Raw genomic sequence first — 71,057 nt, 5'->3', positions numbered from 1 at the left:
CACACTTCATATGTGTTAACACACTTCACATATGTGTTAACACACTTCATATGTGTGTTAACACACTTCACATATGTGTTAACACACTTCATATGTGTGTTACTACACTTCATATATGTGTTAACACACTTCATATATGTGTTAACACACTTCACATGTGTGTTTACATACTTCACATGTGTGTTAACACACTTCATATGTGTGTTTACATACTTCACATGTGTGTTAACACACTTCATATGTGTGTTTACATACTTCACATGTGTGTTAACACACTTCATATATGTGTTAACACACTTCATATGTGTTAACACACTTCATATGTGTTAACACACTTCATATGTGTTAACGCACTTCACATATGTGTTAACATACTTCATATGTGTGTTAACACACTTCACATATGTGTTAACACACTTCATATATGTGTTAACACACTTCATATATGTGTTAACACACTTCATATGTGTGTTAACACACTTCACATATGTGTTAACACACTTCATATATGTGTTAACACACTTCATATGTGTTAACACACTTCATATGTGTTAACACACTTCATATATGTGTTAACACACTTCATATATGTGTTAACACACTTCATATGTGTGTTAACACACTTCACATATGTGTTAACACACTTCATATATGTGTTAACACACTTCATATATGTGTTAACACACTTCACATATGTGTTAACACACTTCATATATGTGTTAACACACTTCATATGTGTTAACACACTTCATATGTGTTAACACACTTCATATGTGTTAACGCACTTCACATATGTGTTAACATACTTCATATGTGTGTTAACACACTTCACATATGTGTTAACACACTTCATATATGTGTTAACACACTTCATATATGTGTTAACACACTTCATATATGTGTTAACACACTTCCTATGTGTGTGTGTTAACACACTTCATATTGTCACCTTCTTAAAATAATGGCCTGAGTCGTATTTTCAAGTTTTTCAAAAAACAGAATAAACTGACAAATATTGTTTCACTTTTGGTTTATTCTGTTTTTGAAAAAAGTGAAAATACGACTCAGGCCATTATTTTAAGAAGGTGACGACACACTTCATATGTGCGTGTCAACACACTTCCTATGTGCGTGTCAACACACTTCATATGTGTGTGTTAACACACTTCATATGTGCGTGTTAACACACTTCCTATGTGCGTGTCAACACACTTCATATGTGCGTATTAACACACTTCACATGTGCGTGTCAACACACTTCATATGTGCGTATTAACACACTTCCTATGTGCGTGTCAACACACTTCATATGTGCGTATTAACACACTTCCTATGTGCGTGTCAACACACTTCATATGTGCGTATTAACACACTTCATATGTGCGTGTTAACACACTTCACATGTGCGTGTCAACACACTTCATATGTGCGTATTAACACACTTGATATGTGCGTGTCAACACACTTCCTATGTGCGTGTTAACACACTTCACATGTGCGTATTAACACACTTGATATGTGCGTGTCAACACACTTCATATGTGCGTGTCAACACACTTCCTATGTGCGTATTAACACACTTGATATGTGCGTGTCAACACACTTCATATGTGCGTATTAACACACTTTATGTGCGTGTCAACACACTTCATATGTGCGTATTAACACACTTCATATGTGCGTATTAACACACTTCATATGTGCGTGTCAACACACTTCACATGTGCGTGTCAACACACTTCATATGTGCGTATTAACACACTTGATATGTGCGTGTCAACACACTTGATATGTGCGTATTAACACACTTGATATGTGCGTGTCAACACACTTCATATGTGCGTATTAACACACTTGATATGTGCGTGTCAACACACTGGCTCTTGAGAATGTTGTCAGTTTGATGAGTTTAGACCTCACAACCCACACGGGCTGCATCTCCTCATGTGGTGAACACACACCGCCATGCTAGCAGCTCCAGCAGAGATGTGCTGCACCCAGCCAGGCCTCCACCTCACCTTCTGCTGGGGGTCCAGCTGACCCAGTCATTACTCTGCCACGTTCAGGGTTGGGTGGAGGTTGGGTGGTGCTCTCTGTAGTTTCCTCTGCCGCATTCAGGGTTGGGTGGAGGTTGGGTGGTGCTCTCTGTAGTTTCCTCTGCCGCATTCAGGGTTGGGTGGAGGTTGGGTGGTGCTCTCTGTAGTTTCCTCTGCCGCATTCAGGGTTGGGTGGAGGTTGGGTGGTGCTCTCTGTAGTTTCCTCTGCCGCATTCAGGGTTGACACTCATGCAAGAGGGACATTCAAATCTACACCAAAATTACTCGGACAAAACACAGCGGCATTTATTCACACACACACACACACACACACACACACACACACACACACACACACACACACACACACACACACACACACACATATATATACACATATATATATCCATAAACCTCCTCTTTGGCCTTCCTCTTCTCCTCTTCCCTGGCAGCTCCATATTCAGCATCCTTCTCCCAGTATACCCAGCATCTCTCCTCCACACATGTCCAAACCATCTCAATCTTGCCTCTCTTGCTTTGTCTCCAAACCGTCCAACCTGAGCTGTCCCTCTAATATACTCCTTCCTAATCCTGTCCTTCTTCATCACTCCCAATGAAAATCTTATCATCTTCACCTCTGCCACCTCCAGCTCCTCCTCCTGTCTTTTCATCAGTGCCACTGTCTCCAAACCATACAACATAGCTGGTCTCACTACCATCTTGTAAACCTTCCCTTTAACTCTTGCTGGTACCCTTCTGTCACACATCACTCCTGAAACTCTTCTCCACCCACTCCACCCTGCCTGCACTCTCTTCTCCACCTCTCTCCTGCACTCCCCGTTACTTTGGACGGTTGACCCCAAGTATTTAAACTCATACGCCTTCATCACCTCCACTCCTTGCATCCTGACCATTCCACTGTCCTCCCTCTCATTCAGCATAGGTATTCCGTCTTGCTCCTACTGACTTTCATTCCTCTTCTCTCCAGCGCATACCTCCACCTCTCCAGGCTCTCCTCCACCTGCACCCTACTCTCACTACTGATCACAATGTCATCCACAATCATCATCGTCCATGGAGACTCCTGCCTGATCTCCTCCGTCAACCTGTCCATCACCACTGCAAACAAGAAAGGGCTCAGAGCCGATCCTTGATGTAAACCCACCTCCACCTTGAACCCATCTGTCATTCCTACCGCACACCTCACCATTGTCACACTTCCCTCATACATATCCTGCACCACTCCTACATACTTCTCTGCAACTCCTGACTTCCTCATACAATACCACACCTCCTCTCTCGGCACTCTGTCATAAGCTTTCTCTAAATCTACAAAGACACAATGTACCTCCTTCTGACCTTCTCTATACTTCTCCATCAACTCTCTCAAAGCAAACATCACATCTGTGGTGCTCTTTCATGGCATGAAACCACACTGCTGCTGCTGATCATCACCTCTCCTCCTCTTAACCTAGCTTCTATTACTCTTTCCCATATCTTCATGCTGTGGCTGATCAACTTTATACCTCTGTAGTTGCTACAGTTCTGCACATCGCCCTTGTTCTTGAAAATCGGTACCAGTTTGCTTCTTCTCCACTCCTCAGGCATCCTCTCACTTTCCAGGATTGTGTTAAACAATCTAGTTAAAAACCCCACTGCCATCTCTCCTAAACACCTCCATGCCTCCACAGGTATGTCATCAGGACCAACTGCCTTTCCACTCTTCATCCTCTTCATAGCTGCCCTCACTTCCTCCTTGCTAATCCGCTGAACTTCCTGATTCACTATCCCTACATCATCCAACCTTCTCTCTCTCTCATTTTCTTCATTCATCAGCCCCTCAAAGTACTCCTTCCACCTTCTCAGCACACTCTCCTCGCTTGTCAGCACATTTCCATCTCTATCCTTGATCGCCCTAACTTGCTGCACATCCTTTGCAGCTTGGTCCCTCTGTCTAGCCAATCGGTACAAGTCCTTTTCTCCTTCCTTAGTGTCTAATCTGTCATACAACTCACCATACGCCTTTTCCTTTGCCTTTGCCACCTCTCTCTTTGCTTTACGCTGCATCTCCTTGTACTCCTGTCTACTTTCTTCATCTCTCTGACTATCCCACTTCTTCTTTGCCAACCTTTTCCTCTGTATAATTTGCTGTACTTCCTCATTCCACCACCAAGTCTCCTTGTCTTCCTTCCTCTGTCCTGATGACACACCAAGTACCTTCCTAGCTGTCTCCCTCACTATTTCTGCAGTGGTTTTCCAGCCATCTGGCAAATCTTCACTACCACCCAGTGCCTGTCTTAACTCCTGCCTGAACTCCACACAACAGTCTTCCTTCTTCAACTTCCACCATTTGATCTTCGGCACTGCCTTCACTCTCTTCCTCTTCTTGGTCTCCAAAGTCATCCTACAGACCACCATCCGATGCTGCCTAGCTACGTTCTCCCCTGTCACCACCTTGCAGTCTCAATCCCTTTTAGATTGCGCCTTCTACATAAGATATAGTCCACCTGTGTGCACTTTCCTCCACTCTTGTACGTCACCTTGTGTTCCTCCCTCTTCTTGAAATATGTATTCACCACAGCCATTTCCATCCTTTTCACAAAATCCACTACCATCTGTCCTTCCACATTTCTTTTTTTGACTCCATACCTTCCCATCACCTCCTCATCACCTCTGTTCCCTTCACCAACATGTCTATTGAAGTCCGCTCCAATCACCACTCTCTCCTCCTTGGGTACCCTCTCCACCATGTCATCCAACTCACTCCAGAATTCTTCTTTTTCATCCATCTCACACCCAACTTGCGGGGCATATGCGCTGATAACATTCATCAACACACCTTCGATTTCCAGCTTCATACTCATCACTCTGTCTGACACTCGCTTCACCTCCAGCACGCTCTTGACATACTCTTCCTTCAGAATTACCCCTACACCATTTCTCCTCCCACTCAGAATGTGGTAGAAGAGTTTGAACCCTCCAATGGTCCTGGCCTTACTCCCTTTCCACCTGGTCTCTTGCACACACAGTATGCCTACCTTTCTTCTTTCCTACACCAGCTGATCAGTTGTATTAATATTTACACCAGCTGATCAATTGTATTAATGTCTACACCAGCTGATCAGTTGTATCAATATTTACACCAGCTGATCATTTATATTAATATTTACACCAGCTGATCTGTTATATTAATATTTACACCAGCTGATCAGTTGTATTAATATTTACACCAGCTGATCATTTATATTAATATTTACACCAGCTGATCAGTTGTATTAATATTTACACCAACTGATTAGTTATATTAATATTTACACCAGCTGATCAGTTATATTAATATTTACACCAGCTGATCATTTATATTAATATTTACACCAGCTGATCAGTTGTATTAATATTTACACCAACTGATCAGTTATATTAATATTTACACCAGCTGAACAGTTATATTAATATTTACACCAGCTGAACAGTTATATTAATATTTACACCAGCTGATCAGTTGTATTAATATTTACACCAGCTGATCAGTTATTTGGCTCTTCATGGAAAAGTGTACAAACCTTGTTTCTTATGATCAATAAGAAATTTATTAGACCACTGCCTCCTTCACAGGATTGTGTCTCCTCTTTTTGGATTTGTGCTGGTACAAGACCACTATGCTATGGGCTTGTTTATAAAACACAATTTAGTGAGGTTTGTTACTATTTGTGTTGTGTATTGTTTTTGCACTATGAGTGCAAAAACACAACAAAAACATTTTAATCATTTTCACTCGTAAAATGTTAGTTTCAGATTTGTAAAAGTCATCTGCACTTTTTCCAAATTTGTCAAAGTTGTGAAATTCGTAATCCGTGAAATAAAACGATACAGAACAAGTTTTAAGTGAGATCTTGTCATTTTCACCGCAACTAAAGTAAAACATGGGACAAACTGGCTGATGGGACACACACTACCTGCTCTGATCAGACTTCAGTGAACAATCCATATGTGATAAAAGTGTAATGATACCTCCCAAATTCTCCAGGCTTGTTTCAGTGCACCCAGAGTACACTAAAAACTTTTTTATGCATTGTCCTTTCTAACATTTTTTAATAATATTTTTTAATATTTTATGCATTGTCCTTTCTAATATTTTAATAGTATTTTTCTAATATTTTATGCATTGTCCTTTCTAATATTTTAATAGTATTTTTCTAATATTTATGCATTGTCCTTTCTAATATTTTTAATAGTATTTTTCTAATATTTTATGCGGTCCCTTCTAATATTTTTATATTTTTCTAATATTTTATGCATTGTCCTTTCTAATATTTTAATAGTATTTTTCTAATATTTTATACGATCCTTTCTAATATTGTAATATTTTTCTAATATTTTATGTGTTGTCCTTTCTAATATTTTTTAATAATATTTTTCTAATATTTTATGTGTTGTCCTTTCTAATATTTTGATACTTGAGAACAGACAAATGTAAAAAAAGGAACTCAAGATCACATCAAATGTTCATCCTGAAGAGGAATTTCTGAGGGAAATGTGTGGGCTGGGGGACTTTCTGATGTAGTCTTTAGGAATATTGGAGTTTCTCGGTGAAGTCTAAAAGTTAACCCTATGTGCGGTCTCACAGTGTAGAGAAATTAAACAGCTAGAAGTGCTTCTCTTGTTGATACCAGAGCGTCATGGACTGTAGACAACAGAAAGGGTTGTGTACTGGAAAAACAACATTTTCAGCATGTGTCTGCCCAAGTGACTGCTGTGAATTGTGGCCCGTAGGATGTAAATCTAATCCATGACTTCATGAAGGTGCTGGACAGTGGCAGAAACTGCAGCCTACAGTATCCCAACCTGTCTGCTGGCTATGGCAGACTGTGCCTATTTGAGTTTCTGTTCTGAGTTCTGAGGAACTGTGTTCGATCCTTCAAAGGTGGTGTATGAGCTGGCCTGGATCACGGCGGCAACCGAGCAAATGAACGGCTGCTCTGTTAAGAACCATTTGGTACCATGCTCAGTCTGAGTGAGTCCAGCTGCTGAAACCTGCCGGGCGGTGTGACTGCTCCACGGATAGCCAGCGTGGGAAACCTTGTCGTTCAGCTTCCACCGTCAGACTGAAGGCCGCTGTTTGAGCACGGCTGCTCTCTGAACCCCTCCTCTTCCTCAGCTGCCGCAGAGGTCTCCATCTGGCCCAAGCAGAGAATACCAGTAAAGACAAAGGCCTTGATTTCTGGGTCGGAGCCACGTTGCCATGTTGCTGTTGATCTCCTGTACCCTGCTTTGCTCATACCACAAGAGCTGGTCTTTTACCCTGCACCCCTTTTTTTTCTTTTTTTTTTGTGATCAACAATTTTTATTTTTTTAAAACAGGACACAAAAAAAGACAGCTCACAGCAAAAAGTTCCTGGGTTCAAGCCCCGGGGTAGTCCAACTTTGGGGGTCGTCTGGGGTCGTCCTCTTCCGCGACCCTGAGAGCAGAATAAGCTGTTTGGATAAAGGACGGATGGAGGACACAACAAGCACACAAACAACAGCAACTGGGCAGCACACTAGTAACAATGTTTAAGGACCAAAATAAAAGGAAAAACCTAAATTTACAGAATAAAAAACTGTGACCGTAGTAGCTGAGAGTAAGGGAAAAAACCAATAACAGTGGACTGAAAAGGAAAAAAAACAAAACCCAATAAAACTATCCATTGTATACACAACCATCCATTTCTGCTAACTTCCAGAGGTGGCCTGCTCCAGGTCCCGTGTTACTGGGTGTGGATGGGGTGCGGGAGGGGGAGATCCCTCCTTTTAAGGTAGTCTCTTATGGACACGGCGATGCCTGACCATGCCTGCACAGTGGCCGGCTGGGCTCTGTTGAGTCGTGCTGTTGGACATTCAAGAGACGCTATGCTCTGGTAGGACGCCACCCAGCACTGAATTAAGGGAAGTTTGGCATTACACCACAGTGTCGGTATGCTCTTTTCTGCTGCAGCAGCAAGGCCTGCCCGCATTAGTCTTCGCTGATTTACACTGAGAGACAGAGACGAATCATCAGTGAGCAGACAAAGGCAGGGATCAGGCGATAGTGTTGATCCTAATAACTCTGACAGCGTTGACATAGCCTGTGTCCAAAAGTCTCTGATCAGTCAGCGGTCCCCAAACATGTGCTTTTGCCCTGCACCTTAGTGCCCCTTATGATGACAGGTCTTTCCATTTATCGGTCCTGGGGGCAGTGGAACTAACATCCGCCCATCCATCATCCAAACCGCTTATCCTGCACTCAGGGTCGCGGGGATGCTGGAGCCTATCCCAGCAGTCATTGGGCGGCAGGCGGGGAGACACCCTGGACAGGCTGCCAGGCCATCACAGGGCAACTAACATTTTCAACAAGTCTACAGATAGAGTTGAGTACATGCAATACATTTTTATAAAAACATCATAGTTTGCAGACGCTGCATTTTATGTTATAGCTCGTCTGCTGTAGTATATGACCCCTGCTGCTGGTGCTGCTGCTGCTGGTGGTGGTGCTGCTGGTGCTGCTGGTGCTGGTGCTGGTGCTGGTGCTGCTGCTGGTGCTGCTGGTGCTGCTGGTGCTGCTGGTGCTGCCGGTGCTGCTGCAGCCATTCTGCCATTTCTTTGGCTGGACAAGCAAGGCAACTGAAAAACTAACTGAATAAACACGTCTGTGAATGTTCTCATTCATCCAGGTTGTCATGGTTATCCACAGGAGTTGAATCGAGTGCAACTGGACTTGGTATATATCCGTGAAGACGTTTCGCCTCTCATCCAAGAGGCTTCCTCAATTTGTGCCTTTCTGACTAGACCAAGCTAGTCTGACTGGCTGCTGATGAGACTCAGATATTTACCCTCTTTGCACCTCCAAGAGGTGCAAGCGTTTACCAAACACATCAACTCAGTGGACAAGAACATTAAGTTCACAAGGGAAGACGTAAAGAACAACAGTTTGCCCTTCTTGGACTGTGACGTCCACATTGGGGAAGACAGGAACCTCCACATTGGGGTTTACAGGAAACCTACACACACAGACCAATATCTACTGTTCGACTCACACCACCCTCTGGAACACAAACTGAGCGTCATCAGAACTCTGCAACACAGAGCTGACAATGTGCCCAGCAGCACTCAGGCCCAACGAGAAGAACACAAACACCTGAGGGGAGCTTTAAAAACCTGCGGCTACCCCAGTTGGACCTTTGTGAAAACTGCAACACGTTCCAGAAAGACCAACCAGGTGAGCGACGAGGAGAAAAGGAACAGAAGGAAGAGCACAGTCATCCCATATGTTTCTGGGGTCTCCGAGAAACTCAGGAGAATTTTCAACAAACACCGCATCCCGGTCTACTTCAAACCCAGCAACACACGCCGACAAAGACTGGTTCATCCCAAAGACCGTGTACCACACACCCGGAAAAGCCATCTGGTGTATGCTGCACAATGCCATGAGGATTGTACTGACCTATACATAGGAGAAACCAAACAACCACTACACAAACGGATGGCCCAACACAGGAGGCCCAACTCCTCAGGACAAGACTCAGCAGTCTATCTACACCTAAAGGAGAAGACACACTCCTTCCAGGACAGCGACGTACACATTTTGGACAGGGAAGATAGATGGTTTGAAAGAGGGGTGAAGGAAGCCATCTATGTGAAACTGGAAAAACCATCCCTCAACGGAGGAGGAGGTCTGCGACACCACCTATCTCCCACTTACAATGCCGTCCTTTCATCTCTACCCAGGAGACTCAAGAAGCCTAGCCTCCAAGAAAAACAGTCGCTCACTAACGGCTCCAACCACTCTCATGACCACTGAGCAATGAAGTCGAGACTAACACCCCCAACCACCGTCGCTGCTTAACATCGGATCACAAAGAGCCACACATATCTATAGCTCTGATAACGACTCCAAAGAGGATAAATATCTGAGTCTCATCAGCAGCCAGTCAGACTAGCTTGGTCTAGTCAGAAAGGCACAAACTGATGAAGCCTCTTGGATGAGAGGCGAAACGTCTTCACGGATATAGACCAAGTCCAGTTGCACTTGATTCACCTCCTTTGGCTAACTGAATAAACTATGAAGAGACTACATGGGGACATTAACACAATGTTTTGTTTGCACTCAGTCTCTAACTAAGTGCAAACCTGTTAAGCACTGCTGTCCTGAACAACGCTGCCATTGCTAACTACACTCCTGCTCCGACAGAGAAAAGCAGAATAAAAATGTCAACCTTACCCATCTATCTGGAGCAGCATGGAGCCACCCATCAATCTTAATTATCACCCAACGTCCCAACACAGCAAAGCTGCTCTGGCTGAAGCAGAAAGCCCTACACAGCAGCATGAACCAGCCGGTCCTCCTCGTCCCGAGCAGCAGCATGAACCAGCCGGTCCTCCTCGTCCCGAGCAGCAGCATGAACCAGCCGGTCCTCCTCGTCCCGAGCAGCAGCATGAACCAGCCGGTCCTCCTCGTCCCTACACAGCAGCATGAACCAGCCGGTCCTCCTCGTCCCGAGCAGCAGCATGAACCAGCCGGTCCTCCTCGTCCCTACACAGCAGCATGAACCAGCCGGTCCTCCTCGTCCCTACACAGCAGCATGAACCAGCCGGTCCTCCTCGTCCCGAGCAGCAGCATGAACCAGCCGGTCCTCCTCGTCCCGAGCAACAGCACGAACCAGCCGGTCCTCCTCGTCCCGAGCAGCAGCACGAACCAGCCGGTCCTCCTTGTCCCTACACAGCAGCATGAACCAGCCGGTCCTCCTCGTCCCGAGCAGCAGCACGAACCAGCCGGTCCTCCTCGTCCCTACACAGCAGCATGAACCAGCCGGTCCTCCTCGTTCCGAGCAGCAGCATGAACCAGCCGGTCCTCCTCGTCCCGAGCAGCAGCATGAACCAGCCGGTCCTCCTCGTCCCGAGCAGCAGCAGCAGCAGCAGGTCCTCCTCGTCCCTACACAGCAGCATGAACCAGCCGGTCCTCCTCGTCCCGAGCAGCAGCATGAACCAGCCGGTCCTCCTCGTCCCGAGCAGCAGCATGAACCAGCCGGTCCTCCTCGTCCCTACACAGCAGCATGAACCAGCCGGTCCTCCTCGTCCCTACACAGCAGCATGAACCAGCCGGTCCTCCTCGTCCCTACACAGCAGCATGAACCAGCCGGTCCTCCTCGTCCCTACACAGCAGCATGAACCAGCCGGTCCTCCTCGTCCCGAGCAGCAGCATGAACCAGCCGGTCCTCCTCGTCCCGAGCAGCAGCACGAACCAGCCGGTCCTCCTCGTCCCGAGCAGCAGCTTGAACCAGCCGGTCCTCCTCGTCCCGAGCAGCAGCACGAACCAGCCGGTCCTCCTCGTCCCTACACAGCAGCATGAACCAGCCGGTCCTCCTCGTCCCAAGCAGCAGCACGAACCAGCCGGTCCTCCTCGTCCCGAGCAGCAGCACGAACCAGCCGGTCCTCCTCGTCCCTACACAGCAGCATGAACCAGCCGGTCCTCCTCGTCCCGAGCAGCAGCATGAACCAGCCGGTCCTCCTCGTCCCGAGCAGCAGCATGAACCAGCCGGTCCTCCTCGTCCCGAGCAGCAGCATGAACCAGCCGGTCCTCCTCGTCCCGAGCAGCAGCATGAACCAGCCGGTCCTCCTCGTCCCGAGCAGCAGCATGAACCAGCCGGTCCTCCTCGTCCCGAGCAGCAGCATGAACCAGCCGGTCCTCCTCGTCCCGAGCAGCAGCATGAACCAGCCGGTCCTCCTCGTCCCGAGCAGCAGCACGAACCAGCCGGTCCTCCTCGTCCCGAGCAGCAGCAGCAGCAGCAGGTCCTCCTCGTCCCTACACAGCAGCACGAACCAGCCGGTCCTCCTCGTCCCGAGCAGCAGCACGAACCAGCCGGTCCTCCTCGTCCCTACACAGCAGCATGAACCAGCCGGTCCTCCTCGTCCCGAGCAGCAGCATGAACCAGCCGGTCCTCCTCGTCCCGAGCAGCAGCATGAACCAGCCGGTCCTGCTCGTCCCTACACAGCAGCATGAACCAGCCGGTCCTCCTCGTCCCTACACAGCAGCATGAACCAGCCGGTCCTCCTCGTCCCGAGCAGCAGCACGAACCAGCCGGTCCTCCTCGTCCCGAGCAGCAGCACGAACCAGCCGGTCCTCCTCGTCCCTACACAGCAGCATGAACCAGCCGGTCCTCCTCGTCCCGAGCAGCAGCATGAACCAGCCGGTCCTCCTCGTCCCGAGCAGCAGCATGAACCAGCCGGTCCTCCTCGTCCCGAGCAGCAGCATGAACCAGCCGGTCCTCCTCGTCCCTACACAGCAGCATGAACCAGCCGGTCCTCCTCGTCCCGAGCAGCAGCATGAACCAGCCGGTCCTCCTCGTCCCGAGCAGCAGCATGAACCAGCCGGTCCTCCTCGTCCCGAGCAGCAGCATGAACCAGCCGGTCCTCCTCGTCCCGAGCAGCAGCATGAACCAGCCGGTCCTCCTCGTCCCGAGCAGCAGCATGAACCAGCCGGTCCTCCTCGTCCCGAGCAGCAGCATGAACCAGCCGGTCCTCCTCGTCCCGAGCAGCAGCAGCAGCAGCAGGTCCCGCCACCGGCCGGCTGCAGCATTCCCTCCCTCTCTCTCTCTTCCTGGTTTTCGGCCCATGTATTTACATGGCGGCGGTGGGCTATTTCCATTTTGAGCACACTACTACTACATTAGTTAGTCTCCATTTTTATGAACTCACAATGTGAGTTTGGTGGTTTGTTGTTAATGATTATCTCTCGCCTGCACACTAAACATAGACACACAAAGAACGAAAAGGAAGACGCAAATCAACGACTTGGTACCGTCAACATAATCACCGATGCTGACCATTACTGTCCAGACTGCACCTCAGTGTACTGCTGCTCCTGCATGTGCACACACTGCACACACATGCACACACACAGTACACACTGCACACACATGCACACACACAGTACACACTGCACACACATGCACACACATGCACACACATGTACACACATGCACACACACTGCACACACACAGTACACACTGCACACACACAGTACACACTGCACACACATGCACACACATGCACACACACAGTACACACATGCACACACTGCACACACATGCACACACACCGCACACACATGCACACACATGCACACACACTGCACACACACTGCACACACACAGTACACACACAGTACACACATGCACACACACTGCACACACATGCACACACACTGCACACACACAGTACACACAGCACACACACAGTACACACAGCACACACACAGTACATACTGCACACACAGCACCCCGTGCAGACAGCAGTCAGCAGCAGCAGCAGCAGCAGTGTGTTGTGCGCCGGCCAGCACATCCTCCGTCCTCAGCAGCTGAGTGTGCAGCCTGCTGAGGAGCTGCTGAGGCTGCTGAGGCTGCTGAGGAGCTGCTGAGGAGCTGCTGAGGCTGCTGTCCTCCACCCCCGTCAGCACCTGAATCTGTTTACCTTCACTTCACCTTCAGCTGCAGATTATTTCATGGCCCTATTGTATAAGGAGCCTCAGCTATTTGATGTTAGCTTGGCTCCACATGAGCTCCTAAGGCAGCAGCTGTGGATACAGCTGATATCGCGCACACACACCGTCATGGAGTCACGTGCTCAGTTGTTTTGAACGACAGTAAAGTAAAGTAGAAAAACAGAAACGTGTAACATGTACCTTACAGATCCCGTAAGCAGCAGAAGGACTGATTACTGTGTGTGGTGTTGTGTTGTGTTGTGAGGCTCGCAGTATCCACAAGTAGTGTGTGCTTTTGTTCAGGGCTTTTCTTCTCTTGTTGGGCCTGGTGCGCCATGGTGTGTTTCTTGTGTCAGCGTGTTAGTGTGAACCCATCCCAGTTAGTGTATAGAGTAGTATACGTATATTACTCTGCACATATGGATGTGGCACGGTGGCCCACTGCCTAACACTGCTGCCTCACAGCAAGAAGGTCCTGGGTTCGAACCCCAGGCCGTCCCGGGTTCGAACCCCAGGCCGTCCCGGCTCCTTTGTGTGTGGAGTTTGCATGTTGTCCCCGTGTCTGCGTTGGTTTCATCCGGGTGCTCCGGTTTCCTGCCACCATCAGAGAGACATGCATGTTATGGTTAATGCCCCTGCCTGTGCCCCTGAGCAAGGCAATGGAGAGAGGAACTGGAGTTGGTCCCCGGGTGCTGCAGCTGCCCACTGCTCCTATACAATCGTCACATCAAGTCAGTTTTATTCGTACAGCCCAATATCACAGATTACAAATTTACCTCAGGGGGCTTTACAGCAACACAACATCCTGTCCTTAGACCCCTCATCAGGTAAGGAACAACTCCCTAAAAAACCCCTTTAACAGGGAGGAAAACTGGGAAGAAACCTCAGGGAGAGCAACGTGCAACGGATGTTGTGTTTACACAATTTACACAATACAACACTGAAAGAGGATAAACAGAATTATGATGGACTTATGAAATATATGAAGAATATGATGAGGAGGATGCCAAGCAGTGTCCAGACGCCACTGGAACAGCCCAGGACCCGAGCCACGTGGCCACCGTCACCATGTAAAAAAATAAATAAAAAAATAAGATAGACAAAACAGTCATGCATCTTAGTGAAAGAAGGATATAACATTAAAATAGGATAACAGAATTATATGGATTATAAGATATATAAACAATGTTATGAGGAGGATGCCAAGCGGTGTCTAGATGGTTACCACCATCACCACGGAGACCTGGGAGGAGAACAGACTACATGTGCACACAAGGGAGGCTCACACCACACCATTCACACACACAGAAGAAGAGAAAGGAGAAGACATCATTCACAGAGAGAGGAGAGACATGTGAGAGGAGAGAACAGTTTGCAATAGTCAGTAATCTGTACTCTATACAGCCAGTCAGGTGGTGGAATGAATGGAAATAGCTGATTCAACAATCTATACTCTATAAACTATACTCTATAGTCTATACTCTATAAACTATACTCTATAATCTATACTCTATAAACTATGCTCTGTAAACTATACTCTATAATCTATACTCTATAATCTATACTCTATTAACTATACTCTATAGCCTATACTCTATAATCTATGCTCTATAAACTATACTCTATAATCTATACTCTATAAACTATACTCTATTAACTATACTCTATAGTCTATACTCTATAATCTATACTCTATAATCCATACTCTATAAACTATACTCTAGAAACTATACTCTATAATCTATACTCTATAAACTATGCTCTATAAACTATACTCTATAAACTACATAAAATATACTCTATAATCTATACTCTATAAACTATACTCTATAGTCTATACTCTATAAACTATACTCTATAATCTATACTCTATAAACTATGCTCTGTAAACTATACTCTATAATCTATACTCTATAATCTATACTCTATTAACTATACTCTATAGCCTATACTCTATAATCTATGCTCTATAAACTATACTCTATAAACTATACTCTATAATCTATACTCTATAAACTATACTCTATAAACTATACTCTATAGTCTATACTCTATAATCTATACTCTATAATCCATACTCTATAAACTATACTCTAGAAACTATACTCTATAATCTATACTCTATAAACTATGCTCTATAAACTATACTCTATAAACTACATAAAATATACTCTATAATCTATACTCTATAAACTATACTCTATAGTCTATACTCTATAAACTATACTCTATAAACTATACTCTATAATCCATACTCTATAAACTATACTCTATAAACTATACTCTATAATCTATACTCTATAATCCATACTCTATAAACTATACTCTATAAAATATACTCTATAATCTATGCTCTATAAACTATACTCTATAATCTATACTCCATAATTTCGTCAGCAGAACAGTGGTTGGTAAATTCATTGAGACAGGAAATGAAGAAGGTGACTTCCAGTTTTTCACAGCAGCCAAGCAGGCCACTAAATTAGTCACTTGAGTAAGACCAACAGCCCTGAAAGGCACATACAACTGAGTATCATCAGCATATTAATGGGAATGTATTCCATAACTGTGTATAATTTGGCCAACAGGTGTAATAGAGAGAGAGAAAAGTAGAAGGCCAAGAAGTGAGCCCTGAGGTACACCATGTTTAACACCAGAGAAATCTGATGTAATATTACTATAGCACATATAATGTGTTCTCCCTGATAAGTAGGACTTAAGCCAAGAGAGAGCTAAGTCACAGACACCAAAATTAAAATTTAATCTGTCTAACAGTACACAGTGATCAAAGGTGTCAAAGACTGCACTGAGGTCCAGTAGTAGAAGCACAGAAGTGGAATCAGAGTCCATAGCTAGTAAAAGATCGTTCACCACTCTGGTCAGAGCATTCAGTGGAGTGGCAGGTCCTGAAAGCTGATTGAAAAAGGTTCAGATGGTTTTCTTCTATATGGGTCGAAAGTTGTTGATACACAACTCTCTAGCACATTAACAAAGAATGGATGATTAGAGACTGGTCGATAGTTATTAAGAGACCCTGGATCGAGGTGTGATTTGTTTCTTTTTGGCGGGGAGATTTTCCCCCCTTTTTCGCCCCAATTGTATCCGGCCAATTACCCCACTCTTCCGAGCTGTCTGGTCGCTGCTCCACCCCTCTGCCGATCCAGGGAGGGCTGCAGACTACCACATGCCTCCTCCTATACATGTGGAGTAGTCAGCCGCTTCTTTCCACTTGACAGTGAGGAGTTTTGCCAGGGGGACTAGAGTGTGGGAGAATCACGCTATCCCCCCAGTCCCCCCCCCCGAGGAGGCGCCCCGACCAACCACAGGAAGCGCTATGGTAGCGATCAGGACACACACCCACATCCAGCTTCCCACCCACAGACACGGCCAATTGTGTCTGTAGAGACGCCCAAGAGGTGCGGTTTTTTAAGTAGAGGTTTAACCACAGCTGTCTTAAAACTGCTGGGAACAATGCCAGTAGTAAGTGATAAATTAACCATGTCTAGCATTGTAGGTCCCAGGAAAGGCCAGAGGTCTTTAAAAAGTTTTTCTGGTAAGGGGTCAAGTAGGCAAGTAGTGGTTTAGAAGCTGACGTAAGCTTAGTCAAATTATCAAGTGAGATAGTCTCAAAAGCTATAATAACAGGGACTATCAGTGACTCATTGTGTAGATATGAATTTGGTAAGAGAGGATCTGCAGGATTAGATGGAGCTGAAGAACTAATTTGTTTAAGATCTCACCAACCTTATTGCAGAATAAAGATCTAGAAATTCATGGGCTGTGAATGGTGAGCAGCTAATAGACGGCTGAGTTTTAGTAAGTTTAGATACAGTGTCAAAGAGAAATCTGGGATTGTGTATACTAATATTAAGTGAGAGAGATATGCTGCTTCTGCAGCAGATAAAGCACACTAGTATTTCATTAAACACTCTTGCCACGATAGGTAAAAACCTCTAATTTTGATTTTTGCCATTTACGTTCCAGTCTCCTGCAGGTCCGCTTAAGAGCACGTGTCTCATCATTAAACCAGGGTGTAGGCCTCTTTAGTCGCCTAGCTCTGGTACTGAGAGGTGCAGCTGAATCGAGGAGACTAGAGAGGGCCACATTTAAGTCACTAGTGACATTTTCAACATAGTCACTGCAGTGAAAAGAGCCAAGACTTCAGGCAGCTGCTGGCCAAATGCAGCTACAGTGGAGGGACCAATGTGGCGGATGGCAATTACATCTGTGCTGACATTAACTGGACAGGCCAATAATGCTTCAAATTTGATGAGAAAATGATCTGACCCAGCAGATGTGGTTGGTAAGACATTCAGATCAGAAACAGCTATCCCTTTAGATGAAACCAAATCAAGGGTAGTGCCACTGCAATGAGTCAACTCTTGAACAAACTGAGTGAACCCAAAAGTATCAACTAGTGCCAGAAAGGCTTTACTTAGAGGATCAGCAGCCTTATTCAGATGAATATTGAAATCACCAAGAAGTAGAATCTCATCAGAGTGAGTAACAAGGCCTGAGATAAATTCTCCAAATTCTTAAAGAAATAGTAACAGCCAGGAGGCCGATAGAGCATCACAATCTGGACTGAGCTGAGTCTATTCATGTCTGAGCGAGATGGACCAAGAACAAGAGCCTCAAAAGACTGGAATTTAGATTCAAGTCTGGAAGTCAGATTGTTGCTGGCTTTCCTCTGTAGGCAGCCAGCATACACAGCATCCAGGTCCGGGAGCACAGCTCCCACAATCCTCTGTGCTGTCTTTACTACCCGGGCCAAGTCCTTCCTGTTCTCTGCTGTGCAGCTGGCATACCACACTGTGACACACTGACAGAGGATGCTTCCTATTGTGCTTTTGTAAAAGTTGACCAGCAGCTGAGAGGGGAGACCAGCTTGTTTAAGTTTCCTGAGGAAGAAGAGCCTCTGTTGTGCTTTCTTCACCAGGTGGGAGGTGTTGAGTGACCATGTCAGTTCTTTGGTTATGTGCATTCCCAGGAATTTGATGTTATCCACAATATGCACCTCTTCACTTTCTATGTACAGTGGGGGTGGGGGGGGGTCTTCCTGGATCTCCTAAAGTCAACAATGATCTCCTTTGTTTTACTGGTGTTCAGGACCAGGTTATTGTCTGGACAACACTCAGCCAGATGCTGGACCTCTTCTCTGTAGTGTGTCTCCTCGTCATTGGTTATGAGTCCCATTATAGTGGTGTCATCAGCAAACTTCACTATAGTGTTGGAGGAGTAAATGGGGTGAAGAGGGCTGGACTGAGCACACAGCCCTGCGGCACACCTGTGTTCAGGATGAGGGTTGAAGATGTATGGTTACCTATCCTGACATTTTGTGGTCTGTGAGTGAGGAAATCCATAATCCATGAACAGAGTGAAGTGGTTAATCCTAGGTTGCTGAGTTTGTGTACCAGTTTATGGGGGATTATCATACTGAAAGCAGAGCTGAAGTCAATAAAAAGCCTCCTTACATATGTGTTTGGATGCTCCAGGTGGGACAGGACTGTATGATGTGTAATTTAGACTGCATCCTCGGTAGATCTGTTCCCCCGATAGGCAAATTGGTGGCTGTCCAAATCTGTGGGGATGATGTCCTTGATGTGAGAGAGTATAATGAATGACCTGATATTTAGGAAACCAGACTTAAGCGTCTTGTGGAAGTGATCAGTAGTAGGCAGAGCTTTAGAGCTTTAGAGCTAGAGGGTAAATTATAATTGGAATTAGACACCTTGTTGACAATTTTGACGACCAATGCTTTGGACGATATGTGGTCACGTTCTTGATAACATTAGATGTTTGGCTGTGTAGATTATTTGGTACTTCATTGCACATTTCACCACCACCAGTGGTAGGAATAATTACTAGATTACTGTGATTCCCACATTTAGGAGAGGAGAGCTTGGGAGCAATACGTCAGGATAGAGAGACAGTCTCGATGTTATAGACCAAGCTATCAGGCTGATAGTCTACACTATGAGAAATTCCCTGACTACACATATTAACTAAGCTAGTTGACTCCACATCCGCACTAGATTTAAACCTAGCAGGCTCTCTAATCACCTGCAACCTGCTGAATGATAATTCCCTGGTGTCAAACTAAACGTAAACAGCTAGCTATATTGTTAGACAAAAGAGCGGCGCCGTACCCAGTAGGGCGAATGCCGTCTGCTTTCAGCAGGTAAGGGCGGCCCCAGAAAGAAGGCCAGTTATCAACAAAGCCGAATCCCTGCTCATTACAGTAACGAGCCAGCCAGCGGTTCATGAGGTGAGCCTACTGTACATCCCATCATTACCCCTCACAGGTAAGGGACCAGAGACAATTGATCGATGCCCACACACTATCAAGTTATGTTGTATACATTTTTTTGTTTAAATTATGATCTATAAGTTATGTTGTATAAATTATGTTGTATAGGTTATGATGTATAAGTTATGAGCTATAAGTTATGTTGTATATGTTATGTTCTATAGGTTATGTTGTGTAAGTTATGTTCCAGAAGTTATGTTGTATAAGTTATGAGCTATAAGTTATGTTGTCAATGTTATGTTCTATAAGCTATGACATATAAGTTATGTTGTATACGTTATGAGCTATAAGTTATGTTGTATAAGTTAGGATCTATAAGTTATGTTGTATAAGTTATGATCTATAAGTTACGTTGTATACGTTATGTTGTATAAGTTATGATGTATAAGTTATGAGCTATAAGTTATGTTGTATATGTTGTGTTCTATAGTTTATGTTGTGTAAGTTATGTTCCAGAAGTTATGTTGTATAAGTTATGAGCTATAAGTTATGTTGCCAATGTTATGTTCTATAAGTTATGTTGTATAAGTTATGTTGTATAAGTTATGATCTATAAGTTATGTTGTGTAAGTTATGTTCCAGAAGTTATGTTGTATAAGTTATGATCTATAAGTTACGTTGTATACGTTATGTTGTATAAGTTATGATGTATAAGTTATGAGCTATAAGTTATGTTGTATATGTTATGGTCTATAAGTTATGTTGAATAAGGTATGATCTATAAGTTATGTTGTATATGTTATGGTCTATAAGTTATGTTGAATAAGGTATGATCTATAAGTTGTGTTGTATATGTTATGGTCTATAAGTTATGTTGAATAAGGTATGATCTATAAGTTATGTTGTATATGTTATGGTCTATAAGTTATGTTGAATAAGGTATGATCTATAAGTTATGTTGTATATGTTATGGTCTATAAGTTATGTTGAATAAGGTATGATCTATAAGTTATGTTGTATAGGTTATGTTCTATAAGTTATGTTGAATAAGGTATGATCTATAAGTTATGTTGTATAAGCTATGTTCTATAGGTTATGATCTATAAGTTATGTTGTATAAGGGGAAGTATCTCACCATGGTAACAACAACCAGCATGCTACTGTCAGTGCTAGTCGTGCTACTTGTGAGCTAGCCTCTGGACCGAGACTGGTCTGGATCAGCCCTGTAACGCTGCCCATGAAGAGAAATCCCAGTGAGGGTCTGTCACCTAGATCCTATTAGCATAAACACAATGCTACAAGTAGCACAGTATCAGGCCTCACCAAAACACCTCGTAAACACGTTACCAAAAATAATGAAGGACAAAAGAAACATGAAATAAGGTAGAACGTTGGTGAACAAGTGCACAAGTACGTCTTCCATACGGTGTGTGTGTGCGCAGTCTCTATGACGCCATAACTGACCACAACAGTCCATTGTGTGTGTGTGTGTGTGTGTGTGTGTGTGTGTGTGTGTGTGCATACAATAATATAACAAAATAAATCATGTATATATAATTTATTTATTTTGTTATAATTTTGTATATTTAAATATATGTGTGTGTATACAATTATATAATAAAATAAATCATACACACATGTATGTATTGTGTTTGTGTATATATATATAATTCATTTATTTTTTGCGAGACACATCCATGCCTCTGAACGTCACAGATGAGTGAATGTATGAGTGGGAACAAAGGGAAACGGCAGCTTGTGCGCATTACTCGTGTGCATTAGTCGTGCGCATTGTGTGCATTGTGCGCATTATTCGTGCGCATGACTGCGTGGCCCTGCCGGCCGAGTGGGAAGGACGGCGTCCAGCTGCCAGCTCAGCGCAGCGCAGCGCAGCGCCTGCCTGCCGGGAGAAAAGCCCGCAGTCAGCGCGTTTTCTGCAGCTCTGCTGCTCGTCAGGTCCCTGCAGCGCAGCGGCGGCCGGGACGCGGCACGGTAATGTATGCAGGGCTCCGCTGCCGCCATTGGTAGAATCCACCAGCGGCTCCGCAGCGTCCCGGACTCACCGCTGCTTCACGCCCTGCAGCCGCAACCACAGCGACGAGCGTCCTGTGTGTGTGTGTGTGTGTGTGTGTGTGTGTGTGTGTGTGTGTGTGTGTGTGTGTGTGTGTGTGTGTGTGTGGGGCTGCGCAGCTGACGGAGCTGCTGTGCTGCTGACGGAGCTGCTGTGCTGCTGGACGTGAGCATGGCGCGGGGACCGGCCGCTGCGCTCGCCGAGGCGGGGAAGCATCACGGCGGAGGCGCGGTGGCGACCAAGCCCTGGCTGCTGCTCGCCTGGCTGCTGCTCGCCTTTCTGGGACTCTGGTAAGTCTCGCACGGACGCGTCGCGGGCTGGGGGGGGGGGGGGCGCGAGGAGCCGTTGGCGGTGCTGAATGCGCACGACGAGGCTGTTGCGGGAGAGGAGCAAACGGGTGCGGATGTTGCGCCTCGCGCCCTTTGCGTGGATGTTGCGCCTCGCGCCCTTTGCGTGGATGTTGCGCCTCACGCCCTTTGCGTGTGTTCCGCCAGAGGAAGCCGGGGCCATGTGCGCATCACGCATACTGCCTCATGTTGCCGCGCTTCTTCCACAGTACCTACGACACGGCCCAGTTATTAAACGAGGGGGGCTGCTCTTTGCGACCCCCCCCACACACACACACACACGCACGCATACACACACACACACACACACACACACACACACACACACACACACACACACACACACACACACACCTAGGGTGAATAAGGAACCTCCGGTGAGCCTGCGACCCTTCACCCCCACAGGCAATGTCCTTCAGCAGTCTGCCCGGACACGCTGCATCCCTTCCAGCACGCACTGTGTGTGTAGTGTGTTTGTTGTGTATACTGTGTTTGTTGTATATATTGTGTTTGTTGTGTATACTGTGTTTGTTGTGTATATTGTGTTTGTTGTGTATACTGTGTTTGTTGTGTATACTGTGTTTGTTGTGTGTACTGTGTTTGTTGTGTGTATTGTGTTTGTTGTGTATATTGTGTTTGTTGTGTATATTGTGTTTGTTGTGTAGATTGTGTTTGCTGTGTATACTGTGTTTGTTGTGTGTACTGTGTTTGTTGTGTATACTGTGTTTGTTGTGTGTACTGTGTTGTGTATACTGTGTTTGTTGTGTATACTGTGTTTGTTGTGTATATTGTGTTTGTTGTGTATATTGTGTTTGCTGTGTATACTGTGTTTGTTGTGTGTACTGTGTTTGCTGTGTGTACTGTGTTTGTTGGGTGTACTGTGTTTGTTGCGTGTATTGTGTTTGTTGTGTGTATTGTGTTTGTTGTGTGTATTGTGTTTGTTGTGTATGTTGTGTTTGTTGTGTTTGTTGTGTGTATTGTGTATATTGTGTTTGTTGTGTATATTGTGTTTGTTGTGTACTGTGTTTGTTGTGTGTATTGTGTCTGTTGTGTATGTTGTGTTTGTTGTGTATGTTGTGTTTGTTGTGTGTATTGTTTGTTGTGTGTACTGTGTTTGCTGTGCGTATTGTGTCTGTTGTGTATGTTGTGTGTATTGTGTTTGTTGTGTATGTTGTGTTTGTTGTGTGTATTGTTTGTTGTGTGTATTGTGTCTGTTGTGTATGTTGTGTTTGTTGTGTATGTTGTGTTTGTTGTGTGTATTGTTTGTTGTGTGTACTGTGTTTGCTGTGCGTATTGTGTCTGTTGTGTATGTTGTGTTTGTTGTGTATGTTGTGTTTGTTGTGTGTATTGTTTGTTGTGTGTACTGTGTTTGCTTTGCGTATTGTGTCTGTTGTGTATGTTGTGTTTGTTGTGTATGTTGTGTTTGTTGTGTGTATTGTTTGTTGTGTGTACTGTGTTTGCTGTGCGTATTGTGTCTGTTGTGTATGTTGTGTGTATTGTGTTTGTTGTGTATGTTGTGTTTGTTGGGTATGTTGTGTTTGTTGTGTGTATTGTTTGTTGTGTGTACTGTGTTTGTTGTGTATATTGTGTACTGTGTTGTGTATGTTGTGTGTGTTGTGTTTGTTGTGTATACTGTGTTTTGATTTACATCGTGACACGCGACGTGAATTAGAGTTAGAAACACAAACATCTGCATCCAAGTCAACCAAACTCACACCGCTGTCGACTACTTGTTTTTCCAGCAATGTGTCATCACTTACGTGCCATAAACCGCCGTCTCCAAGGCAACAGCGGGACGCCTGTGCAGCGCTGGCCGTCTACATCGGGCACGGCCGCATTATGCTTTCACTTGCCACAAACGCTCCTCGCTGCACAACCCGCTCCTGCCGCGGAGCGCACACTTTAGCAAGAGCTGTTTTGGTCCCCCCCCCCCCACACCCCGCACCCCCCCCACACCCCGCACCCCGCACCCCCCCCCACACACACACAACATTATTCAGATATGCTTATTAATGCTCATAGGAAGGTTGTGTATGACAACATACACAACGTGAATCGTTGCCCTCGTGACGTTGCTGAGTGGCGTTACACTGCCCCCGCGAGCCGTGCAGCGTGAGCGGGAGGAGCAGAAGGAGCAGAAGGAGCAGAAGGAGCGGTGAACAAGGGCCTTTACTCCTTCTCCTCTTGAGCACGCGCTCAACATATTAACCAAGCACACTGAACCTCAGATTATGGGAGGGGAAATAAAGGGTCGCCATGACACGAGTAGTGTAACGCCCATTAATACACTCGCGAGCCCTTGGCCAGCGGCTCGGACCCTTTGCTCGGCTGGTTAAGGTGGTCGCCCGTGGTGCGGGACACTCGGGTTCGCGTCCCGACTGCGGCAGTTCCCGGCTGCCCGCTGACTTCACTGCAATGCCTTTCTGAGAAACATGCGCCACAGCTAGTGGCCCCCCTTCATGTCATGCGTTGTGTAGCCCCCCTTCATGTCATGCGTTGTGTAGCCCCCCTTCATGTGATGCTTTGTGTAACCCCCCTTCAGGTGATGCGTTGTGTAGCCCCCCTTCATGTGATGCGTTGTGTAGCCCCCCTTCATGTGATGCTTTGTGTAACCCCCCTTCAGGTGATGCGTTGTGTAGCCCCCCTTCATGTGATGCTTTGTGTAACCCCCTTCATGTGATGCGTTGTGTAGCCCCCCTTCATGTCATGCGTTGTGTAGCCCCCCTTCATGTGATGCTTTGTGTAGCCCCCCTTCATGTGATGCGTTGTGTAGCCCCCCTTCATGTCATGCGTTGTGTAGCCCCCCTTCATGTGATGCTTTGTGTAACCCCCTTCAGGTGATGCGTTGTGTAGCCCTCCTTCATGCCATGCTTTGTGTAGCCCCCCTTCATGTGATGCTTTGTGTAGCCCCCCTTCATGTGATGCTTTGTGTGGCCCCCCTTCATGTGATGCGTTGTGTAACCCCCTTCATGTGATGCGTTGTGTAGCCCCCCCCCTTCATGTGATGCGTTGTGTAGCCCCCCCCTTCATGTGATGCTTTGTGTAGCCCCCCCTTCATGTGATGCTTTGTGTAGCCCCCTTCATGTGATGCTTTGTGTAGCCCCCCTTCATGTGATGCTTTGTGTAGCCCCCCTTCATGTGATGCGTTGTGTAGCCCTTCTTCATGTGATGCTTTGTGTAGCCCCCCTTCATGTGATGCGTTGTGTAGCCCCCCTTCATGTGATACTTTGTGTAGCCCCCCTTCATACTTTGTGTAGCCCTCCTTTGCCAAGACAACAGCTCTGAGCCTTCTGCTATAATGCGTAATGAAGGTGGAGAACACATCCGTAATGAAGGAGAGCACATGGCAAGGGGTCGGTCCGACACCATTCCTCCACACAAGCTCTCTGCCGGTCCTTCAGATTCCTGTGTCCTCGCTTGTAGACTCTCCTCCTCTTCCGCTCCCACAGGTTTCCTGTAGGGTTTAAGTCAGGGGACTGGGGTAGGCATGGCCAAGCCTTGATTCTGTGGTCAGCCATTTGCGTGTCCACCTTGACGTGGGCTCTGGATCATTAGCCTGCTTGAAGATCCAACCACGGTGCTGTGTTCAGGTTCCTGGCAGAAGCAGCAAGGCTTCGGTGTAACATCTGCTAGTACTTGACGGTCAGGCCATGATACTGTAAACTACTAGTAAGACCGGGTCTGACCCTTTAGCCGAGCGGTTAGTGATGCCGCCTTGTGGCGCCGTACAAATGGTTTCGGATCCCGCACCGGGCAAGAAAATAACCGGTTACACAACCATGGCCCGGTCCCATGTCTTATTCTTACCCCTACCCCTGTTTTGCGAGTCCCCCTCGCTTTTCGACTTGCCCCTCGGAACAGTGTTACAAGGGACAGTGGTTGACATCTTCCCCTATGAAACGGGACAACCGTTCTAGACCCCGGTACGTCATCATTGGTCTTCGATGACGTTTACGTAAATAGACGCGGCGAGTCGGTTGCCGGACACTCCACGTCCCTCAGGCCGTCTCCCGCTGCGGGGACTTGGCTTGCGTGGTCTGTAGGCACCCTGCTGCGTTTGTCAGCAGCAAATCAAAGGAATGTAACCTAAGGTTTTGTTTGGGCTTTGTGGTTGGTACGGAACGGGATAGACCGCCACGCCACCCGGACGCCGCCAAGGAACGTAAGTGTAGCGTGTGATACGCCATTGCGTACTAGAACGTGCGTGGTCGCGTCACTGTACGTGCGTGGTTGCGTCACTGTACGTGCGTGACGCAGTGGGTCGGACAGCTTCCGGGTTTTTTTGGTATGCCGTGTTGAAGACTAGCTGCGCCGTTGTGCCGCCGGAATAAAGGTTCATTAACAAGACCTCCGACTCGGGTCATTCTACATGGTGCCAGAACTGCAAGAGTCCGTCTGGAATTTCGTCAAATGTGTTTACCTCATCATTGGGCCGTGACGTTTGTTCCGGCGGAATGTACTCCCGTTCCTCGCGCCGTGCTGCCCTGTAAGCAAGGGGGAGAAGAAGAAGAAGAAGAAGAAGAAGAAGAAGAAGAAGAAGAAGAAGAAGAAGAAGAAGAAGAAGAAGAAGAAGATGGCCGACGGACTTCGGTGACCAGATGCGCTGGCATTTGATGAGAACTGGCGAGTATTACGGATTGGAACAGGAATATGATCGATTCATAGCTGCTGCCCACAGTGACGAGCCTGAACGGATCACAGCCTACGTAAACTCCTCAACCTAGCGGGCAGTTGCGCCCCCAGGAATGTTTCATAGGGGGGGCCAAATGGGGCCACTGAAAATCTTGGGGTGGCACACCAAAACCAAAAGCCATGACTGAATGTCGGGAATTCTGTGCTGCTGTTGTAGTATACTGTATAGGCTAGTGGAAAACTGTCAATATGAGAGTTAAGAAAATATACATTACATTGATTTAAATGAACAGCACCTAATGTAAGATATCAGATAGAAGCATATTCTGCATAATCAGAAGCGTATTCTGCATGTGCGACTCGTGGCTGGGGGGGGCCAGTGGGGGGGGGGCAGGGATAGTATCAGGGTGGCCGTGGCCACCCCTTGGGGGCGCCACTGCTAGCGGGGACGCACCTTCGCTTATGCTCCAGCTGTCGTTGATGGAAACGACGGCGTCGTCCGTGCAGCAGAGTCGCGTGAGGATCCGGAATGTCTGAAACGAACATTCAGAGAGCTCGGCAATCCACAGAGCGACATTCATTCAACACCAGAAATCAAAAACCTGGCGAGACCATCGCAGCATATGTAAGTGCACTCGGAAACAAAGCAAAAGCGTGCAACTTCGGAACACTACAAGACGAATGAATCCGAGACAGGTTAGTTTGTGGCATTAGTTGGGATGGCGTGAGAAAAGTGCTGCTAAGAGAATGTGAACTGACGTTAGCCAGAGCTATCAGAATCTGCCAGATCAACGAGCTAACTGAGCAGCACGCCAGCAGGGGCGTTTCCAGGATTTGAGGACATTCGGGGCTTAGCCCGGACTTATGTAGGGCGGGGTCCAGGGGATCCTCCTCCAGAAATTTTTGATAAACAAGCTCTAATTTGATGCTTTTGTAACCTACATAAAGACTCACTGGTCGATCGCCAGGGGTCGGCCCCCTTTAGGCGAGTGGTTAGCAATGTCACCTCATGGTGCAGACAACCTTGGATCGAATCCTGCAGCGGGCGAAAAAATGCTCAGTCACATTGGTGGCAGCGGTGGGATCTGGAAGTGTCCGGAAGCGTGCAGATCCTCATAAGTCTCTTCGGAGCGCGGGAATAAAGAAGCGTGAGGGCACGCTTCCGGGAGAGGGTGACTGCTGTAACCTACAAAAAGATTCACTGGCCACTCCATTTGGGCGATATCGCTTTCTGAGAATGCCATTTGGGATCAATGCAGCATCAGAGGTCTTCCAAAGGTCCACGGAGCAGATCTTTGCAGGCTACCCATGTGCCATCATCGTTGGTGAAGGGACATCAAGGAGCATGATGAAAAATTATGGAAAGTGCTAGACAAAGCATGAAAAGTCAAGCTGAGACTGAATCCACAAAAGGTCAAATTTCAACTGAAGTTATGTTGGACATGTCTTCATCAAGCATGGGCTGAAACCTGATACAACAAAGATCCAGGCATTCACAGACATCCCGACACCCAAAGACAAAACTGCACTACAACGCTTTCTGCGTATGATAAATTACCTTGGCAAATTCATTCCCAACCACAGCAACAGCAACATCGCAACACCCCTTCACCAGCTGTTGCACAAAGGCATAGTCTGGAGTGGATGGAACACCAACAAGATGCGTTTGACACACTGAAAAGATGCGTCACAAGAAGGGGAAGGAGCTGTACCTGGCGGACACACTGTCACGCACACCGACAGAGTACGGCACGACACCTCACGGAGCAAGAGAACTTCAAAGTAATGACAGTAAAACATATTTCATCCAATCGTCAATAAGAACTCCACGAGCACACAGCAGGAGATGGTTCTCTGCGGATCCTGAGCAATGTCAGGGACAAATGACCAGATTGACTGAGCAATTTCCATTCGGAGATGAGCGCTCCATTGAAGATGGAATCATTATGAAGGGAAGAAGAGCAGTAAGTCCACAGTCACTGCACAAAGAATACCTGACAATGCTACACAAAGGACATCCAGGCGCAGAGGCCACCAAACGATGAGCACGTGGTGTGGTATTTTGGACTACAATAACAGAGGACATTAAGCGTTGTGCAATCATGCAGCACCTGCAATGCACTGAAACGACACCAGCAGAGAGCCATTACAGCCACACACGGTCCCAGAACTTCCAAGGTCAATGGTTGCAAATGACCTGTTTGAATGGAACAGCCATTACTACCTCGTGTTGGTGGACTCCTATTTAGGATGGTTCGAGCTCGATCTACTCAAGGAAGTCACATCGCAGTGTGTGATCAGTAAGTTAAAACAACACTTTTCTGTCCACGGGGTAACCCACAAGCTGATATCTGACTGCAGCACACAGTTCACGAGTCAGACATTTCATGAATTCGCTAAAGAGTGGGACTTCAGTCACATCACCAGCGGTCCAGAGTACCATCAAGCAAATGTACTGGCAGAGAAGGCAGTGCAAAGCGTCTACGCGAAACATCCAAGGGAGATGGGACGGACAATGTTTTTGAATCTGCTAAACATTAGAAATGTATCCCGATATGCCCCACTGGGCTCACCTGCACAACGGTTGACATCCAGGGTAACACTCACAAACATCAGCAAACACCTGCTAAAACCAAAGCCAATGAACACCATGACAATCCACACTCATCTGTCGAAGAAGAGAGACGTACAGAGAGGATTCTACAACCGAGGCAGCCGACCACTCGCTCCACTCCACAACTCCCAGGTGGTCCGTCTGCAAGCAGAGAAAGGACCTGACAAAATAGGCATCATCAAAAGGGCTGCTGCTGAACCAAGATCCTACCTGGTCGAGTCTGAAAGCGGGGGAGTACCGTAGGAACCAGCAACATCTATTATCTGTGGCAGAGTCACAACATCACAGGCACCGGCTAAGATGGAAGATTCGTCTCTACCACCAAATCCAAGACCTGAAAATGAAGACACCCAGACCACACCTGGTGTCTCAGTTTCTCCGACGAGTCAGTCTCCCATACACACTGGACACTCACCCTGTCACTCCAGGTTTTGACTTGAGTTGAAATTGAGTAAAAAAAAAAAAAAAGACTATTAAACATTTTGTTAATACAGGTAGAATTTAACAATGTTTAACGAGCTCTTTAGCAAGTTTAATATGTTTAATGTCTAATGTGTTTAACATATACGTATGTTTATTTAGTACAGGGGAAATCTTTGTTGTGCGTTTTGTTTATTGGAGGTGTTGAGTTAGAGGGGGGGATGTAGAGTAATGTGTGATACACCTTTATGTACTACAGCATGCGTGGCCACGACACTGTACATGCGTCGGACATGTTCAGTTTTTTTGTATGCCATGTTGAAGGCTGGCTTGCACTATTGTGCTGCCGGAATAACTGTTCACTTACAAGACCTCCGACTCAAGTCATTCTACAGTTAGAAAAGAAAACGTGAAGCTTTGTAATGCTGGTGGATCAGTTTGAGGTACATAGGATAGACTGCAAACAAGTTTTCTTGCAGCTAACTCAGCTACACAACATGGTAGCTACCTTATATAGTGACTTGGGAACTAATGTTAATGTTGGTACACACGCAATGTCAAATAAGTGACCGTTTATTTTGTGATTGGTGTCTGGATTATGTGATGATCTGTGTACAGCTCTGATAGGACAGAATACCGTACACAGGCATTGCATGTAGCTTTTAACGTGTTTGTGCCATATGCGTTTGAAATTTCATTTACAATTTACAATTTCATTTAGCAGATGCTTTTATCCAAAGCGACATACATCTGAGAGCTGATACAACACAAGTAAGGCTCTAGGTAGGAGAGAACAACACGAGTACGTGCCATAAAGCTTAATTCGAGTCGGATATTCCACTACCAACAACAGAAGACGTCTAGCTAGCGACTTAGGTCCCTGTTGTGGTGGTAGTGCCAAGCGCCTTTCATTGGCAGAGCATAGTGAGCAGGAGGGAGTATAGACCTGAATGAGGGAGTTCAGGTAGGTGGGAGCCATTTTAGTTGCTGTTTTGTAAGCGAGTTTCAGGGTTTTGAGTTTGATGTGGGCACCAACTGGGAGCCAGTGGAGGGATATATACAATGGGGTGACATGTGCTCTTTTGGACTGGTTGAAGACCAGACATACCGTTACAATATTTTATCATCTGCAGAGGTTTGAACGTACATGCAGGAGGCCTGCCAGTAAGGAGTTGCAGTAGTCAGTGCATGACATTACAGAAGCCTTTAGCAGGAGTTGTGCTGCATGCACAGACAGGCAGGGTCTGATAGTCCTAATGTAGTATAGGACAAATTTACACGACTGAGAAAATAAGGCCACATGAACCTTAAAGGTTAGTTGGTCATCAATCATGTCACCCAAGTTGAGGATAGAATTTTTGGGCATGAGTTGGCTTGATTTGAGCTGGATGATGTTCTCTGTTGTAAAGCGGGCTGGTTGGGATGACAAGGAGCTTGGTCTCAGAGAGGTTAAGTTGAAGGTGGTGTTCTTTCAACCATGTCGATATGTCAGCAAGGCATGACGAGATCAGAGCTGAGACTATGTGGTCTTCCGGCAGGAATGGCAGGAAGAGCTGGTTATTGTCCACATAGTAATGGTATGAGAAACCATGGGAGCAAATGATTGCACCAAGTGAGGTTGGTGTATAATGAGAAGAAAAGGGGACCGAGCACTGACCCATGAGGAACCCCTGTGAATAAACTGTGCTGTTTGGACACTTCCCATCGAAGATACTCTAAAATATCTCCCTGAAAGGTAGAACATGAACCAACGGAGTCCAGGTCCTGAGATACCAAGCTCAGTGAGTGTGGAGAGGAGGGAGGAGGATTTAGTGGTTAACCATGTCAAAGGAAGCTGACAGATCTAGCAGCAATAGAGCTGAGAAGTGACCAGCAGCTCTAGCTGAACGCAGTGATCCAATTACCGACAGGAGTGCTGTCTCAGCAGAGTGCCCCAGCTTAAAGCCAGACTGATTCAGGTCGTACATGTTATTCTCAGAAAGGAATTCACAGACTTGGTGGAAGACTGTGAAATCAAGTATTTTTTGATAGGAAGGGTAGGAGTGAAACCGCCGGTCTGTAGTTTTCAACCTGGGCTGGATTGAGTATAGATTTTTTGAGCAGTGGGGTGACCCAAGCTTGCTTAAATGTGGTGGAGAATACAGTGAGAAGTTGATGTGTGACTGTGGGGTTAAGTGTGAGGGAAATGTTCTGTAGAAAGTTGGATAGTATGCAGTCCAGGGGACACGTAGTAGGTTGAGAGTCCAGCAGAAGTTTGGAGACTTCTTCCACAGTCAGAGGGGAGAGTGTGGCCCTTTTAGCTGACAGCTGCAAACTGAGATGGTCAAGCTCAGAGAACTGGTTACTGATCACAGATACCTTATCAGTAAAAAAACATGTCTGCAGTGAGCGGAGTGGAGGGCAGAGGAGATGGCAGATTGAGAGTGAGTTAAAAGCAGAGAACATTTTCTGAGCATCTGTGGCACCTCAGATCTTGTTCTGATAATAAGTGGTCTTAGCAGTTTTTAAACTGAAGAATGATGCTAGGAGACTCTGTGATAGTCACTGAGGTCAGTGGGCTCACTGGATTTAAGCCATTTTCTCTCTGCCACTCTGACTTCTGCCCTTTGCTCTCTGATGACTTCAGTGAGCCATGGACTGTTGCAAGCAGGTTTGGATGTCAGAGGGCAGAGATGGTTAAAAGAGGAGGCTAGTGAGGAACAGAGTTTGTCTGTTGCCCCATTGACAGGGAGTGAGGATGAGTCATTATGAGGAGGAAAGGTAGCCAAGACCTTATTGGAAAGTTGAGTTGGTGTGAGGGACTGCATATTGTGGTGGAATGAGACCTATTGCGGAGGAACATGAGGATGTTCCGGTAAGGTGACCGCAAATTGAATAAAGTGGTCAGACAGATGTAGGTGGTGACAGAAAGTTAAAGTCAGATCAAGAGTATTGCCCCCTTTGTGTGTGGAAAATGTGGAGGCCTGTTTGAGGTCAAATGAGGAGATAAGTGACAGGGAATCGGCTGCTTGGGTTTTGTCAGTATGAATATTCATGTTTGTGTAAGAGGAAATTGAGTCAACAGAGAATGTGGCCGGTGTGGCAGTGTTTTCTGGACAGATCCAGGTTTCAGTCAGGCCAGTACCTGAATGTCCGACAGGTTAGCAAGTGCTTGGATAACTTCTGTTTTGTTTACAGCCGATTGGCAATTCCATAGGCCAAGAATAAAGGAGGAGCGAGTAGAGGAGTGAATAAATGCTCTCAGGGTTGCATTGACTGCGACAGATACGAGTTTTGGAAAGCCTTGGATTACAGGGATATCCTTGTAGCACATGGTGAGTGAGGCAGGCTATGTGAATAGATAGTAGAGAAGGACTAAGCAGTCGGTAGACTCGCTCAGGGAGACTCCCAGGTCTTTACACAATTTGGCCTTTACCCAAAGAGGAATGACACACAAGGGCTGATGCTTCCGCTAACGCACAGCTTGTGTGTTTAAGTACCAGGAACTATCACGGCTGAACCCGTCCCTGTCAGATTTTCACAGCAAGGTATCAATAGAGGGTGTCACCAGAGTCAGCTGACCCACCTATCGAAGCTCAGAGAGTGAAACTAGGAAGTGCTCTGCTCCAACAAGGCCCAACAAGAGCCTGACAACAGCTTCAATCCCAATCAAACTCAAAAGCAAAGTTTCAAAAACATTGACCAACCAACTGATATCTCCTATGTTCTAGATCAGAGCTTGTCTGATCTTGTTACTCTCATTTGGTTTGGGGGATGCGTAAATGCCACATATCCCACAGTGTCACCTAGTAAAAGTATTTCCAATCCAAACTAACTAATGTGAACCTATTTCCTTTTTCTTACTGGTCATCCTACATTGGGCGGCTTGGGGTAACCATGGGAGAGGTACAAGCAGGACAGCTTCATGCAGTTGGAAAAGGATTTGTCCAGCTATCATGAAGCCCTGCAATCAGTAATGTTGTGGGTGCAATAGATGGCTGCCATATAAGGATCAAACCCCATCTGAAGCACAGAATAGGATATTTAAATTACAAAGGATTCTTTTCAATAAACATGCAGGCAATTTGTGATTCTAATGGAAGATTCCTTGATATCTTTGTTGGCTACCCGGAGTCCGTTCATGACACACTCATCATGGAGAACGGTAGCTTTACAGGGCAAGACGGTACCCTCCCACAGGTTACATCCTTCTGGGTGGTAGTGGCTATCCCTGTTTGAACACACCACTCTGTCTAATCACACCTTAAAATGAGTCCATTAATGGACACACACAGGGGTGCTGTATCATTGAAGGGAGCACAGCATAATTGAAAGGGCTTTTGGAATGATGATGACCAGATGGCGATCTACCCTTTTCTGAGCCTTGGAAGTTAAACCCACATTTCACCTCTGGTTTTTGCGTCCTGTGCCTTTTTACACAGTGTCTGGGTAATGGGTACATGCTGGAGTCAGATGGAGAAGATGTTGCACAGGACATCCCTGACCCCCAACCTACCCGTGAACCCTAGCAGATATGAGAGCTCTGGGAATGTTACAAGGGACGGACTGGCTGCCTTGGTCTCGGGCCATGTGCAAGCCCCATAGTAAAGATACTGTCTGCAATCCAGAAATGGATGTGGATATAGTTTGTATGTTAGCTATGTTGAAACCATTTATTTGAACTGTTCCAATTATTCTTTGATACACACAGATGCTGCTTATAGCTTATCTCATGGATGTGTGCAAGTTATTTTCCCCCATGTAATACTTAATTTTATTTTATTTTTTCTGATAAATCTTTTCATACAAAAATATCTGTCAAGAATTTTACTCTTTAGTTTGTATGTCTCAGGAATGGAACTATTAGCTATGTGGAAAAATGTGGCATGATTACATAAGAAAATCTGTTGTTCATGCTCACAAACAACCTGTTAGAAATACAACTATTGCACTTTATCAGGACATTGGCATCACCGTCAGCATTTTCACTGTATATTCTTAGGGCCCTGACACACCGATCGTCGGCCAATGTTGGGCCGTTGGTGAGCGTCTGTGACCCTAGTTTTTGCGGTGTGTCTGTCCCTCACCGTTGGCACTAGTCGAACCCCTGTGGGCAGCATCAGATCGGCAGAATCAGTGCAGAGCGTACATGGTAGCTGGCCGTCGGCTGTAGTCTTTGCGGTGTGTTCAAGTGCTACTTTTTGGCCCAGACGGCAGGTGACGTGAGGCGACACAACAGTCGGCCTCCGTCGCTGCTAGTCAGTTCGGTGTGTCTGGGCCCTTATCGCCTAACAACACTCAACATTGTCATGTCGGTGTACCAAAATGCCATATGTGAAAACAAAGTATAAAAATAGAACATATACACTCACCGGCCACTTTATTAGGCACACCCGTCCAACTGCTCGTTAACGCAAATTTCTAATCAGCCAATCACATGGCAGCAACTCAATGCATTTAGGCATGTAGACATGGTCAAGACGATCTGCTGCAGTTCAAACCGAGCATCAGAATGGGGAAGAAAGTGATTTAAGTGACTTTGAACGTGGCGTGGTTGTTGGTGCCAGACGGGCTGGTCTGAGTATTTCAGAAACTGCTAATCTACTGGGATTTTCACGCACAACCATCTCTAGGGTTTACAGAGAATGGTCCGAAAAAGAGAAAATATCCAGTGAGCGGCAGTTCTGTGGGCGAAAATGCCTTGTTGATGCCAGAGGTCAGAGGAGAATGGCCAGACTGGTTCGAGCTGACAGAAAGGCAACAGTAACTCAAATAACCACTCATTACAACCGAGGTAGTATGCAGAAGAGCATCTCTGAACGCACAACACGTCGAACCTTGAGGCAGATGGGCTACAGCAGCAGAAGACCACACCGGGTGCCACTCCTGTCAGCTAAGAACAGGAAACTGAGGCTACAATTCGCACAGGCTCACCAAAATTGGACAATAGAAGATTGGAAAAACGTTGCCTGGTCTGATGAGTCTCGATTTCTGCTGCGACATTCGGATGGTAGGGTCAGAATTTGGCGTCAACAACATGAAAGCATGGATCCATCCTGCCTTGTATCAACGGTTCAGGCTGGTGGTGGTGGTGTAATGGTGTGGGGGATATTTTCTTGGCACACTTTGGGCCCCTTAGTACCAATTGAGCATCGTGTCAACGCCACAGCCTACCTGAGTATTGTTGCTGACCATGTCCATCCCTTTATGACCACATTGTTCCCATCTTCTGATGGCTACTTCCAGCAGGATAACGCGCCATGTCATAAAGCTCGAATCATCTCAGACTGGTTTCTTGAACATGACAATGAGTTCACTGTACTCAAATGGCCTCCACAGTCACCAGATCTCAATCCAATCCAACCTTTGGGATGTGGTGGACCAGGAGATTCGCATCATGGATGTGCAGCCGACAAATCTGCAGCAACTGCGTGATGATATCATGTCAATATGGACCAAACTCTCTGAGGAATGTTTCCAGTACCTTGTTGAATCTATGCCACGAAGGATTAAGGCAGTTCTGAAGGCAAAAGGGGGTCCAACCCGGTACTGGCAAGGTGTACCTAATAAAGTGGCCAGTGAGTGTATGTTTCTGATGTTACTGACATCTGAATAGTGCAGTCACAATGTAAACACACACACACACACACACACACACACACACACACACACACACACACACACACACACACACACACACACACACACAATGTTATAACTCAATATTACACATAGAATTACAAATAATGCTTTAAGCTCTTTTTTAAAGTAAGCCTTAATGGAGAAAAGGTTAAAGGTCACATGGTCACATGAACTGTTATGTATCTGCTTAAGTTAGAACTACTAGTTAGAACTAATAGTAGTGAGAACTACTACGGTGCTCTCTCTGATTACTTTATATTTTTTCTTTAGATTTTTCCACACTTGCAAACACACAAACATGTTCATGTTTGAGCATAGAGTAACTGCATCAGCTGCATCAGCTGCACCAGCTGCAGCTGATGCAGCTGATGCAGCTAGTTTATGTGATTTACATGTAAACATTGTCCTGTGAAAAAGATGAGTTACTTCTAGATGCATCTTAGAAAATAAGTTGCGCATCCAGGTGGTGTGGTGGTCTATTCCGTTGCCTACCAACATGGGGATCGGGAGTTCGAATTCCCATTTTACCTCCGGCTTGGTCGGGCATCCCTACAGACACAGTTGGCCGTGTCTGCAGTGGGAAGCCGCACGTGGGTATATGTCTTGGTCGCTGCACTAGCGCCTCCTCTGGTCAGTCAGGGTGCCTGTTCAGGGGGAAGGGGGAACTTGATGGAATAGCATGATCCTCCTATGTGCTACGTCCCCCTGGTGAAACTCCTCACTGTCAGGTGAAAAGAAGCGGCTGGTGACTCCACGTGTATCGGAGGAGACGTGGTAGTCTGCAGCCCTCCCTGGATAAGCAGAGGGGGTGGAGCAGCGACTGGGACGGCTCGGAAGAGTGGGGTAATTGGCCAAGTACAATTGAGGAGACAATAAGTTGCTAAGGGAAATGACAAGTAGCTAAACTAGCACCGAGTCATTAAGTTGGAAACGACAGACTTCAGAGTGGCTTATTGTAAGCCAGTGAGTTTGGACGTCTTTATCTAAGTGACCTCTTCAGTCTCAGCTGACTGCAGGTGCACCACCCTTACAAACAATACACTGACTGCAGGTACCCCCACCCTTATAAACAATACAGTGGCATAAGGACTGAAAATAATGATGGGTTTCATATGCAAATTGCCGTGACCATTAACTAGACTTAGAATGGTCATGTGTACTATTCACAGAGGATTGGGAAATGGTTGCATTGTAAGATGGTGACAGATGCACTTTCTTGAAACAAGCAACGATGTCGGCCAGGAGGGTAAGAATACATAATGACCTGCATAAATACAAAATGACATGTTAAACTTGAATTTGCTGGCATATATAGGAGTAGACTGGGTGATCCAGTATGCATGTTATTCCACTTTAACCCTACCCTGGATGGATCCTCATTCTATATCTCGCCACCACAAGCCACCTCAATAACCTTCATCATGGCATTGACACTGCAGAAAGTGTCCTTTAATCATGGTTGGAGGCATGAGTGTGGTTAGCATTGGGTCTTCACAAGTGGTCCCGTAATGTTGACCAAGTGTGTCTGCTCCTGAAGCTGTGTCTTCAGTCCACATACTTTACATATAGGGGGCAGTACTATAAGCAGAGACATGGGTGTGCTATGGGTTCCCCTGTCTCACCTGTAGTGGCCAACTTGTATATGGAGGAAGTGGAAAAGAGGCTCCGATGTCCTATCCAGGGACACCACCTAGCCATTGGTTCAGATTTGTGGATGACACCTGGGTCAAAATTAAATCTCAGGGTTTACCACATTTCAACGACCACATTAACTCTGTGGACACCACATCAAGTTCACCAGGGAGGATGTGGAACATGACAGGTTAGCCTTCTTACGCTGTGAAATTGCAGTTTGGGATGGGGGACAATTGCCCTGTGATGGACTGGCAGCCTGTCCTGGATGTCTTCCCGCCTGCCACCCAATGACTGCTGGGATAGGCTCCAGCATCCCTGTAACCCTGAGAGTAGGATAAGCAGTTTGGATAATGGATGGATGGACATTTGATAGGGAGGAACGCTGGTTTGAACGGGGAGTCAAAGAGGCCATCTATGTGAAGAGGGAACGACCATCCCTGAACCGGGGGGGGGGGCAAAGAGTACATCTGTCACCATCTTACAATGTTGTGTTTGCAAACCCCAATCCTCTGTGAATAGTACAGATTACCATTGTAACTACTTAATGGTCACGCCCATATTTGCATATGAAACTGGTCATTGGTTTGGGTCGTTATGCCACTGTATTGTTTATAAGGGTGGGACACCTGCAGTCAGCTGAGACTGAAGAAGTCACTTATGCCCCTTTTCCACCACATGGTACCGGCTCAACTCGACTTGACTCGACTCGCAGAGTGTGGTTTTCCATTACCGTAACAGTACCCCCTCAGTGTAGCTGGTCTACATCTGTTTTGGTACTTGCTCCAGTTTTTTTGGAGCCTCCACAAAGGTGGTCCCAGAAAAGTGGTAACAGCTACCAAAATGCCGGTACTTTCTAGTAATGGAAAACGGAAAAGTCGGGTCGAGTTGAGCCGGTACCATGTAGTGGAAAGGGGGCATTAGATGAGTGATGAAAAGTATCTGTCAATTAACGTTGTGTCCAGATGAACTGATTCACCTTTCTGTGAATGAGTTTGGACATTTCCAAAACAAGTCTGACAACGGGGGTTGGCTGCATGTATTCGGGGGCAATTTGGAACATTACGGGGACTTGTTTTAGGGCAACCATGGCTGAAAGTTCAAATTTTATAAGATAAGATGACATTTTTCAGTTATGATGAAATAGTCATTCAGAGGTGTGACACACCGTTCCAACATATTGCAGTTCTAAAGGGTGTATTAATAATGATATGCTTAATTACTATTTGAGCATGCAGTATGTTTTATATACTACAAATATGCAGTATTAAAGTATGCAGTTGTGGATACAGACTGTGCCTGAAATTATATCTTTTCTTTTTTCCTCAGTGCAGCATTTGGGCCCAGTAAACCGGAAGAAGAGGACTATGAAGATGTCCCCATAAATAAGACATGGGTTTTATCACCGAAGGTCTATGAAAGTGATGTGACCTTGATTCTGAATAAACTGCTGCAGGGCTATGATAACAAACTACGCCCTGACATTGGAGGCAAGTATATTACAACATCTGGAAATCTGTTTTCAGATCACAATGTTAACCAATGTTAATGTAACCTTATAGTTCTTAGGAAATATTTTTTCAAACATTTCAATCATTTTTTTCAAGGGTGCTCATGCAACATGGTCCAGGACTCTCTGTCTCTGGTACAGAGTGACTGTAGTTAGTTAGTTGTAGAAGTTCTTAATGTTTTACCAACAGACATGTCAAAATGATATCGGGGTTTATTCTAACGATCTACTACTAATACTACTACTACTACTACTACTATTTTCGGCTGCTCCCGTTAGGGGGCGCCACAGCACATCATCCGTTTCCATCTCTTCCTGTCCTCTGCATCTTCCTCTGTCACACCAGCCACCTGCATGTCCTCCCTCACCACATCCATGAACCTCCTCTTTGGCCTTCCTCTTCTCCTCTCCCCTGGCAGCTCCATATTCAGCATCCTTCTCCCAATATACCCAGCATCTCTCCTCCACACATGTCCACACCATCTCAATCTTGCCTCTCTTGCTTTGTCTCCAAACCGTCCAACCTGAGCTGTCCCTCTAATATACTCGTTCCTAATCCTGTCCTTCATCACTCAAAAATTAAAATCTTAGGATCTTCACCTCTGCCACCTCCAGCTCCACCTCCTGACTTTTCATCAGTGCCACTGTCTCCAAACCATATACAGTGGTGCTTGAAAGTTGTGAACCCTTTAGAATTTTCTATATTTCTGCATAAATATGACCTAAAACATCATCAGATTTTCCCACAAGTCCTAAAAGTAGATAAAGAGAACCCAATTAAACAAATGAGACAAAAATGTTATACTTGGTCATTTATTTATTGAGGAAAATTATCCAATATTAAATATCTGTCAGTGGTAAAAGTATGTGAAGCTCTAGGATTAGCAGTTAATTTGAAGGTGAAATTAGAGTCAGGTGTTTTCAATCAATGGGATGACAATCAGGTGTGACTGGGCGCCCTGCTTTATTTAAAGAACAGGGATCTATCAAAGTCTGATCTTCACAACACATGTTTGTGGAAGTGTATCATGACAAGAACAAAAGAGATTTCTGAGGATCTCAGAAAAAGTGTTGTTGAGTCTCATCGGGCTGGAAAAGGTTATAAAACCACCTCTAAAGAGTTTGGACTCCACCAATCCACAGTCAGACGGATTGTGTACAAATGGGGGACATTCAAGACCATTGTTACCCTCTCCAGGAGTGGTCGACCATCAAAGATCACTCCAAGAGCAAGGCGTGTAATAGTCGGCCAGGTCACAAAGGAACCCAGGGTAACATCTAAGCAACTAAAGGCCTCTCTCACATGGGCTAATGTTAATGTTCATGAGTCCACCATCAGGAGAACGCTGAACAACAATGGTGTGCATGGCAGGCTTGCAAGGAGAAAGCCACTGCTCTCCAAAAAGAACATTGCTGCCCGTCTGCAGTTTGCTAAAGATCATGTGGACAAGCCAGAAGGCTATCGGGAAAAAAAATTTGTGGACGGATGAGACCATAATAGAACTTTTTGGTTTAAATGAGAAGCGTTATGTTTGGAGAAAGGAAAACGCTGCATTCCAGCATAAGAACCTTATCCCATCTGTGAAACATGCTGGTGGTAGCATCATGGTTTGGGCCTGTTTTGCTGCATCTGGGCCAGGATGTCTTGCCATCATTGATGGAACAATGAATTCTGAATAATACCAGCGAATTCTTAAGGAAAATGTCAGGACATCTGTCCGTGAACTGAATCTCAAGAGAACGTGGGTCATGCAGCAAGACAACGACCCTAAGCACACACGTCATTCTACCAAAGAATGGTTACAGAAGAACAAAGTTAATGTTTTGGAATGGCCAAGTCAGGGTCCTGACCTTAATCCAATCGAAATGTTGTGGAAGGACCTGAAGCGAGCAGTTCATGTGAGGAAACCCACCAACATCCCAGAGTTGAAGCTGTTCTGTACGGAGGAATGGTCTAAAATTCCTCCAAGCCGATGTGCAGCACTGATCAACAGTTACCAGAAACGCTTAGTTGCAGTTATTGCTGCACAAGGGGGAGGGGGTTGTAATATTTGCTAGTAATATTTGATTTGCTAATGTCCCTTACGGCTTTCCGTAGCGCCACAACAAAGTCACGTGATGTACGTAACAACGTCAGTGGGGATCCGGTCGGTGAATAAACACCCAGCACGAGAGAAGTCGTCCTTGCTTTATTAATGTTATAAGTTAACATAGCCAGAGGGCACAGATCATTACATGGTGTCAGAGTAGCGGAGTTTAAATACCCCATATGGATTCGTACGGCGTTCCAGCTCCACGGATGGACTGGGAATCGGCGAACTTACCTGAAGCATGGAGACGATTTCGGCAAACAACGGAGCTAATGTTCAAGGGCCCCCTGCGCGGGAAGAATGAAGAGGAGAAATGCAGCTACCTCCTGCTCTGGATAGGGGAAAAAGGGCGCGATGTGCACAACACTTGGACACTCAGCGGAGAACAAGCCAAGAAGCTAGAAACGTACTACGATAAGTACACTGAGTACATCACCCCCAAAGCAAACCCGATTTATGCCAGATATAAATTTCATGAAAAGATGCAGGGAGAGAGTGAATCCTTCGAACAATTTATAACTGAGCTAAAGCTCCTAGTCAAAGACTGTGGCTACCCAAATGCCGACGAGATGGTCAGGGACCGCATAGTGTTTGCCACCAACTCACCCAGAGTGAGAGAAAAGCTACTTAGCCAGGGAGCTGAGCTAACGCTAGAAAAGGCCATAGATGTAGCCCGCTCACACGAGCTAGCAAAGCAACAGCTAAAGTCTATGGGCCAGGGCAGCACACATGAAACGGTGCACGCAATAGGCAGAAAGACTTACAAACCGAACGCACCCAAAGCAGCTAACGCTAACTTCAGACAAAGGGAGGGTAACGTTAGCACCGCCGCTAGGGCGTGTAGCTATTGTGGAGGGCTACACGGCGCTAAAGCCACTTGCCCAGCTAAGGGTAAACAATGCATTAAATGCAAGAAGCTCAATCATTTTGCTAAAGTATGCAAGTCTAGCTCCCAGGGACAGACAAAGTACTACCGCGGCACAGTACATGCCGTCGGAGAGAACCCAGAAGAGTACACCACTGACAGAGAGCAGGAAGAACTGTACTTCGACAACATTACAGTGGAGAGCACCGCTGTGGGAGAACAGACAGAGCTGTACATAGACTGCATCTCAATAGAGAACAACGGAAAAAGCAACGAGCAGGCTTACGTAGAGGTTGGAATTGGCACACCTCCACAGAAGGTAAAGTTTAAACTAGACACTGGGGCACAGGCCAATACTATTCCCACCAACCTGTTCCAGGCGCTGTTCAAAAATGTGACACTGAAACCAGCAATACACAGACTCACTGAATATGGAGGAGGCGCGCTGAGCGTGAAAGGCACATGCAAACTCAAATGTAAGTACAGAGACAATGCAATTATGCTGGACTTTTACGTCATTGACACAAACGCCCCACCAGTCATGGCAATGAAAACATGCCGTGACCTAAACTTGGTAAAAATAGTGATGGCTGTGAGCGAGGAAAACAATGTCACATCACAGAGCATAATGGATGAGTATGCAGATGTTTTCCAGGGAATAGGAGAGTTCCCAGGCGAGTGCACCTTCCGCGTCACACCAGATGCAACGCCGGTCGTCTGCCCGCCACGCAGAATCCCCATCGCCCTACGCAGCAAACTGAGGGACGAGCTTGACAGCATGGAGAAAGGCGGCATAATCTGTAAGGTAACAGAACCCACAGAATGGGTGAACGCACTCGTCATTGTTGAGAAGCCAAAGACAGGCAAACTTAGAGTGTGTTTAGACCCCAGAGCTCTTAACAAAGTGATACAACGACCTCACTACCCCCTCCCCACGCTGGAGGACGCCACCACAAAGCTTGCTGGAGCTGAGTACTTTAGCGTGTTAGACGCGCGGTCAGGCTATTGGGCCATCAAACTGAGCACTGAATCCTCAATGTTGACGACATTTAACACAGTGTTTGGCAGGTATCGTTTCCTCAGACTGCCATTCGGAATCGTGTCCGCTCAAGACGAGTTCCAGAGACGCGTGGATGAAACATATGAAGGATTGGACGGTGTGACGGCCATAGTGGACGATATACTAGTGTTCGGCAAGACTAAAGAGGAACATGACCAGCGTCTCAGAGCGATGCTGAAGCGCACAAGGGAGCGAGGGGTGAGGCTCAACCCCGACAAGTGTCACATATGCGTGTCCGAGGTACGCTACTTCGGCCACACGCTCTCACACGAAGGCATCAAACCAGACCCACACAAGGTGAAGGCGGTCAAGGACATGCAACCCCCACAGAACAAAGCAGAGCTGGAGACAGTCCTCGGCATGATCAACTACCTCGCCAGATTCGCTCCACACCTCTCACAGATAAACTCACCCCTCAGACAGCTTCTGAAACAGGACAGTGAATTTGTGTGGGATGCAGTCCACGACAAGGCGTTCCAAGAGATTAAGAATCTCATTACACAGCACCCAGGTCCAGTACTCTCATATTTCGACCCGCAGAAAGAGCTGCGACTCCAAGTGGATGCATCCAAAAGTGGCCTTGGGGCTGTCATGCTCCAAGATGGCAAACCAATTGCCTATGCGTCCAAGTCACTCAACAGCACTGAAGAAAACTACGCACAGATAGAGAAGGAGCTCTACGCTGTGGTCTTCGGCTGCAAGAGGTTCCACGAGTACATGTACGGACGAAAAGTGATTGTGGAGTCAGACCACAAGCCTCTGGAGGCAATACTAAAAAAGCCACTGGCAGCAGCACCACCCCGGCTGCAACGGATGATCCTGGCGCTCCAAAAATACGACATCCAAATCATCCACCGCCCCGGTAAGGACATACCGGTGGCCGACACACTGTCACGCAAGTCAATAGAACACCACGACAGTGACCTACAGGAAGGGATGGAGGCCCAAGTGCACACAGTCCTCAGCAACATCCCTGTGAGCGACACAAGACTCACAGAAATCAAGCAGGAAACAGCGCAAGATCCACAGCTCACCGCACTCAGACGAGCCACACTCACTGGCTGGCCAGACACAAAGAAAAAGTGCCCGCCCAGCATCCAGGAATACTGGAACCACAGAGCAGAAATCTCAGAAATGGACGGTATCCTGTTCAAAGGTGAGAGAATCATTGTCCCCCAAAAGCTTCGCAAGGACATGATACAGCGCATCCATGCCAGCCACCTTGGCGTGGAAAAAAGCAAATGCCGAGCAAGAGACTTACTGTTCTGGCCTGGCATGGGGAAACAGATCGAGGATGCGGTAGCAGACTGCAGCATATGCCAAGAACGGCGCAGCGCAAATGCAAAGGAACCAATGATGTCACACGCCATACCCGAGCGGCCGTGGCAAGTGATAGGCACAGACCTATTCACATGGAACTCACAGGACTTCATAGTCACTGTGGACTACTACTCCAGATTCTTCGAGCTAGAAAGACTTTACAGCTGCACCTCATCTGCCGTCATCATGAAGCTGAAAGCAGCAATGGCTCGACACGGAATCCCCGAGACTATCATCAGCGACAACGGTCCGTGCTACAGCTCTGGTGAGTTCCGCAACTTCTCACAGACATGGGGTTTCTCACACACCACCACAAGCCCCCACTACCCACAGAGCAACGGCCTCTCCGAGAAGACTGTCCAGACGGCCAAACGCATCCTGGACAAAGCCAAAGCTGAGAACAAAGACCCCTACATGAGCTTACTGGAGTATCGCAACACACCGGTGGACAACCTGAAATCACCGGCACAGCTACTGATGAGTCGGAGGCTGCGGTCCATTCTCCCATCAACAGCAAAACACCTGCAGCCACAGATCGCCAGTCAGGAGGATGTTCACAAAAGGAGAGAGGTATGTCAACAGCGCCAGCAGGCATACTACAACCGAACAGCCAAACCTCTGCCCCACCTGCCCGCAGGCACACCAATCCGCTTCCGGCAGGAGGATGGATCCTGGAGACCTGCAACTGTGGAAAGACCAGCGAACACAGACAGGAGCTACCACATCCAAACCAAAGAAGGTCAGATCTACCAACGCAACCGTCAACACCTGCGACAAAGCAGAGTGAACACTCACACTACACACACACACACTTCACAGCAGACTGTTACCAGCGCTAACAACAACACACAAGCCCATCAGCAAGAGCATGCTGAACCTCCAGACACGAACAATCAGCGACAACCAGACACACAGCCTGGTTACACCACGAGGTCAGGTCGCACGATCAAACCAAGACAAATCCTTGACTTATGAATGTTAAAAAAAGAGAGAATTTTACACCAACCTGTACTATACCTGCTATGTTTTGAAAAGAAATATTTACAGCGTTCACTTACCTTGTGTACCTACCTGCTGTTTGCAGTTACCAGTAATGAAATGAAAAAAAAGATGAAATGTTATTACGGTGTCACATTTAGACAGTGAAGGAAATGTTTTACACTACTTTGTTGCAGTCCAGTTATATAAGAGTTCCACTTTCATATTCTTTCTTATTAAGATTGTATTCGCTTATAAACATGCTCAACGTGGTCTGTATCTCTGCAGAGAAAGCAGCACTTTTCAGAAAAAGGGAGATGTAATATTTGCTAGTAATATTTGATTTGCTAATGTCCCTTACGGCTTTCCGTAGCGCCACAACAAAGTCACGTGATGTACGTAACAACGTCAGTGGGGATCCGGTCGGTGAATAAACACCCAGCACGAGAGAAGTCGTCCTTGCTTTATTAATGTTATAAGTTAACATAGCCAGAGGGCACAGATCATTACAGGGGTCACGGCAGATACTGAAAGCAAAGGTTCACATACTTTTGCCACTCACAGATATGTAATATTGGATAATTTTCTTCAATAAATTAATGACCAAGTATAATATTTTTTTGTCTCGTTTGTTTAATTTGGTTCTCTTTATCTACTTTTAGGACTTGTGTGAAAATCTGATGATGTTTTAGGTCATATTTATGCAGAAATATAGAAAATTCTAAAGGGTTCACAAACTTTCAAGCACCGCTGTGACATAGCTGATCTCACTACCAACTTGGAAACCTTCCCTTTAACTCTTGCTGGTACTCTTCTGTTGCAAATCACTCCTGACACTCTTCTCCATCCACTCCACCCTGCCGCACTCTCTTCTTCACCTCTCTTCTGCACTCCCCGTTACTTTGGACAATTGACCCCAAGTATTTAAAATCATACGCCTTTGTCACCTCTACTCCTTGCATCCTCATCATCCCACTGTCCTCCCTCTCCTCCACGCATAGGTATTCCATCTTGCTCCAACTGACTTTCATTCCGCTTCTCCCCAGTGCATACCTCCACCTCTCCAGGCTCTCCTCAACCTTCTCCTTTACTTTTGCTACGGATCACAGTCTCATCTGCAAACGTCATAGTCCACAGAGACTCCTGCCTGATCTTGTCCGTCAACCTGTCCATCACCATTGCAAACAAGAAAGGGCTCAGAGTCAATCCTTGATGTAATCCCACCTCCACCTGAACTATCATAGATATCCTGCACCACTCCTACATACTTCTCTGCAACTCCCGATTTTCTCATACAATACCACACCTCCTCTCTTAGCACCCTGTCATATGCTTTCTTTAAATCCAGGAAGACACAATGTAAGTCCTTCTGGCCCTCACTATACTTCTCCATCAACATTCCCAAAGCAAACATCACATCTGTGGTGCTCTTTCATGACATGAAACCATACTGCTGCTGCTGATCGTCACCTCTCCTCTTAACCTAGCTTCTATTACTCTTTCCCATATCCTCATGCTGTGGCTGATCAACTTTATACCTCTGTAGTTGCTACAGTTCTGCACATCACCCTTATTCTTGAAAATCGGTACCAGTATGCTTCTTCTCCACTCCTCAGGCATCCTCTCACTTTCCAAGATTGTGTTAAACAATCTAGTTAAAAACTCCACTGCCATCTCTCCTAAACACCTCCATGCCTCCACAGGTATGTCATCAGGACAACCGCTTTTCTACTCTTCATCCTCCTCATAGCTGCCCTCACTTCCTCCTTGCTAATCCGCTGAACTTCCTGATCCACTATCCCCACATCATCCAACCTTCTCTCTCTCTCATTTTCTTCATTCATCAGCCCCTCAAAGTACTCCTTCCACCTTCTCAACCCACTCTCCTCACTTGTCAGCACATTTCCATCTCTATTCTTCATCACCCTTACCTGCTGCACATCCTTCACAGCTCGGTCCCTCTGGCTAGCTAATTGGTACAAGTCCTTTTCTCCTTCCTTACTGTCCAAACTCTCATATAAGTCACCATATGTCTTTTCCTTTGCCTTCACCACCTCTCTCTTCACTTTACGCTGCATTTCCTTGTACTCCTGTCTACTTTCTTCATCTCTCCGACTATCCCACTTCTTCTTTGCCAACCTCTTCCTCTGTATACTTTGCTGTACTTCCTCATTCCACCACCAAGTCTCCTTGTCTTCCTTCCTTTGTCCTGGTGACACACCAAGTACCTTCCTAGCTGTCTCCCTCACTATTCCTGCAGTAGTTGTCCAGCCATCCGGCAACTCTTCACTACCACCCCGTGCCTGTCTTAACTCCTGCCTGAACTCCACACAACAGTCTTCCTTCTTCAGCTTCCACCACTTGCAGGTCATTTGCGCTGATAACATTCAGCAATACACCTTTGATTTCCAGCTTCATACCCATCACTCTGTCTGACACTCTCTTCACCACCAACACGCTCTTAACATACTCTTCCTTCGGAATTACCCCTACCCTATTTCTGGGCCTTACTCCCCTTCCACATTGCACACACAGTATACCTACTTTCCTTCTCTCCATCATATCAGCCAGCTGTCTCTGTTTACCAGTCATAGTGCCAACATTCAAAGTTATGACTCTCACCTCCACACTCTTACCCTTCCTCCTCTCCTACCCCCTCTGGACATGCCCTCCCCTCTCCTTCTCCTTCCCCCAACAGTAGCATAGTTTCCACCGTCACCCTGCTGGCCAACAGTACCGGTGGCGGTCATTGGCAACCCAGGCCTCAACTGATCCAGTATGAAAATCCGATTTATGAACTGGATATTTGATTTGGCAAAGATTTTACGCCGGATGCCCTACCTGACACAACCATCCCCATTTATCCGGGCTTGGGACCGGCACAAAGAATGCACTGGCTTGTGCATCCTCAGTGGCTGGGTTTATTCCAAGAATAAACACCTGAAATCTGCAATGTGTAAGTCACAAGGGTTAGGCACTCAGAAATAAGGACACAATATAACCATATTTGCATATGAAACTGGTCGTTGGTTTGGGTCGTTATGCCACTGTATTGTTTATAAGGGTGGGATACCTGCAGTCAAGTTGAGACTGAAGGGGTCACTTAGATGATGATGAAACATATCTGTCAATAAACATTGTGTCCTCTTGGATTTCCTTACCTGGATTACTGAGCATGCATCAAGACGAAGTAACCAAAGAAAAATAGCTTTTTTTGTGGATCATGTTTTTTTAATGCCAAAACCAGTACATCAGCGTACCTGGTGATTAAACTCCTAATACTACCAGTCACCCGTCTTTGTAAAGGCCCCCTTGCAAGGGCTGTAAAACAATTTTTGCAGGTTTCTCCTATCTTACTCATAGTCCAATATTACAATGTCTGATGGCCCCTCCCTTTGCCTGCTCAAACAAAAAGTGCACACACTTGCATGGGTGGCTAAAGCACACATATTTGATTGATTTGATTTGGCATCAGATTTAGTCAGTCAAGAAGGAGAGAAGCTCTTCATATCCCATTTTTAGATCTTCCCGGTGTCATCGCTTCTGCACCTCTTCGTACATTTTGTTTCGCCTCAATAGTGTTCACTCCTGCATAGCAGTGTCAGGAGGTAGCTATTATGAAGGGGTGCACAAATTCCCCATGAGCTATTACCATAGTACGCTGTCGCCATGGACGTGTCACAGGAAGTCAGACATGCGGAGTACGTTACACAGTATAGCATGGCTGTGTGTACAACACCAACTCACGTATATGCTGCCATAAATCTGATAATCTGAACCCCGAGTGATGTTCCCAGTGAAAAGTTTACACCGTAGGGGATGGAGGTGCACGGTAACCTGCCACTAAGAAGATGGTTGCAGTGTGGTGGACTGCCGAGGACAGGAAACAAACAGCAGGTGACTGACCGGTTAGTTGAGGGGGTGTCAGCTGTCACCCAGCACAAGGTTTCTCTCTTCCCTTGTATGAAGTTGGGCAGGTCTGGTACAGGGCAGGTTGTGTGTTTGTGGCACCTGAATTTCAGATGACAGAAATGTTAGCATGTCGGGACGAACACATGGGTGTGTTGTTACGAGCTGGTGGAGATGTGCTTATTTAAAGCATGATATGACGAGGCGTGCTTCAATGGGCTTGACAAAACTAAAACATAGTCAATATAATAGACATTCAAACACCATGCCATAAACAGCCAAATACGACACAATTCAGTAAGTCAAGGGACAAGTTCCAAATGTTGCTTCTGTCAGTAGACCGTGAATTGTAGGTGGGCCAGGTCAGGACATTCTAATGCCCTCTGGAGGTTAGAACTGGATTCTGCTGATGGATATACATAGTATTTTTAAAGTGGTAGCAGAGCCAGCAGCAGCCGCCGCTCAGCGTATGAAGTGCACTCGGCGATGTCCCTGGATGGGAGCTGATAGGGGTGTACCTGGATGGGAGCTGCTAGGGGTGTCCCTGGATGGGAGCTGCTAGGGGTGTCCCTGGATTGGAGCTGCTAGGGGTGTCCCTGGATGGAAGCTGCTAGGGGTAACCTGTCTCACATACATGTGGTGGGGCACCTCTACAACTGCTGGGAAATCAGGGGGAAAGGGTATGGGCCCCCATGCACAGTATCTTCCCCCGGGGAAACACGCAGCTGGCAGGCGAAAAGAAATGCTTAGCTAGTGCCATGTGGGTCCAAGGATGTAGGTGGAAAGTCCCCCCCCCCCCCCACAACCACAGTAGGAATTGTGCAATGGAGGGACCTCAAGAGAACAGGGCATTGAACATGCTAAATTGTGAAGACAAGTAGAGAAAATAAAATAATGTGTGGTACAGTAGCATTTTCTATGTCCCGAGCAACAAGAAAGACACTTTCTTGTTAAACAACACTTCATTCATATCAATGTTCATATTAAGGGATTAATTTCTCCATGGCGTTCATGAGACTGGGTAATACGGACGTATTTTAAGTGGCTTTATGTTGTCATTTTGGGGGTTCAACTCAGACTGAGGAGGGGACCGTTTACTGACTAACTGACTGTAGGACCGTGACTGGGACTGCTGTCACCACTTGGGACATGGGGGGGGGGTCGTTACATCATTGTCAGTTCTGGTCTGTTCTGGCTGGTGTGAGTAACGGGGCACACCCGGGGTCATGCGGTGTATGGGGCACTCCCGGGGTCATGCAGTGTATGGGGCACTCCCGGGGTCGTGAGGTGTATGGGGCACTCCCGGGGTCATGCAGTGTATGGGGCACTCCCGGGGTCGTGAGGTGTATGGGGCACTCCCGGGGTCATGCAGTGTATGGGGCACTCCTGGGGTCGTGCAGTGTATGGGGCAGTCCCAGGGTCATGCGGTGTATGGGGCAATCCCAGGGTGGTGCGGTGTATGGGGCACTCCCAGGGTGGTGCGGTGTATGGGGCACTCCCAGGGTGGTGCGGTGTATGGGGCACTCCCAGGGTGGTGCGGTGTATGGGGCACTCCCAGGGTGGTGCGGTGTATGGGGCAGTCCCAGGGTCATGCAGTGTATGGGGCAGTCCCGGGGTCATGCAGTGTATGGGGCAGTCCCGGGGTCGTGCGGTGTATGGGGCAGTCCCGGGGTCATGCGGTGTATGGGGCACGCCCAGGGTCATGCGGTGTATGGGGCGATCCCAGGGTGGTGCGGTGTATGGGGCAGTCCCAGGGTGGTGCGGTGTATGGGGCACAGGAGTTGCGATTAAAGAGAGATCTCTGCCTCGCGACTCGTTCTTCCATGCCGGCTCCCACAATACTTTTCATTTTGGTGGCAGCCCCCCCTACTTAAATCATCTTCCTGCACACCTGCCCCTGGGCTTGGGCTAAGCCCCGAATGTTTACAACGTCTGGCTCTGCCCCGGTCTCAACAGCGCTGACAGCTGCCGTGGCACTTTTATGATGCGCTCAGATGACGGCAGCATGGACTTCTGCATGATGCAGTGCTGTTAACACAGCGCTGTTAACACAACGCTGTTAACACAACGCTGTTAACACAACGCTGTTAACACAATGTTTTATGACTGTGGGCCTTTGAATACTACACATGTTGAACAGTAATTACTGCTGTGGTCAGGTTAAAGTTGAGCCAAAAAAAGAATGGTGAGCCAGGTGCCAAGTGAGTTTGGGGTGGAGGATATCTGGGACGATGGTGTTGAATGCTGAGCTGAAGTCCACAAAGGACCCTTGCGTGTGTCTCTGGGGAGTCAGGAAAACTTTGTCATCTCATTTCATGTACTTACATACATGAAATGAAACAAAATAATTTTTCATTTCGAGATGTTGATTGTGGAACCCAGAAATTTGTAGGTTTTCACCGCAGACACTGTGCTGATGAGTATGGTGGGGGGGGGCAGTGTTGGGGGGCTCCTCCTGAAGTCCACTGTCATCTCCACTGTTTTGAGCGGCACGGTGGCACAGTGGTTAGCGCGGTCACCTCACAGCAGGAAGGTCCTGGGTTCGAGCCCCGGGGTAGTCCAACCTTGGGGGTCATGCTGGGTGATCCTCTGTGTGGAGTTTGCATGTTCTCCCCGTGTCTGCATGGGTTTCCTCCCACAGTCCAAAGACATGTAGGTCAGGTGATTCGGCCGTACTAAGTTGTCCCTAGGTGTGTGTGTGTGTGTGTGTGAGTGTGTGTGTGTTGGCCCTTTCGTGGTCTGGCGGCCTGTCCAGGGTGTCTGCCCGCCTGCCGCCCAATGACTGCTAGGATAGGCTTTAGCATCCCCGCGACCCTGAGAGCAGGATAAGTGGTTTGGATGATGGATGGATGGATGGATGGATGGATGGATGGATAACTACGCTTTCCTCCTGTGTGGCTGTAATTGTACAGACAATTGTTTTCCTGTTCATACAGCTGTAAATATGCTGGTATGTAAAACGGTTCCTTATTGATGAGTATTACAGTGAGTACTCAGTGAGAAAACAAGACATTGTTGTCAAATAGCCAGAATTAATATTCCCAAACTGTGCAGTGATTGAATGATGGATGGTTGAAAACAGTACAACAAAAGACCACATTTCACACCTTGAAATTTCACAGATCTAAGTAACTACAATGAATAAAATGAATTCTAAACCACAAAATGGGTAATATGTTGTGAGTCTAATTTGCCCGGGGTCTGTGGGTAACCATACATCAAAGTAAACGAAGCTCTACAGCTCAGAGTTCATCCATGGCACCATGAACATTGATAAATCCTCTGTGCAGTTCAGTTCATCAGGAGAGCATCTTCACATTTATCATCCCTGATCACACGGGCAAGTAAATCTAAATGGCTGCCTTTTCTAAAGTGTCTTAAGGAAGACATTTTAGTTTATCCATCCAGGCGATATTGTCTGTTGAGTGGAAAGGAAAAACAAGTTACAATGCACAACACAAAATTCAGCATGACACCCAAATCTACCCTGCGCTCTCACTTCCTGACCATGGTCCCATAGATTCACTGTGTCAGTGCACTGAACAAATCAATGACTGTACGTGCCTGAATTCCCTTTGACTAAATAAAGACTAACGTGAGATAAAAGTCCGGAGCCAAAGCAGAAAGGTGGAGAGTCAGTGCTCATATTGACTCCGTGTCTTTGAAGACTAAAACCAAGCTAGAAACCGTTCTGTAATTATGGACTTAGAGCTCAACTGTGATAGCCACATCAGTTCAATGACAAAGTCAGCCTATTATAATCTTAGAATAGAAAGAGTATTCATGTCCAAAAGAGACTTGGAAAAAATTTCACCACGCATGTACACTCACTGGCCACTTCATTAGGTACACCTTGCTAGTACCGGGTTGGACCCCCTTTTGCCTTCAGAACTGCCTTAATCCTTCGTGGTATAGATTCAACAAGGTACTGGAAACATTCCTCAGAGAGTTTGGTCCATATTGACATGATAGCATCACGCAGTTGCTGCAGATTTGTCGGCTGCACATCCATGATGCGAATCTCCCGGTCCACCACATCCCAAAGGTGCTCTATTGGATTGAGATCTGGTGACTGTGGAGGCCATTTGAGTACAGTGAACTCATTGTCATGTTCAAGAAACCAGTCTGAGATGATTCGAGCTTTATGACATGGCGCGTTATCCTGCTGGAAGTAGCCCTCAGAAGATGGGAACAATGTGGTCATAAAGGGATGGACATGGTCAGCAACAATACTCAGGTGGGCTGTGGCGTTGACACGATGCTCAATTGGTACTAAGGGGCCCAAAGTGTGCTAAGAAATATCCCCCACACCATTACACCACCACCACCAGCCTGAACCGTTGATACAAGGCAGGATGGATCCATGCTTTCATGTTGTTGACGCCAAATTCTGACCCTACCATCTGAATGTCGCAGCAGAAATCGAGACTCATCAGACCAGGCAACGTTTTTCCAATCTTCTATTATCCAATTTTGGTGAGCCTGTGCGAGCTGACAGGAGTGGCACCCGGTGTGGTCTTCTGCTGCTGTAGCCCATCTGCCTCAAGGTTCGACGTGTTGTGCGTTCAGAGATGCTCTTCTGCATACCTCGGTTGTAATGAGTGGTTATTTGAGTTACTGTTGCCTTTCTATCAGCTCGAACCAGTCTGGCCATTCTCCTCTGACCTCTGGCATCAACAAGGCATTTTTGCCCACAGAACTGCCGCTCACTGGATATTTTCTCTTTTTCGGACCATTCTCTGTAAACCCTAGAGATGGTTGTGCGTGAAAATCCCAGTAGATCAGCAGTTTCTGAAATACTCAGACCAGCCCGTCTGGCACCAACAACCATGCCACGTTCAAAGTCACTTAAATCACCTTTCTTCCCCATTCTGATGCTCGGTTTGAACTGCAGCAGATCGTCTTGACCATGTCTACATGCCTAATTGCATTGAGTTGCTGCCATGTGATTGGCTGATTAGAAATTTACGTTAAAGAGCAGTTGGACAGGTGTGCCTAATAAAGTAGCCGGTGAGTGTATATGTCCAGTGGGTTAGACTATTGTAATGGTCTTTTCTCAGGTCTCTCCAAAAAAGCTCTCAGGCAACTTCGGCTTTATTCAGAGTGCTGCTTGGATCCTTACAAAGATAAAGAAAGATGGTGTTATGAACACAAAACACCAATTTTCAGGTCTCTGTACTGGCTTCCAGAATAGAAGAGACTTTAAAATACTGCTGCTTGTCTACAAGTCCTTCAGTGGTTTAGGACTGAACTACATCTCTGACTCACTTTTACAATATGAACCATACAAACCATTCGAAGGGTTTAGGACAAAATACTTGCTTTTTACAAATGAACTTTCTTGACCACTCAGATCTCCCAGGAATTGCCTTAAAAACTTTTCACTGAGTTAAAACTAAACATGGTGAAGCAGCATTTAGTAATCATGCTCCACATAGTTCGAACAATCTTCCAAAAGATCTAAGACTTGCTCAAACTCTGACCACTTTTAAAGCCAGAATAAAAGCTTGTATGTCCTCCATTGCCTTAACTGAACCTTCAGTATACTAAGAGTTGCACTTTGGTCATGCAATTTGACCTTTTTATTCTATTTATGAAATTCAATTTTTCTGTGGCTGCTTTTGGTAGGCCCTATTTTAAAAGGCTAATCTTGTATGGCACCATTTGTTTAATTGTTTGAATTGCTGCTTTGTATTGTGCAGACCCACAATCTCAAAGTACTTGAGCGTAGCCCAGTCTTGTCCTTTGAGAAGCTGTCATTTGTTCTGTTTGATGGTTTGAGTGGCTACTTTGTGTTACATAAACTCATAATATCCAAATGTATTCAAACTTAACCAAGTCTTGTCCTGGGAGAAAGTGCCATGTGATCTGTGACTCGTCCATTTGTGTCACATGTACGTTAGCATAACCGAGTCTTGTTCTGTGAGAAACTGTCAGTTGTTTGAGTTGCTACTTTGTGTTATACAGGCCTACAATCTGCAGGAAATAAAGGCATGCTTAATTTCATCCTAGAAGTGCTGTTTCAAAGATTTTTCCCTGGTTGAAATAGTTTTGCTTCTGGACTGAATTTTGGTTCATTTAATGTTAGCCTTTTATTGCTTAACCACTCCTTGCTAATTTATTTCTCTAACTTTTCATGTTTTTTTTTCTGTATCTTATTCTGTATTACTTATTTAATGTCTTTTTATGCCTTATGTTAACCACTTTGAATAGCTTTGTGTATGAAATGTGCTATACACAATATTTTCAATAAATTCGAATCCGGCTTTTGCCACCAACATGGTACAGAAACAGCACTACTAAGAGTGACAAATGACATGCGAGCAGACAATGGCGAACATTCTGTCCTGCTCCTGCTTGACTTAACTGCTGCTTTTGATACTATTGATCATTCCATCTTGGTTGAACGTTTAAATAAGTGGGTTGGTATCTCAGCTCTGCTGTCAGTTGGCTCTTATCATATCTCTCCAACAGGAAGTTTCAGGTTGTCATAGACAAATTTGTTTCCTCAACTGTCCGTATACTCTGGAGATCCACAGGGCTCAATACTTGGTCCCATCCTTTTCTCACTTTAGATGTTACCTCTAGGCAATCTGGTTAGTCAGTTCAATTGCATCTCTCACTACTGCTACACTGATGATATGCAGCTGTATTTTTCAGCTAAGGAAAATGATATAGATTATATTGGTACCCTTCATGACTGCCTGGCTGCTATTAAGGAAAGGATGTCACTCAATTTCCTTCAGCTCAAGTCAGACAAAACTGAGGTTTTCCTTAGTGGTCCCACTAAGTTTGTCTCAGAAGTGAAACCTTGTATCGGCCCTCTGGCCACCAATGTTAAACCCTCCTCAAGAAATCCAGTTGTACTATTTAACCGAATTCTGATCCACACATAAATAATCTTGTACAAACCTGCTTTTTCCAACTCTGAAACATTGCAAAAATCAAATCAATGCTATTAACCAGAGATGTAGAATAACTAATCAATACTCTAATTTTTTCTCGCCTTGACAACTGCAATACTCTTTTCTCCTGTCTCAGCCAAGCAGCCTCGTCCTGCCTGCAACTCATGCAAAACACTGCAGCCAGGCTTCTAACCAATACTAATCTAAGATCTCACATCACACCAATCCCCACATCCCTTCATTGGCTCCCTGTAAAGTTTAGAATAGACTTCAACATACTGCTTATCAAATACAAGGCACTACATGGTCTTGCCCCTTTATACATTTTTGAACTTTTGTATCCTTACTCCACCTCTAGGCCACTCAGATCCTCTGACCAGGGTCTCTTATTTATACCCTGCTCCCTCCACAAATCCAAGGGGGACTGTGATTTTGCCATCATGGCCCCATCTCTCTGGAACTGTACCCCCCCCTCCCCCGTTAGACCAGCTGAGATTTTAAAAAACTTCTCAAAACCTATCTCTACCATTCCCTTCCCTGTAAAGGGGTTGTAAGTTATATTTTTCTGTAAATAACTGTATATGTCTGTTTATTTTTGTGTTGCTGTATCACTTTTTTTATTGTTTGTATCCACTGTATGAATGAATTATTATGAACGAACAGTTGTTGCAAGAGATCCTTTTTTTTCCACAACAGTCAGTGGTATTTCCAGCTAGGTTCCTAGCTTTAGAGATCAGGTTTTGTACTGTTAATGCACTGCTCAGATCTAGAGCCATGCCTTCTTCAACTTGACACTTGTAAATATGGTCTTTTGTTGTTTCAGTGAGGCCAACAGTGATAGAGACAGCAGTTTATGTCAACAGCATTGGACCAGTTGACCCCATCAACATGGTAGGCTAGTATGGTTTGTCTTGCCACCTTCCAGGGTTTTTCTTTTGTTTGTTTTTAATGTTGGTTTTTATATAATATGGATGTATGTATTTGTGTACTCTGTTGCAGGAATACACCATTGACATCTTCTTTGCCCAGACATGGTACGACAGCCGACTTAAGTTCAACAGTTCTATCAAATTACTCATGCTCAACAGCAATATGGTAGGCAAAATTTGGATTCCTGACACCTTTTTTCGGAATTCCCGGAAATCAGATGCCCACTGGATCACCACTCCAAATCGTCTTTTAAGACTGTGGAGCAATGGCAGAGTGATGTACACGCTCAGGTAGGACAAAGTGGCCCATTTGCTCTTTCTATATCAGATCCTTTTACATCTTTGTTGTTTGTGCAGCTTTAGTGTGTTTGTATTCAGCCATGTAGCCTTGTTTTAGACATCTGCTATTTGTCAAAGCTTGATTCAGATGTCATTTTTTTCTGCATTTCTTGATAAAACAAAGAAAACGAAATACAAGGTACATTTATGTATTATGGTAATCGTACCTGGGAGGGAAGAAATATCAGAAAAAACTGTTAACACAAGCTGAGATTTGCTTTCTTTCTGTCACAATTCTGTTTTTGTTAGGTTGACTATTAATGCGGAGTGCTACCTTAAGCTGCATAACTTTCCAATGGATGAGCACTCGTGTCCACTGGAGTTTTCGAGCTGTAGGTGTTCAAACATTTTCCCCTCCCATGTTTTGATCCGTCATCGCAATTTCAGCTTCAGTAACTAGCCCAGAGAGAGGCAGCCCTTGTATGGGCTGGCTTTACTGGCTACTCCCCTGGTCCAACTCCCCCAAAAGCCCCATACGCTTGAGGCTGCCCCCCTCTAAATCCTGTAACTATCTATCATTTACTTCACCAGTGGAGAGAGGAGATCACCCAGTGCCATTTTTTCTGACAGACCAATGAATTATGCATCCTTTCTCAATCTGATTCATGCCGTCTGTGTCATCCTTCATCTGTCTACTGCATCATGCTTTAGCCTTCCCACATCTCTTCATGATCTTAACCGTCCTCATGGACCCAATGCAAATCGCAAGACCATGGGGTTGAAGACAGAGATCACTTTCATCTTGTATGCTCCCCTTTTCCTCACAATGTGCAGCTATGGCATACAGACATTGACAGATGTGTGGATGCCTTATGGATATTACACACATCAGTAATGTTTCTAACGGTCTACTTTGTGTCCTTGTGAATGTCTTTGTGTATCTGGGCTCTGTAGATGGGTATCCTAAGAATGAGATCATGTACCGCTGGCAGAGACGCTCAGTGGAGGTGGCAGACCAGCGCTACTGGAGACTCTACCAGTTTGCCTTTGTAGGGTTGAGAAATACCTCAGATGTAGCGCACACTCAGTCAGGTGAGAGGTTGTTGCCATGTGTATTTGTGTTTGTTTGGTTGGTTGGTTGTTTGGTTTTTTGTTTGTTTGAGTGAGTGGGTGGGTGGGTAGATTTATATGGGGTATTTCTCTCATTTCCATTGTTTAACCCTTGTGTTCTGTTTGAGTCAAAATGACCCGTTTGTTGGGGTGTCTTGGTGGCGTGGCAGTCTATTCTGTTGCCTACCAACACAGGGATCAGCGGTTCGAGTCCCCGTGTTAGCTCCGGCTCGGTCGGGCATCCCTACAGACGCAATTGGCCATGTCTTGGGGTCTGCGGTGGTGTAGCGGTCTAAGCATCGGCTTTGTGTCGATGCAGATGCCCACTGGGGACCGGGGTTTGTGCCCCGGTCTCGTCAGATCCGACTATGGCCGGACTCGATGAAGCAGCAATAATTGGCAACGCTGTCTTCGGGAGGCGGAGTCGGGTTGTGTTCGTCCCATGAATGCATCTCTGTGGTTCGGCCTGGATTCGCCTTGTCACGGAAGTGAGGAGGCGACTCCTTCCAGACTGCCGGCCGGAGAGATGCAGCTGGCGAACACATGCAGTACGAGGGTGGGAGTTTGAACTAAAATAGGGATCGATTGGCCACTAAATTGGGAGAAAAAGGGAAAAATCAGAAATAAATGTTTATGCAATTGGCCATGTCTGCGGGTGGGGAGCCGGATGTGGGTATGTGTTCTGGTCGCGGCACTAGCGCCTCCTCAAGTTCAAGTACTTTATTTGTCATATGCACAGAAATACAAAGTAAAACGTGCAGTGAAATGAAGAGGGGTACTCCGTCTGTCATTATGTGAAAAAAGACATAGGCCTAGAAAAAAGACAAAAGATCAGGGCTTTTTTTTTCCTTTTTTTAAGTCAAAATAAACAATAAATAAAAAAACAATAAATAAATAAAAAAGCTAGCTGTCTCAAGTCCTCTGGTCGGTCAGGGCGGCTGTTCGGGGGGGGGGGGACCGGGGGAAATAGCGTGATCTTCCCACGCGCTACGTCCCCCTGGTGAAACTCCTCACTGTCAGGTGAAAAGAAGCAGCTGGTGACCCCACGTGTATCGGAGGAGGCACGTGGTAGTCTGCAGCCCTCCCAGACCGGCAGAGGGGGTGGGCAGCGACCAGGATGGCTCAGAAGAGTGGGGCTATTGGCCGGATACAGTTGGGGAGAAAAAGGAGGAAAAAATCCACAAAAAAAAAAATTACTCGTTTGAAATTACAACTACTAACCATAAACGGTGTTAATATTGGTTAATATTAGTGATATGTTAATATTAGTAATAAGTGAGATAAGGATAAGACATAGCCCTGTGATGGACTGGCAGCCTGTCCAGGGTGTCTCCCCGCCTGCCGCCCAGTGACTGCAGGGATAGGCTCCAGCATGCCCACCACCCTGAGAGCAGGATAAGCGGTTTGGATAATGGATGGATGGATAAGACATATTTGGTATTTTTAGATCAATATTACAATTGTATCGCTATAAAATCCAAAGGTGGCTTGGGTCAGTATGACCGGTGAACAATACAGTTATTGCTAATTAATGAACAGAACATGAGGATTAAATTATTTGTCATATTAGATGAAGATGTAGATGAGGAGCAGTTGATTCATGCCAGAAATCCTTTAGAATTAACAGTCAACTATTCATTAAATGTTAACAACCATTTCAATATCTGCAAAGGCTACAGAACCCATAAGAGTTAAACAAACTTGTAGAACTCATAATAGATTTCATAATTAACGGTTTATATTTCTTTTGTTGAATTTTGCTCAGAGTTTCCTACGGGTTGGTTAGAGAAAGCCATTTTAATCCTAGTTAAGCTTCATTCCTGCAACCCAGCCTGAAAATAATGTCTGTTGTTCTAGGGGAGTACGTGATCATGACCATCTTTTTTGACCTGAGTCGGAGGATGGGCTACTTCACCATTCAGACCTACATTCCTTGCAGTATGATCGTGGTCTTGTCCTGGGTCTCCTTCTGGATCAACAAAGATGCGGTCCCGGCCCGCACATCTCTGGGTCTGCAGAGTCTTGTACCTTACTGTGTTACACTGAAAAGTGCCACAGTTCTCCTCGTGTGCTGATAAAGTGCCAGTTAGACTACCAGCATGCTTTCAAGATGTTGACCCGCTAAAGAGATCATCATCAGTTAATAGTGAACACTTGTAAAAAATATACAGTAATTAACTAAAGGACATCCCATTTTAGAGCTTCCCTTCAGTCACTATGAGAAACCTGTCTCAGTGATGTGTTCCTTTCTCCACAAGGCCCATCCCAAATAACATTTAGCTGTGCTGCCACGAGTCAAGGTTGGAGAACCCAGAGAGTTGAATCACTTCATCTGGACACAACATTTAGTGGGAGAAATGCTTCATCCCTCATCTAAGTGACTTCATCAGTCTCAGCAGGTAGCCCCTACCTTACAAACAACACAGTTGGATCACAACCAAAACCAGCGATGGGTTTCATGTGCAGTTGCCATGACCATTAACTACAGTAACAATGGTCATGTGTACTATTCCCACAAGATTGGGGAATAATTGCAATCACAGCATTGTAAGATGGTGACAGATGTACTTACTCTTACCCCCCCCCCCCCCCAGTTCAGGGATGGTTGTTCCCTCTTAACATAGATGGCCTCTTTGACTCCCCATTCAAACCAGCGTTTCTCCCTATCAAGGATGTGCACCTCCTCATCCTTGAAAGAGTGGCAACTGGCCTGTAGATGGTGTAGACTGTGTGGATGGTGTAGACTGTGGAGTCCTGATCTGATGTGCTAGCTCTCCTGTGTTGTGTCATCCTCTTGGCCAGCGTCTGTTTAGTTTCCCTGGTGTACAATTCATCACAATCCTGCTGGCACTTAACTGCTGCACTATATTGCTCTGTTTGTGCCAGGGGACCTGATCCTTGGGGTGGACTAATTTCTGGTGCAGCGTGTTTTGGGGTTTGAAAGCAACTGAGATGTGGTGTTTGGAAAATACACATCTCAACTGTTCCAACACTGCCGCCACATACAGAATCACCACTGGTTTATACTTAGACAGCTGTTGTCCTTCTCCTCTCTTCGATCGGCGGTGCTCTGTTTGGGCGTCTTCCTGGCTTTGACAAACGCCCAGTTAGGATAACCACACTTAACCAGGACCTGTCTAATGTGGGATCTCTCCCCTTCCCCAGCCACTGTGTTGGTGGGGACGTTGTCAGCTCGGTCCAGTGTCCTGATGACTCCTAGTTTGTGCTCCAGTGGATGATGAGAGTCAAACCTTCAGTACTGATCAGTATGTGTTGGTTTACGGTAAACATCAACAATCAAATATTCCTCATCACCAACTGTAATTTCACAATGTAAGAAGGCTAACTTGTCATGTTCCACATCCTCCCTGGTGAACTTGATGTGGTGTCCACAGAGTTAATGTGGTCGTTGAAATGTGCTACGTCCTGAGATTTAATTTTAGCCCAGGTGTCGTCCACACACCTGAACCAATGGCTAGGTGGTGTCCCTGGATAGGACATCAGAGCCTCTTTTCCACTTCCTCCATATAGAAGTTGGCCACTACAGGTAAGACTGAGGAACCCATAGCACACCCATGTCTCTGCTTATAGTACTGCCCCCTGTATGTGAAGTATGTGAACTGAAGACACAGCTTCAGGAACAGACACACTTGGTCAGTGTTAAGGGTGGTCCTATTGATAAGGGTAGGGGTCATCCCATTTTAACTCTAATCAATGCTCACGCCAATTTGCATATGAAACCAGTTGCTACTTTTGGTTGTGACACAACTGTGCAGGTTTTCATCGTTATACAACTGTTCTGTTTATAAGGTTGGAAATAGTACCTGCAATCAGCTGAGACTGTTGAAGTCAGGTCAAGTCGAGTCAATTTTATTTGTATAGCCCAATATCACAAATTACCAATTTGCCTCAGGGGGCTTTACAGCAACACATTACATTACATTACAGTCATTTAGCCGACGCTTTTATCCAAAGCGATTTACAATAAGTGCATTTAACGTAGGAAATCAGGAGAACTACTAGTCATCAGAGGTCATAAGTGCATCTAAACAAGCATCTAAGAGCAAAACCAGCGCTAAAGTAAAAGTGCAAGAAAGAGTTTTTTTTTTAATGAGTGAATACAATAAGTGCTACGAGCAAGTAACAGGGTAGTAGTGCTTAAAGAGGTGAGTTTTCAACCTGCGCCGAAAGATGGGCAGCGACTCCGCTGTCCTGACATCAGTGGGGAGTTCATTCCACCACTGTGGGGCCAGGACAGAACAGAGCCGGGACCGGGTCGATCGGCAGCAGGGGCCTCTGAGCGACAGGGCAACCAGGCGTCTTGAGGCAGCAGAGCGACATGGTCGGGCGGGGGTGTAGGGCTTGACCATGGCCTGGAGATAGGAAGGAGCTGTTCCTTTCACTACCCTGTTGGCTAGCGCCAGAGTCTTAAACTGGATGTGAGCAGCTACTGGGAGCCAGTGTAGGGACATGAGAAGGGGAGGTGTGTGGGAGAACTTAGGGCGGTTGAACACCAGACGAGCTGCAGCTTTCTGAACAAGCTCCAGAGGTCTGATGGCCGACGCCGGGGCGACAGCAAGGAGGGAGTTGCCGTAGTCCAGCCGGGAGATGACCAGAGCCTGGATGAGCACCTGTGCCGTCTTGTTGGTGAGGAATGGGTGAATCCTCCTGATGTTATAGAGGAGAAATCTGCAGGAGTGACAACAACATCCTGTCCTTAGACCCTCTCATCGAATAAGGAACAACTCCCTAAAAAACTTTTAACAGGGAGGAAAAAAATAGGAAGAAACCTCAGGGAGAGCAATGAGGAGGATCTCTCTCCCAAGACGGACAACGTGCAATGGAAAGTCACTTGGATGAGCGATGAAACAGTTCTCCCACTAAACGTGTCCAGATGAACTGGTTCAACCATCTTTGATTTCTTTACCTCGATTATTGAGGATGCATGAAGACAAGGCTGGAGAAGTACATAACAAACCATTTCACTTGATGGCTGTCAGCCCTTTATCCTTGTATACCAATGATTTCCAGTCTAGTTTGAAATATACCAAGTTGCTGATGTCATGAGGTTCCAACATGTTCTGCTGATTGTGTGGTGGTAGTCTAGTTAGAGGTTGCTCTCTGTGATGTCTCCATCCAGGCATTACCACAGTGCTCACCATGACAACTCTCAGCACAATCTCCAGGAAGTCCCTGCCCAAAGTTTCCTACGTGACAGCCATGGACTTGTTTGTCTCTGTCTGTTTCATCTTCACCTTTGCTGCCCTTATGGAGTACGGCACCCTGCACTACTTCACCAGCAACAGGCAGACCAAGAAGTCCAAGGCCAACAACGCACAGGTATCCGCAAGCGCACCACTTTGTCATTAAGTAATACAATTGATATGACAGATGTAGAGATGATAAAAGCAGACCTTTGAAAAAACATGCTTGAAGATCATGTTTTAAAAAATGAAGACAGTTGGTCTGTCTGTGTCACAGGTTTGGCTATATTATGAAATGGACTCTCGACAGTCCAACAAACATGCCATTCCAAATGCATGGGCCCAACGTGAACATGAGTTGTTGTTGCCATAGTCTGTTGAATCATTGATTGACTCTTTGTCAGATGTTCGGACTATATTGCTGGTCACATGGTTCTGAAAAGTCTGCAATTTAGATCCGAACACAGTCTTAAACAAAGAGGTAAAAACTATTCTAAAAAAATAAATACACAACACTGGACCACTATAGGACAAACACAGTTTTTATTTATTTATTTATATTTTGGGGGGGGGGATTGCCCCCCTTTTCTCCCCAATTGCATCTGGCCAATTACCCCACTCTTCTGAGCCATCTCGGTTGCTGCTCCACCCCCTCTGCTGATCCGGGGAGGGCTGCAGACTACCACATGTCTCCTCCAATACATGTGGAGTCACCAGCCGCTTCTTTTCACCTGACAGTGAGGAGTTTCACCAGGGGGACGTAGCGTGTGGCAGGATCACACTATTCTCCCCAGTCCCCCCTGAACAGGCACCCCGACCGACCAGAGGAGGCGCTAGTGCAGCAGCCAGGACACATACCCACATCCGGCTTCCCACCTGCAGACACAGCCAATTGTGTCTGTAGGGACACCCAACCAAGCCAGAAATAACACGGGGATTCGAACCGTGCGGTCTTCACCTCCCACCTCCAGAAGAAGTTCTCGTGTATCCCAAGGGAGGCTGGGGGCACGGAGTCTGAGTGGGCCATGTTCAAAGCCTCTATTGTAGATGCAGCAGGAATGCGCTCTGGTCAAAAGGTCATCAGTGCCTGTCGAGGCGGCAACCCAAGAACCCGCTGGTGGACACTGGTGGTGAGGGAAGCCGTCAGGCTGAAGAAGGAGGCCTTTCGGACTTGTTTGGCCCAGGGGTCTCCTGAAGCAGCAGACAGGTACCAGGGGGGCTGTGGCTTCGGTGGTCACGGAAACAAAACCTTGGGTGCGGGAGTACTTTAGTGAGGCTATGGAGGAGGACTTTCGGTTGGCCTCAAGAAAGTTCTGGCAAACCATCTGGCAACTCAGGGAGGGGAAGCAGGGCTTGACTCAGGCTGTGTTCAACCAGGGAGGGAACTGTTGACCCGGATTGGGGATGTTGTCGAGCGGTGGAAAGAACACTTTGAGGAGCTCCTGAACCCAACTAACACGTCCTCAGTGGAGAAGGTAGAGTCTGAAGACTCAGGGGAAGCCCCACCCATATCCCTGGCAGAGATCTCTGAGGTAGTTAAAAAGCTCCTGAGATGCTGAAGGCTCTGGACATCGTTGGGCTGTCTTGGTTGACACGCCTCTTCAGTGTCACGTGGAGATCAGGGACAGTACCTGTGGAGTGGCAGACTGGGGTGGTGGTTCCCATATTCAAAAAGGGGGACCGGAGAGTGTGTTCCAATTATCGGGGCATCACATTGCTCAGCCTCCCTGGGAAAGTCTACTCTAGGGTGCTGGAAAGGAGGCTCCGACCAATTGTCAAACCTCAGATCCAGGAGGAACAATACGGATTCCGTGCTGGCCATGGAACAACGGACCAACTCTTTACCCTTGTGGAAGTGCTGAGGGGGGCATGGGAGTTTGACCAGCCAGTCCACATGTGTTTTGTGGACTTGGAGAAGGCTTGTGACCGTGTACCCCGGGGCACTCTGTGGGGGGTACTGCGGGAGGATGGGGTACCGGGGCAGTTGCTACAAGCCATCCAGCCCTTGTATAACCAAAGTGAGAGCTGTGTCCGCATTCTTGGCACAAAGTCAAACACGTTTTCGGTGGGTGGCGTACTCCGCCAAGGTTGTCCCTTGTCTCTGATTCTGTTTGTGATATTCATGGACTGGACCTCAAGGCGCAGCCAAGATGAGGAGTGTGTCCGTTTTCAGAACCTCAGAATTGTATCTCTGCTCTTCGCAGATGATGTGGTTGTGTTGGCTTCATCAGAATGCAACCTCCAGCGTGCACTGGGGCGGTTTGCAGCTGAGAGTGAAATGGCTGGGATGAGAGTCAGCACCTCCAAGTCTGAGGTCATGGTTCTCTACCGGAAAATGGTGGATTGCTCCCTCCGGGTTGGGGATGAATTGTTGCCTCAAGTGAAAGAGTTCAAGTATCTCAGGGTCTTGTTCACGAGTGAGGGTAGAATGGAGTGGGAGATTGACAGGCGGATTGGTGCAGCATCAGCAGTAATGTGGACGTTGTACTGGACCGTTGTGGTGAGGAGGGAGCTGAGCCGGAAGATAAAGCTCTCAATTTACCAGTCAATCTTCGTTCCAATCCTCATCTATGGTCATGAGCTTTGGGTAATGACGGAAAGGATGAGATCGCAGATACAAGCAGCTGAAATGAGTTTCCTCCATAGGGTGTCTGGGCTCAGCCTTAGAGATAGGGTGAGGAGCTCGGACATCCGGAGGAAGCTTGGAGTAGAGCCGCTGCTCCTTTGCATCAAAAGGAACCAGTTGAGATGGTTCGGGCATCTGATTAGGATGCCTCCTGGGCGCCTTCCTTTGGAGGTTTACCAGGCACAGTGAACTGGGAGGAGACCCCGGGATAGACCCAGAACGTGCTGGAGGGACTACATGTCCAATCTGCCCTGGGAACGCCTTGGGATCCCCCAGGAGGAGCTGGAGGGCGTTGCTGGGGAGAGGGACGTCTGGAGTAGCTTTCTGCCACCGCGACCCGACCCCGGAAAAGTGGCTGAAGATGAGAGAGAAGAACAAACATGTGGAGAAGAATATACTTGTGGAGGAGAATAAACATGTGGAGAAGAATAAACATGGAGAAGAACAACGATTTAGAGAAGAATAAACACATGGAGAAGAACAAATGCGTGGAGAAGAACAAATATGTGAAGAAGAACAAACATGTGAAGAAGAATAAACCTGGAGAAGAATAAATGTGGAAAAGAACAAACGTGGAGAAGAACAAATGTGGAGAAGAACAAACGTGGAGAAGAACAAATGTGGAGAAGAACAAACGTGGAGAAGAATCAACATGTGGAGAAGAACAAACATCTCCCCATCATCTTAGTGTGCAAGAAATGGAACCCGTCACTGCTAACCATAATGAAACATCTGATATCTGACACGACCTGGAGGACATAATCCCTGTAAAATACATGCAAGTCACAAAGTTCTTTCTAACGTTTGAGCAACATGAAATAATTACAAAAATGTACACAACTGTTAGCACTCCCTCAGCAGCTTAAGTACACCTGGATATGAAACGTCTCCCAGTTCATGTACATCACAATCACCGCATCATATAACATGGATAACCTAACATGGACTCACAGTCCACTGGTTAAGTTAAAATATAATGTTCTGGTGTCCAGGTAGTGTGGCAGTCTATTTAGTTGCCTATCAACATGGGATCGGCGGTTTGAATCCCCGTGTTACCTCCGGCTTGGTCGGGCGTCCCTACAGACACAATTGGCCGTGTCTGCAGGTGGGAAGCCAGATGTGGGTATGTGTCCTGGTCATTGCACTAGTGCCTCCTCTGGTCGGTCAGGGCACCTGTTCAGGGGAGAGGGGGAACTCGGGGGAATAGCGTGATCCTCCCATGCACTACATCCCCCTGGTGAAACTCAGCCCTCCCCAGATCAACAGAGAGGGTGAAGCAGAGACCAGGACGGCTCGGAAGAGTGGGGTAATTGGCCAAATACCATTGGGGAGAAAAATATATATTTATACTATATATATATATATATATATATATATATATGTGTGTGTGTGTGTGTGTGTGTGTATGTGTATGTGTATGTATATGTAATATATATAGTGCTGCAAAGTATTTTTAAGGCAGTAGCATCTGATTTCAAAATACAACCCTGATAAAAGAACAAAATGTTCTTCTGATACCAGTAAAAAGTAATGAATTAAAAGTTCCATCCATCCATCCATTATCCAAACCGCTTATCCTGCTCTCAGGGTCGCGGGGATGCTGGAGTCTATCCCAGCAGTCACTGGGCGGCAGGCAGGGACACACCCTGGACAGGCCGCCAGGCCGTCACAGGGCCACACACTTAATGAATTAAAACTTATCATGCCAAAAGTGTCCATCACAGTGCTGTGATGGCCCGGCGGCCTGTCCAGGGTGTGTCCCCGCCTGCCGCCCAGTGACTACTGGGATAGACTCCAGCATCCACGCAACCCCGAGCGCAGGATAAGCGGTTTGGATAATGGATGGATGGATGCCATAAGTGAGGTTGGTAGACCTACACTACGGTATGTGACTTTACTTTGTGCCTGTTGGCTTCAAATGAAAATGAAAATTAGAGCAGACCCAGTAACTAACCTGTCTTTTCCACCCAGCAAAAGTCTTCTAGCATGGTGAATATCCGTCCTGGAACATCCCTGGTCCAGATGAACAATATTGTTCCCTATCATGAGGAGGATGACTATGCCTACGAGTGCTTGGATGGAAAAGACTGTACCAGTTTCTTCTGCTGCTTCGATGACTGTCGCTCAGGTGCCTGGCGTGAAAACAGGATGCACGTACGGGTCTCCAAGATTGACTCGTACTCGCGAATATTCTTCCCCACTGCTTTTGGCCTTTTCAACCTGGTTTACTGGATAGGATACCTGTATTTATAAAATCATGACACAAGTTCAGCCAAACTTGCAAAACATCTAAATCCTGGTTTACCCTCTACCGCTGTGCTGTTCTTCACATTGTTGAGTGACTGCAAAGGGGAAGTGCTTTGCACTTTGTAGCTACAGAATTGTGGGCAAAACTTTAGCCTGTCTTGTTTAAAAATCTCCGCTGTTCATAGGGTCTATTTTTCTAGGCAATACCTCACAACATGGTGGCTGGCGCAGTCAGCAGGCCGGTCTCAGCCAGGCCGGTCTGGGGTCAGCAGCAGTGCTACGTTATGGGTTTGTAACCCCTGTGTAGCAGTGACTTGTGATAAACCACAGTGGCTGTTTTTCCAACAGCCATATTTTATATTCTAATCTGTCATAAATTACACAGTCTATGTAAAATGATGAAATGTCATTGCTGCAGTGTTCGGGAAGTGACCCATTAGCTCTTGAAAGTTTTGATTGAAGTTAAAGACCGCTCTCGTAAATTTACAAGTTTGTCAGAAACAGTGACCCACACCATGAAGCTGGTGAAATACTTGAATTTTATTTTGTACACTTCTGTTGCATATGCAGTGAGACACAACCGGCTGCTCTGTTAAATGTTACTTTAGCCTCCGTACGTAGTATGTTCTTCATACCCTAATGCAAAATGTGGATTCTAGGACAACGATCGAGTTTTGTGGAGATCTGGAATAGTCCCTTCAATGCTTTTAGAAACTGCAATTCATCAGTGTTTCAGTATATATGGTTATCATATTCAATATATCATATCAATATATTGGGGGAGTGCGGGAACGAGGAGACGGAGAGATCGAGTCGAGTCAATTCCTTTTACTCGCCACACAAAACAACACCGATACAGCACAATCTCTCCTGGCAACTAGCTAACCCCTAGCTGCTGCTAACATGGCTCCACCCCGGAAACCCCAAGCAGTGCCTACGTCAGCACTCTGAATGTCCGCCTTAAAGGAGCAGCAGCTCCTGGTGAATCTACCCTCAATTCTGTATCACCACAATATAATATATTATACATATTATATGCTATATATATATATAGTATATAATATATAGGTATAGATATATTAAATATGATTATGGTTAATGGCAGTTGTCAACAGTTATCACACTATCATTAAGGAGCAATAAACTTGAGGATAAAATATTAGTGTTTTATTACCTCGACATTACAGGACAGTCTTACTGCAATATAGGACATTATGACATGCATTGTATTTATTTATTTATTTATGGCCACGCATTACAATGGTACAGAAATTAGAAGACACCCTTAATTATGACATTATGTACTTCTGTCTATCTACCCGTGTATCTAAAAGTGGACTATTCATCAAGTTGAGGTCACTGTGTTGCATGTAAATAATACTTTGAAATGTATCTGTTCAAACAAATGTAACGTACTAGGTGTACTATTTCACCAACAGTATACATCTGATTTGATTTGATCTATTTTTATTTCGAACATGTAAAAAGAAAACCCAGATAAATCAAAACAATAATAATAACACATTGAAATGAACAATAAACCTCTACTAGAACCTCATTGAAGAAATTCTGATAAGCCACGCAAATTAAACACTTATTTATTCCCACCCTTTCTGCACTACTTATTAATTAACTCATAATCTTTATTTTATATACAGTTTATAAACAATCATCCCGGCTCTATGTACAACCCAAATATTACCCGGTGTCGGTAATATTAAACAGTACCACAACCCTTCCTCAGCCCTACACGTCTTCAAACGGCATGCATTTTTACCGATGCCAGTCTCCAAGTCTTCAGTCTTTGCTGTTAGAAAAGACAAGGACCTTCTGGGTGGGGTATCAGACTGTAGCTCTCGTGCTCTCTCACATGCAGCAGTAAAATGGGACCATCATAGTTCTTGCTG

At 46.2% G+C, this 71,057-nt stretch overlaps 1 protein-coding gene across 1 annotated transcript; it reads left to right on the top strand.

The window, feature by feature from the left end:
• Window positions 1–22,023: 22,023 nt before the first annotated feature.
• gabrg1 (gamma-aminobutyric acid type A receptor subunit gamma1) lies at window positions 22,024–69,156 on the top strand. The gene is made up of 9 exons (XM_056295470.1): window positions 22,024–22,142; window positions 39,448–39,608; window positions 57,579–57,646; window positions 57,755–57,975; window positions 58,273–58,355; window positions 58,918–59,055; window positions 60,931–61,083; window positions 64,214–64,413; window positions 68,875–69,156. Exons 1-9 carry the CDS (start codon window positions 22,024–22,026, stop codon window positions 69,154–69,156), a joined length of 1,425 nt encoding a protein of 474 aa, XP_056151445.1.
• Window positions 69,157–71,057: the final 1,901 nt, after the last annotated feature.

This window comes from Lampris incognitus, chromosome 16 (genome assembly GCF_029633865.1).
Source record: "Lampris incognitus isolate fLamInc1 chromosome 16, fLamInc1.hap2, whole genome shotgun sequence".
Lineage (NCBI taxonomy): Eukaryota > Metazoa > Chordata > Actinopteri > Lampriformes > Lampridae > Lampris > Lampris incognitus.
This window is presented reverse-complemented; position numbering and strand designations above follow the sequence as displayed.

Coding starts and splice junctions, on each gene's coding strand:
- gabrg1 (XM_056295470.1), top strand. CDS start 22,024: ATGGCGCGGGGACCGGCCGCTGCGCTCGCCGAGGCGGGGAAGCATCAC. Junction 57,647..57,754: donor CAGTTGACCCCATCAACATG/GTAGGCTAGTAT, acceptor ACTCTGTTGCAG/GAATACACCATTGACATCTT. Junction 59,056..60,930: donor TGTAGCGCACACTCAGTCAG/GTGAGAGGTTGT, acceptor CTGTTGTTCTAG/GGGAGTACGTGATCATGACC.